At 48.6% G+C, this 69,935-nt stretch overlaps 2 protein-coding genes and 1 long non-coding RNA gene across 3 annotated transcripts; 1 reads left to right on the top strand and 2 right to left on the bottom strand.

Annotated features, from left to right (window-relative positions):
• Window positions 1-16,475: 16,475 nt before the first annotated feature.
• On the top strand, window positions 16,476-17,389 carry NFILZ (NFIL3 like basic leucine zipper). The gene has a single exon (XM_010309667.2). The coding sequence runs from the start codon at window positions 16,490-16,492 to the stop codon at window positions 17,387-17,389; it is 900 nt and encodes a 299-aa protein (XP_010307969.1). The 5' UTR covers window positions 16,476-16,489.
• Window positions 17,390-40,112: 22,723 nt separating this feature from the next.
• Window positions 40,113-48,181, bottom strand: MUC16 (mucin 16, cell surface associated). Its single transcript, XM_075776271.1, has 16 exons — window positions 48,071-48,181; window positions 47,922-47,989; window positions 47,434-47,606; window positions 46,890-46,916; window positions 46,567-46,709; window positions 46,414-46,481; window positions 45,923-46,095; window positions 45,445-45,608; window positions 44,682-44,749; window positions 43,846-44,000; window positions 43,136-43,299; window positions 42,979-43,043; window positions 42,166-42,341; window positions 42,024-42,068; window positions 41,211-41,290; window positions 40,113-40,313 (listed from the first exon to the last, which is right to left on the bottom strand). Exons 1-16 carry the CDS (start codon window positions 48,179-48,181, stop codon window positions 40,215-40,217), a joined length of 1,779 nt encoding a protein of 592 aa, XP_075632386.1. The 3' UTR covers window positions 40,113-40,214.
• A 531-nt stretch (window positions 48,182-48,712) lies between these two features.
• Window positions 48,713-49,407, bottom strand: LOC142605317 (uncharacterized). The gene is made up of 3 exons (XR_012839012.1): window positions 49,268-49,407; window positions 49,096-49,163; window positions 48,713-48,885 (listed from the first exon to the last, which is right to left on the bottom strand). It is a non-coding gene; the product is annotated as an uncharacterized LOC142605317 (long non-coding RNA).
• Between the last annotated feature and the right edge of the window lie 20,528 nt (window positions 49,408-69,935).

Genomic DNA, 69,935 nt, shown 5'->3' with positions numbered 1-69,935 from the left:
GTGATGGAGTGGTTATATTTGTAGATTTTGTTGTATGATTCTACTATGTTTGCCTAGTTGTCAAAGTTGGACATTTTTGTTGCTAGTTCTTTCCTATGTGCTAATCTTGGTTCACTCTCTTCTTCACATTAGAAACACCAACATTCATGCACTTGCACGTGCCTGGCTGTGTGATTAAGGAAGAATTTTTTCCCTGCATTGGGTACATTGTTGTTTCTAGAGCATCACCTGGTGTCTCTATGGCAGCCAGCACAGCAGTAGAGCTTGATAATAACAGTGAATGTAAGGAGCTGGATTTGCAGCCCTGAAAAGAGGGTTCAGCACCATCTCCATGGAGGAGCCATGGTAGCAAGGTGGCTTCTTGGGGAGGACCTTCTGCTGGCAGCTCCCACCCTGGCAGAAGGACCTATGTCTCAGCCAATGGAGTCCTTTGCATGTCTCTGCATAAAGCTTCCCTTGCAGAGATGATGAGGCCAGGGAAGGCAGATGGCCTTAGTGATACCAGTAGTTAGTATGGAGTGAATGACTGCCTCAGCCAAGAACAACTGTCATGAAGGTCCCTGTATGATATCGGCATTTGCTCAACTTTATGTTTTAACCGTGGCACTCAGCTGTGAATTTCCTAAGCTTGTGAGCTTGCACTGTAAGCACAACCTTTTTTGTTCCAGCTGGTTTGTATGTGCTTCAAACCTTTTGCTTCCATCTCCCTGTCTCCTCATCCTCTCTTTTCCTGGTCTAAATTTCTCCTATGACACTTTTGGCCAGTTTTGCACAGTGTTGGAGTGCCTAGATGCAAACCTCTTCTGAAAACATCCTTTATGGCAAAGACTGTGTAAAAACATAACATTTGAAAATTGACTTTCCCTTTGCTTACTCTGTATGGGGAAGATATTGACGTTTATGCCCTTCACTATGTCCCTTACAATATCAGAAGGACAGAGAACCAGGATAGAAAATATAAATAATCCAGGCATTGAAAACTGTTAAGAAATTATTAACACTGTGTAGGGCTATTTGTTTGTTCCTATCATTGCTCAGCTTGTAATGTAGTTTCTTCAGTTCACAAAGCTTCTGGGGACAAGCCTTTTCCTCTCTTGCTTTGAAAAAACTTTTGCATCTAATTTCAAAGACAGGGAGGGGTTGTTGTCATTTCCCCCTGTCCCTCTCAGACTTCCCCTTCTGTAGCAAGTTTGAGAGAGAAAGACAGAGAGAAAACTGTTCCGAAGGCATGCAGGATTTACATAAAGACAGGTGATACATATTTATTATACCTGAAGGAAGGTGTAAAATTATCCTGTGTTATTTCTGAAGCTTGTGGTGAAATAGTTCTTGCTTCGAATTTTAAAGCTGACAGCTGTCATGAACTTAGACGATTTGCTAACCTCCACTTCAGAGGCAGTCTTTGGTGTTAGAAGCACTTTAAAGTGGCACAGAAATCTGCAGCCAGGGCTGAGCACTACAGCATGGTCTGTAAGCACAAAACCCAAGGCTGTGCCTTGAAGTCACTTTTCCTACTGGCTTTCAGTGAACTCCAAATCACAGCATTTCCTCCTCTGCAGACAAAAATATCCCCAGAGTTTCTCTTTAATGTGGTTACCATTAACTAAAATACAGGAGAATTGGGATTGTGCTGTCAATAAGCCTTGAGAATTACTCCTGGAAAGAGATCCTGCTGCCTTGGAGTAATGGACTCCCCCAGGCACACTGTGCATCCCTTACTGTGCAAAAATCATGGTACTTTCAAACTCTTTCAGGTTGCTGTGGTAGCAATGGCCCTTTCTTTGCTTTTTGTCTAATGTTAAATTGTATACTTTATACTCGTTGCAAGTAATATGCAGTAGAGAAAACTCTAGAGAGAAAAACTGATATGCAAAAGAAAATGAAACGGCCATCATAAATTCTGTGGAATTAACCAAATTTCCTCTTCTACATAAGTGTCAAGATTGTAGATATAAAATGCAAGTTAATGAAACAGTGTACATTGGTTGAAAAAGCTAGTGAGTCTCATATGACAGAGATGCGTATCTATCTGGATGTTGCAAATCTGTCAAACCTCAATCTGCTGTTCATAATCACTTGGTTATTTAGATAAGCAACGCAAAATGCAGTTCCAGCTACAGAATGTTGTTATTGCTAGCAGACATGTACTTACAGTAAACTAATATCAAATGCATGCTAAAAAACTCTTTCTGAAGATTTTTAATAAAATTGTCTGAAAAGTTATATCATTAGATAAATAAATTAAGACTGTGGGAGGAACTCTCCCATTCTCTGACTTTCAATGAGAAAGCATTTCTCAGTGCTTACTAAGTTGAGAAATGAAAAGGTGCATTTTTTTCCTTAAAAGTCAAATTTGAAAAATCTCCTTGGATTTAAGCATTTAGCAGGGCACTTTAATGGGGTTTAGAAAAGGATTTAAAAGCACCAGCTCTGACTTTTTCTAATTTTCTTTACTAGTTCATGCTATTGCCTCCAAACCTTTTGATGTCTGTTCCTCTTCCCAGCCACCCAACCCTTGTACCTGATACTCCGGCTCATCTTCATGCCCATTTGGCTCTGGAATTTCTTGCATCATAAGACAGTTCACATTTTCATCTCACCAAATTTAGAGTGCTCATTAATTTTCAGTGTGGTTTAGATATGCACATCTCTCAATAGTTTTAGAAAATAGGTTGTAGATACCTGAAGTTGTTACCGCTGCAATGCCACATCCCATTTACAGTCTTTGTAGATTTTGCTCCTAAATTTCACTAGTTATTTTTGAGAATGGGAATAAGATTTTTTCAATCGCTTTTGCAAGTTGTATTTTTTGTCATTACAGATTTTAGGCAACAGATTGGTCTAGCGGAATTAACCAGTTCATAAGGTGTACTCTTTATTTAAGCAAATTTAAGTGAACATAACGTATATGATAATGTGCATCTGTATTGTTTGACAGTGTATTAAGAACTACAAAGACAGGAAAGAAAATTGGTCCTTGGGTATTTTTAGACCTCACAGATTACAACCGAGTGAATTTTTTTGCAAGAGATTACATTCAAGAAACAACAACATATTAATGACCCTAAAACTGTTTTTCTAAGAGGTCCGTTGGCAAATAATTTTGACTAAAAAAAAAAAGAAGAGCAGCTGTTTTCAGGGAGACTCAAAATGCTTCTAAACATCTTCTACTTCAAATTTACCATGCAAAGGTCATTTCAAAAAGTCATTTTCATGTTGAAATTGATTGATTCCTTATGAGACAAAATGGTGAATTATCCTTCAAACATTTAATTTGAGATAAAACCAAAATTCTTTCTCTTTATCCCAGAGAAACAGTTTGCAGCTGTTCAATTCAGCCATGGAAAGAACTGTTGTAGGGCATTCCAACATCAGCTGCACTCTGCACCTAAGGAGGGAATTTAGGTGTAGAAATAAATAGAGGTACAAGAGTCATGCAGACAGTCTAATGAGATCAAAACTGCAGCTTCAAAGAGAACGACACAATTTCGTATATTTTTTACATTCCCAGCAAAACCATTTCTTCCGCTCTGTATAGCTAATATCTACATAGCAGAATTTGTATGTGGGCAGCAGATTTGCTTCTCCTATTGAAACATAATGATGGTGCCTGAGTGCAAGTTTTGCACCCACATGCAAAATTTTGTATATTGTGAGTATAGAGGTCTGAGCAGTGTAAAATATGAAATTCCAGTTTGCCGCATTCTTCCAGTGGGGTGGGAGAGAATGAAGCTTTGAATGAAGGACACTGGTCTTGTCATGTCAATGTAGCCAAAACATTCAAGTAGCCATTCCCCAAAACTACTTTATATATGAGGTGTGGACATTTTAAACAAGATGATTGTTTTTAAATCCCTTCCATGTATGATATTGAAAATAATTAGTAGCCAGCATTACTTTTGATTTAAAGAGAGTGTGACAGTAAATAGCTATTCTATTGATTAAAAGAAACTTTGAGAAGGATATTTCTTGGGTCCTCCCATACCAAGAAGCAAGCATGGGGTCCCCACCCAAAGGTAGGAACCTCCTGTTTCTGCATGCGACAAATGTCCGTGCTGTATCATACAGAATACAAGCTTAAAATTTTTGAAATATCTAGGTATGGTCAATTTTTTACCACTCTAAATTTGAACTTTGGTGTGCTGTGACTTATGACAGGCAAAGTTTCTTGGGGACGTTCAAATATTTGTTGGGAGAAGGAAAATGGAGTTCATAAGTGTACTACATGCCAATTATCCTGTATCTAGCATCTCTGCTTATCGGAAATAATTATTGCAATAATTAACTGTAGGATGACTTTCATGCCAGCATGAGTGGAATAATCTGCAGATATCAGGCAGTATTTCAGAAAAGACTAATGACTCCAGACTCTGACATTTCTGACGGCAAAATGTAACAGGCTTCATTTAAAAAAGATCGCTTTTTAAATTTGTACATCGTTTAAGATGTCTCAGAACTGCAGTCCTCTAATAAAGAAACTCTAAATCATGAACTATCTTAAGAAAACATTCCAGTTCTAACTTTAAAAGATGTCTTCTTTGTAGCATGTTTTTAAAAGCTAAATTCAAGTGATGAGAGGTAAAATAAAAATGTGAAGAACTTTTGCTTTTGTTTTGGTTTGTTTGTGGGGGTTTTTTTGTTGTTGTTGAAGGGAAGCTTTCTATTTGTCTTGTTTTCGAGATTCCTCAATGTTACATTTTTCATCCTTGTGCATACACGAGAGCTAAACACATTTTTCTCTAATTGAAAGCTGATACTCCTACCTAAGGAGGTAACTTCAGCTAGCAGAGGCTTTCAGGAGAACAACAGATATTAGGCAAGTCTTTGTAAGCTTCAGGATTTTTTTGCCTGAGCGACTCTGAAACATCTGTCCACCTGCAAGCAATGACCCAAGAACCCAGACTCACCTTTGTGATTCCTGCCCTGACTTTTTCACTGAAACACAAGCCTCTAGAGCACAATCCAGTTTTTGCTGTTTAGCCTTTCTCACTCCTTGTAATTTGTGTCACAGTTTCTCCTGGCTGCAGTGTTGTTCTCTGCTTCCTGGCTAGGTTATTGTGTAGTATTGGTTTGACGTGAGCTCTTACCGTGCTACCATGTCAATGTGACTGCGGCAACTGGGGGAGTGAAGTGTCCCCTGAGTTCCATCTTTGGGGAGTCGAGGACTGGTCCCATGCTCCTGGGGATCTCTCAGACCTAAGAGCTCTGGCAGGTGAAAAGGTTTTGGTGAGTAATCTGATGTGTGTCTAGCTGAAGTCAGTGCCAAGGTCACAGCTCCCTCCTTTTTCAAACCTGTGCAATAACCAGGTAAGATGCAATTAATAGCAGAAAGTCAGATAAGATGCAGTTAACAGCAGAATTTGGCTTTGTGTTTTGAGAATGAAGAGTATCTTTATTTTCTTGTGGAGTCAAGCAGTTTAGGGTGAAATTCCCACTGCTTCCATCTAGTGAAAGTGTACCATGAATATTAATATTGCAAGGAATAACCCAAGGGATGGAAGAGATAGTTCACCATCTTTTGCTGGTTTCCGTAAAGACTATTATAATCTGGCTGATGATTTCTGCTGCTTTGGCAGAAATCTGGAATGAATTGTACAGCATTAGTGGAGGCACTCCAGATTTGACTCTAGTGTAGTTTCAGACAAAACCCAAGTCCTAATTTAGAGCTTTATCTTCTTTTCTGATGATTTAAAAAGGAAACTGCAGCAATCAGTTTAAATCTGGAAAAATTATTTCTAGGACTGGGCCATGTGAGTTTACATGAGTGTTTCACTTTAGATACCCAGAAGTAAGTATTTTGGATCTGATAAAGCCCTGATAATCAGCCTGTTGCTTTGGGCACAGAGAAACTCAATGATTTAGGATTGAAATTAGGAGTTTCATCTTTAGTACAAGTGGGTTGTCACCAGTTCTATATATTATAGAAACTCAGGCAGAAGTGGCCGATGCATGACTCTGCCTTGCAAAATCTTCAAAAGTGTCATTTATTTCCTGCGATAGCAGAATGAAAGGGAAACCTCTGACAGAAAATCTTGATATTAACAATTAGTGAATGAGAGATGTGGTCACGGTCTGCAGTGAGTGCCCTTTTCACGCGCGTATGAGTGGAGGAGGCCTGGCAGCCTTCAAGACAAGCCAGTAGCCATGGCTTACTTCCTTTGAAAAGAAAAAGGAAAGCTTTTAGAGAGCATCGGATCCTTTGTCAGGACTTCTGCTAAAGAACACAAACATGGGAGTCTTCCTACCAGAAAACAATGAGAAAGGCACCATGCGCAGAAATTTGTGTGGTCCTCGATATGCTCCACTCCTGATCTGCTAAATATTTCTATACATCTTAATGTGAATGGTTTCTATTTTGTCATCATCAGTTTCTCGTTCTGAAACAGGAGGGTAAGCAATGAGTTTTATTTAGGTTCTGCAAAAGCTTTTGTAAACAGGATGCTATCAGTTCTGCAATCTGGAAGTGCTCGTGCTGGAGCTAGGAGCAAGAAAAGACTGGGAGAAAAAGTGGGAGAGCGTGGCTTTGGTTTGTCTACTTAAAGCAAAATAATTTCTTAGGGCTGGAATCTGGATGACAGCACTGCAGGGCTAGTAAAACCCCATGGAGCTCTACTGCGTATATATGTCTCTATGGCTCGGCGATAAGCTAAGGGCGTAATTCAGTTTTCTAAATAAGGAATAATTTGCAACTTCTGATGTAAGTGACTGCACAATGAGCAGGAGAATGGAGAATGAAGTAGGTCCTGGAAGTTTTACTGGCTGAACAAAATATATTGGGTTGGACATTTTGAAATAGATACATGAAAAGATGAAGAAAGGAATCGGGAATATCAAATGTATGAGAAGGCTGTCTTTCCTGACGACTGGTGTTTGCTGGGGAATAGATTTTGAAAATGGGTGGGAGGTCCTTGTTTTTATCAGGATTTGTTGTGCTTTTCCTCTTAAAGTACAGTTACGAACTTTGTGAGAGCGGTGTCTTTGCAGGTTCTACAGAGCAGGGGATTTTGTCATTTGCAAGTGATTCCACTCTGTTTTTAAAATAGGGATTTCATGTGCCCTCAAGACCATGGATGATTGCATCTAGGAAAGATTAAAAATGTGTTCAGTTCTTTTCCGCTGGCTCTTGACTTCTAATTTCCAAGATAGAAAGCCACTAACTTGCTATCATCAATGGCGGCTCTGCTTAAGCCAGCATTTCTGGCCTTGTTTCAGAAAAATCTCTTAGCCTCTGCTTAATTTTAAACATAGGCTTAGGTTTCATTGATTTCATAGCCTGCAATGACATTCTTGTCCATGTATGGAGAGGAAGGGACTTACCTTTTGATCCAGACCACCTCTCACTTCTTCCTCATGATAAGGCATCACCGTAATATCTGGGGTAGCCTTCAGATAATTATAAGCTTTATCTTTGTGAATCGATCACTTTTTTAAAAAAAAAACCTATTGTGACAGCAGTTTTCGTCAGATTCAGTATGAACCAGATGGAATTTTCCATCCCTCTGGGTAGGCAGAGGGAGGTGGAGAGCGTATGCAGGGCTGCACGTACTGCCAGCGGCACACTGCGCACAAGCATCCGTCTACTCGTTCAACCAGAGCCAGACGTGTGAGCTCCTGGGCAGGTTCTCTTCTCCCATCAGTTGCATGAGTGAAGATCTAGTGACTGGAAAAGACTTACTGCTGAGTTACACCAAGGTAAATGCAGCCACACCTTACCGATTCCTATTAGCACAGCACACCAAGAGCTGCCATATAAAATATCCATGCACAAGAATTAACAAGTTCATACCTTCCATCTACTCTGCTGTGTAGCATAATGGTTTTTGTGTGTTATTTGCTGCTTTTCTATAAATGTGACACAGATCTGATATGGCCTGGTCCTGCAAATCTCTGCACTATGATTGTGCTTAAGTGTACTCTCAGTAAGTCACCTTCAGTAGAAAATGTCTGATCATGGTGGCTTTTCCAAATTGAGCTTGGTGGTATTAGTTAGCTTGGGGCAATTCCAGTCTGTCTCAGCATCATTGCATCCATATGAAACAGCTCAGGCATCTCTGTGCTACCTTGCATTTTGCAGTGAAGAAATGGCAAGGGGACAAAGAACAATTCGGTTATTTGTGCTTTATATGCTCCTGGAGCAGGGCCCACCAAGTAGGTGATGAAAGAGAAGGAATGCGACAAATAAATGTTAGTAAAATACTCAGTAGTATACAGACCATTTTTCAGACATAGTCGGCTTTCCAAGGAAAGTTTTAGTTGTTTAAAAAAAATCAGCAAAAATTATCTGAAAATACTAAGATCTTAATTCTCCTGCGTTTTCAGCTGAAACACTTGAGTTTCTGATTCCAGTATTTCAGAATTTAACTAAACTATCCCTGATAAGCATAATCTGCTTAAAAGTCAATCCTTTTGACCTAAACTATGAAATATAGCAGAGGAAGAAAAAGGATTTCTTTAAAGTCCTTTCCCAGAGGAAAAAACCCCACATTTATGAAGTATCTTGCATTGAGCCACGGTGTGATGGAGTCAGCTTTCTTGGGCGCAGAGGCAAGCCGGATGGAGCAAACGCCATGAAGCCTTCGTTATTCATCAGCAGCACGCACTGAGGCATTTTCAGACCAAGAAATGCAAAACTTTGTCACTTGCAAGGAATTATTAGTAACTTAGGGGTTTAAAAGGTTTTGTAGTACATTTCCAGTCTTACGGTCTGTTGTAGACCCACAGCAAAATTTAGAGGTCAGTTTGTTCCAAATAGAGTAATATCTGAGCTGGTTTTGAGGCAAGTTACCATGAACAATGCAGCCTCAGCGATGTGGGCTTTTACCACAAGGACTGAGGAATCAAGGAAGGCTTTATACAGCTTACAAGCTACAACACCCAGCAGTTCTGCTACAGGTGGTTTGGTAATTTTGGGTAGATTCACATGGTTTGAAGTCTCATACCTCAAGACCAAAAGACAAAACTAATTCTACCAAGCCCCTAATAAACAACCTGTTGTGATTAAGCTGCAGGGACAGTGATTTAGTATCTTTGAGCCTAGAATTTTAGTACACCAGAAAGTTCAATATATCCTTCAAACTCTGAATCTGTAGAGGAAAAACTTGATTTCCAGGAATTTAGCATCTGTGGTTGGGGCCAGGTTTCAAAAGTGATCTACTCCAGAGAATCTTTATGGGGTCTTGGAATCTGATTTTCAAACAAGTGCCCAAGTGAGTGCAAAGCTTCAGTGGAAACCAGACTTTAGAAGACCTGGCCCGCTGGTGAAAATGATTGATTTTGAAAATCCGTCTGGAAAGGCACTGCAATACATTGACAGACTTGCAGCAACATTTGGCGCTCTAAGCCAACAATATTTGTGTGTTTTCAAAATACACACACAGCAAAATTGTGATTTTGGCATACCGTAGTTGTTTTTGAGTCAGCTTTGCTTTGAATTTGAGTTTAAAGCTTCACCAGCAAGAGTGATTCTTCCATCAGTAGCAGCCACAGAAGTAACTGTCCCACAGTTCAGGAATACAGGTCGTTAGGTTCTGCTCTGGTTTCCCCTTTCCTGCCTGCTTTAATTAATAGACCATGCTATTTCCCAGTGAGATTACAAAAAGTGAGTAATACCTATTCCTCAATAGCACCTGTTAACCCCTGCCTTAGCACGAATGTGAAATACTCAGGAATATGAGCAATTAGAATGATGTCCTTTTATCTTAAATAGGCCTCTAGGTTTAGAGAGTATTGTAAGATAGTACCAAACCACAGATTATTTTATTTTATTACTGAGGTGAAGAAGCAGCAGCAAGGATCAAAACTTGTTTACTAAGGTGCTTGCAGTGTGGTGTTTGTACGGCGCAGTGTTCCTGGTCGAAGTTTTCAGAGGTTTCTGTTGTAAATCATGCCATGCCCACCGGGGCCTGTTTATTATCTCATTTTATTAGTTTAAATGCTGAATAATTCCTTTGGGTTAGATACTGATGTACTAGAGTGGCTTGAGATTTAACATCTGAGTTCTGATTTAGTTTAAGATGATATAATTTAAGAGTGAAAAAATAGGCAGCTATCAAGCTCCTTTATATTAGCATAAAGCAAGGGTAGTTTGGTTCAAACTTTGTGCTGATTTAAACTCTTTAAATCCTAAATTCTGTTCGCAGTTTAATTAAGGTAGGTAAGCTCCAGTAATGTTTCCATGGATTGGCTCTTAAGTGTGATAAGGGAGCTGGGAATCAAAGTTTGATCCAAAAATTGTCTGTAGGGTAGTTAATTTTGTATTGGAATTCTGTGTTTTATGAAAAATAATTGGAAGCTTTCTTCCCTTTGTTTGTTTAAAGTTATATTGAAAATCAAGTATACAGTATGTGCTGAAATCTGTGCAGGTCATATGGTTTAGTTTTAAGTAGTCCTGCAAAGAGAAGGGAGTTGAACTCAATGATCCTTATGGGTCCCCTCCTACCTGAAATATTCTACAATTCTGTATCATGGGGATACCAGAGCAAATCAACCATTTTCACTTCAGAGTAAAGAAAAGAAATCTCTAACATAGGGAAGATAGGCCAAGGCACTCTATGCATTTCTATATTACATTGATTTTTACTATTTAATTAAAATACATGTAGATTTATGCTTGGATTTTCATTCTTCAGGTTTTAGTTTAGAATAGTCCTCTCAGCTGTGTTTTTAAATGAGACTTCAAACTCACAAACATTATTGGTGGTTGTAGATATGAATTTATGATATAAATAGGGGGAAAGAAACAGATTTAAGAAAAAGTTTGCAACTTATAGAAAGGGAAGTCATACTGAGAGGTAGTAAAATTTAGATCCATATATTAAAATTACTAAATTGAGAAGAATAAAATATAGTCACCATATTAAAATGATTGAATTTTGTATGTTATCCAGTTCATCCTCTCTTCTAATCCAAAGAAAAGGTAAGACCCATGACTATGATTCCACAGCATCTATAACCCGCTTGCTGGAAATTTGAATAATACTCAAATTCACACAGTATTTTAGGACATAAGAATGGTCAGACTGAGTCAGCTTAAAGGTCCACCTGGCTTGATCTTTGGCCTAATATTTTTTGTGATTGCCTTTTTATTTTTGATGACTACATTATCCTGAGGCAAGAAACTCTAAATTTTAATTTTATGTTGTATGAAGATGTGCTTCCTTTTGTTTCTTTGAAATCCACTGCTTGATAGTTCCGGTGCATGTTCTTTATTCTTGAGAAATAACGAGTTAGCGTTTCTGTTTGCAGAAACTGTTCTGAATCTATGGCTGTTCTGGTTGCCCTTTGCAGGATCTATTCTAATTTTACTAGATCCTTGGGAAAAAGAGTAATCTGAGGATTCAGGGCTTGACTTAGGATCACAGAAAAGTGAGACTCACCGCTGTTTTATGAGGCAGTGTGTTTTGATTAAAGTGTATATCATCTTGTAGATCTGCAGTGAATCAGTTCCTGTCAGATATAAGTTTTTCCTGGAGGGCTTTGTACAATCTGCTGGAAAGTACAATTCATCAGAGTCTGATGCTGCTCAGGGTGGAGATAAGAGAAAGAAGGGGAGATAGGTCTGAACCAAATCTCTGAAGCCTGAGCCCTAACATGGTCTTCTCTTAGTGGAAGGAAAGCAATTTTACCAGAAATGAGGATCTTTCGACCAGGTAGATAGAGTGCATGTACAAAAACCTCAATACAACATGCCCTCATTTTCACAGAGGTGTAAATGGTTTTGCGTCAGCATTAAACTAGAACATTACACATTTAGTCTTTCGCAGTTGATCAGATGCATTGTAGAAGTGGTAAGGATAGTTTTTATTGTATATCTTCCCGTATTTAATAGTCTTTGCATAAAATATGTGGCTTGCGTTCCGCCTGCTCAGAAAGGTAAGAGACTGGAAAAGTTCAAAGGCTGCTCTCTCTAGAGAAGCTGGGCTTTGGAAAGATGTTCTGTCTGAACGGAACTAGCAGATTCAGTGCAAATCAGAGGCGAAAAATGAAGGAACACCATCATTTTACAATGCTTTTGGTGCTTTCTCTTCCCTTCAGGATGCAGATAGGACAGAACATGGCTGGTGTTCTGGAAAGACATTAGTAATTGTCTTCTACATCTATAGCCACAGAAACAACAGATACCAATGCACCTTAGGAAACATTGGTTGCGTAATGCACTTGACCAAAACGGTTTTATCGTCTTTACTAATATTAATGTTTCCACTCGTCCTTGTGGATACAAGCTGTGTGTCACCTTGTGTGCTTGATTGCTACAGTCTGCACTCATCAAGAGTCCCAAGACAAATGTCGTGTGGGTATATGTGCGACTTTGTGGGCTGCAGATATAAATAACAGGTAGAGTTTAGACTCTGTGGCCTAAAACTTGATGCTTTCACATATTGGCCCAGCTAAATCTTCATTCCTTGCCCTTAAAAGGCCAGATCATGCCTCTGATAAGTACTTCCCCTGCCTCCCACTTCACACCCAACCTCCTTCCAAACCTTTCTCACCTCCAAGTAAGTGTAACAGTGCCCTCCCTCTGGTTTGACTCCTGCCTTCTCCTGGATTCAACCCTCGCTTCTCACTATTTCACTTCCATCTGCTTCAATTCACACAGCATTAAGTTGGGGTCTGAAGGAAATTCCCACCTTGGCACAATGGATTAGAGTGTGAGGGATCGAATAAATGTGGCAAAGACTAAACAAATGTGCTGAAATGAATTTGCCAGAAGGAAGAGTTCAAGTTCATCATTACTTTTTTTGTTCTGTCTCACAAATGCCTATTTTGGGTACCTTTTATTTCCCATGCTTCCCAGCTATATTGGACAGTGGGTGCTGGTTACAGTAATCTTGAAACTTCTTATAGGATCTCCTTATGACAGGCACCAGGAGCAAGAGAAGGACAGGGAGAAAACAAACTACTTTGCCCAATGCGGGTGATGAGTTTACACAGTGAAAAAGCCACCTGTTGATCTTTTGACTCATTCAACAAAGAAGTCACGTCAAATACTAACCTGAAAAATTCCTGGTAAGTGATTAAGCCCTGAAACAATAGCGTATTTCTGCCTCTTGACGCTGTCAGAAACCACAGGTACACTCACTGAAATTCTCTCTTTGATGCTTTGAGATCAGAAGTAATTTTGATCAAAAGCTGGAGGAATTACCCTAAACATATTCATGCTAAAGGGCATTCTTTGTTTTGGTTTTTAGTTACTCTCAGAACCTTTGCATACTGTTAGAGATCTCGAAGACTTATGACTAAATTAAAATAAATGCATTCCAAATGTATTTAATTACAAAATCACACTGATTTGGACAGAGAATACTTTCATGGAACTTGTCCCAATTTAAGCCAGAACAAAACTCTGGTCATGCTGAGCAAACTTGGATAGCAAATAGATGTGGATTTGTCTATTTTGCAGGTCTGCATTGTGCAGAGATCACAGCTGATGACAACCTGCCACTACTGAAGGTCTCTAAATCTGTAAAAATAAATAGCTGATATTTTATCTGCAAGCAGCAGAATATTTAATCAAATAGCTTCTACAGAAGATTGGCATTTTTAGGCTCAGTGTTCACATTTCTGCTCTATGATGTGTATGTAACTCTTTGTGTATGTGATGAAACTCCTGTACATACATTCTCGCACTGTTTGATTTTCAAAATCCTCTAGTGATCTTTTATGCCTCATTTGTTGGGTGCTAGCTTGAGTAACCATAAAAAGGGATCTGATATTCAGAAAGAGCTATGTGAGAAAACAGAGAGAGTACTTTGCTTCCAAAATATTGTCCTCTCTATGACTTATGAGTTCAATTCTTAAGAAATCACTAGTCATTCTTGGAAAACTAGACCGTTCAAATGTGGTCTTTCACATGAAACTTGGAAAGTGAAGAACACTGGAAATTTTCCAAACCTCTAGTCACAAACTACAAGCGGACAATGTTCAGGAATTGGGTTTTTTTCCACAGACGTGTGAGCTCTTTTGATTAGTGTTGATGTGAATACTCATGAAGAGCAAACTTGGAAAGTGAAGAACACTGGAAATTTTCCAAACCTCTAGTCACAAACTACAAGCGGACAATGTTCAGGAATTGGGTTTTTTTCCACAGACGTGTGAGCTCTTTTGATTAGTGTTGATGTGAATACTCATGAAGAGCAAGTGGAGCACCCAGACATGGTTCTTCTTTATCATTTCTGTTTCTGTATGTCTTTCATTGAACTAGTGCCCTTCTGTGTTCAGGGGGACATACAGGCCCTGCCCAAAGTGATGTCCTGATTGATTTTGAATTATAGTTTCCCCTTTTGCTTGTAGATGGTTATCAGTCATCAAGAAAAGAGTAATTCATGTCACTCATGCAATAAATTGATTTAACAAGAATGTTGGCTATTAGTCATGCTGATTATTAGCTGTGTTGATTTTCAGAAAGGTCACATGCCAGATTTTCATGAGTTCACAGCATCTGACTGCGTGAACATATACAGCCCAGGCTTTCTGAAGGAGTTTGACTTATCACTTCACCTGTAGCTCTGAATATGTCCATTTAATTTGATTCCTAAATAGCTATTTGAAAGCCAAAAATGCTCAAACTGAATGTTTCTGGCTAAAAACTGAATAATACTTGGCTTTTGGATGTTATGTTGATTTTATTGCCTCTGAGTTTGGGCAATTTTCAGCCTGAAACATTTTTTTCTTGGGGGAAGGGGAAATGTTTTCAGCCGAAAATGTCAGCCAGCCCTCCTCCCTTCAACACTCTGACTAGCCCTGCCAGGAACCTTGGTGATGTTGTCCCCATGACTCAGAAAAGCACTTTGCAATTATATAAACAGGTACTATTATTATTCCTGCTATGTGGTGAGCCACGAGTGCATTGCAGTGCTAGTAAAGTGTACTGCAACCCTCCAGGCAGTGTGGAGGGCATCTTGACCACTACTTGTACATTGGTCTTTGTGGGTCCCAACAGTCACGTAGTCATGAGGCTAAAATGAAAGGCCTTGTGCAAGGTCTGTGGGGATTGAAATGTGGCAAATACCAAAGCTTCTGTGCATTAATTGCTAATACAAGTGAAACAAGTATGCCCCTCTTTACCAGTTTGGGGTAATCCTGTAGAGGTGATAGCTTATCAAGGGCAGTGCTGGCTGCTCCCTCTGGTCGAACTTTCTGTTAGATGGGACCTAGGTCCTGAGCAGTATGGCAGTGAAGCATTTCTGAGTGGGATCCTTTCTCTGCTCCTTCCCTATCCATCCTGTAGAACTGTCATAACAAGCTATCTCCTCTTGACTCTACAAAGTAGCTTCCCAAAATTTCAGTTAGGCTCAGAAGATGTGATTCCTCTCTACCAGATCTAAGATGCCTGCAAGGTCTAAATCAGAAGTAGTCACTCTGGGCTTTCTTACAATCAATAGACAACAGTCCAGGGAGCTCAGATGATCAAATGTAAATGACTACTTCAGGGTAAGATACATATAATGCTAAACTCCCTCACTAGGTCTCTGTGAAGTATAGAGGGTGTCTGAGGTGACCACCTCATGCAGGTGCCTACTTCTAGGCACACACTAGATCAGCACAATCCCTCCCAGTCTGCCCAGAGCCCAGAGGGCTGATGTGGTTTTCCTGGAAGATCGCCATGTTACAGGAAGCTTGTAGCTTAGATGGGGATGTCTGGAGTGTGATGTCTTATTAATTTAATGCACAACTCAGGTCATCTCTGCTAGCTTCTTCCCATAGTCAGGAATGTACCGTGGTCATTGTCTTCAGATGGACACTTCTGTGCCAAGACTTGGTGCCACATCATTGCTCAGAACTTGCCATGCAAGTACTTGCAAGCTCCTTGAGGGCACTTTCATAGAGTTCATTCACATTTTCTTGCAGGCCTTTCAAAATCACAAACTTCATCAAATCCAGCTTTCCAGGGTGGGGCAAGGGGTTTTAGGGAAAAATGAGGACTAAGTAGATGCAGTAAGTAGATTTGTAACCCTGCTTCAGCTGGTAACTAAGGTATGTGACTGAGGTAAATCAGTTCTTCTCCCTGTGCCTTCCTTATCTGTAAAACAGGGGCAATGAGACTTATTTCCTTTGCAAGGCAGTCTGAGATCAGTGGGAGATAAGTAGTATGTGAGAGCAATTTTTATTATCCTGATTGAAGTTAGTTAGGCAAAATGTTTGTGATTGTTCACTGAGTTGGCAAAATATGTCCTTTTAAACTCTGCTCAGTCATACACATGTTTTTTTGTACCCGTTAATGTACTTTGCAGACACCGGTGAGATGTGAGTGCATTGATGTGCTGACAGTATTTTGAAAACGTGGCTCCAAAATGACAGAAATAGTTGAGGGAAGCTGTCCTCAGGTTATGTGTGCATACAGTGCTGTACTCAGTGTTCCTGGTGTGACTGCAACAGAGATAAAACAATTACATGGCTATATTAATTTATTTGTTGGTATTAATTAATAGCACCTTTAGTGGTAATAGTTTTATGTTTTAATTCTGGCAGGACTCCGGCTGTATTCACGACCATGGAAAACTTCATGGCACCGCTGAGCACCGTCAGTGAGCTTGCGCTTCAGCAGAGCAAGGCTAAGTTCCTCCACAGCAAGGTGAGCGGTCCCTCCCGGCGGAAGCGGGAGTTCATGCCGGATGAGAAGAAGGACAACATGTACTGGGAGAAGAGGCGCAAGAACAACGAGGCAGCCAAGCGCTCACGGGAGAAGAGGCGCCTCAATGACTTCGCCATGGAGAGCCAGTTGGCTGCTCTCAGCGAGGAGAATGCCATCCTCAGGACAGAGCTGCTGTCCCTAAAGCTGCGCTTTGGGCTCATCAGCCCAGACACCAGCACCTACCAGGGCCACTCCCTCCAGGACTTCCTGGGAGTTTATTTCAGAGGGCACAGAGCGGCCTCCCCACTCCTCGAGGCCGAGCCCTTTGCTGGGGAGTCCTGCTTCTTCACAACAAAGAGCTTTGTGCCAAAGGTGCTGGAGCCAGCGGACTTTTCCTGCAAAACCTTTGGCCCATCCAGAAACATCCTCAGCTGTGACTCAAAGCCAGCTCCCATGGACACACCTGGCCTTCAGCAGCCAAAGAGGCTTGATGCAGCCTTCAGATCCACAGTTTGCTCTCCACTCCTCAATTACCACTGCCTGGACAAATATGCTTTCCATTTGCCTTTGTCAGACAGTGCCTGCTTCTTGTGCCCTTCCCTCTGTCCAGCTGAGGTGAGCAAAGAAAGAACCACAACTGTCTCAGATGAAGATGATGAGCAACAAGTGCCCAAAACTTCTCTTCTACCCCCGTGCAGCCTGCCCTGCCCTTCAGAAGATCATTCGAAGGGCCGAAGCTATGCTGCCCTACCTCACAAGCTCCGCATTAAGACCAAAGCCCTCGGCAGCTTGGAGGAGAATGGCCTGGACTCCCACTGAGACAGCAGAGGAATGGCCTGCTGTGGGGCCGATGCAAGACCTTCCAAAGACATGAAGGGTTTGGAAGGAGGGGGTTGGGTGGGGAAATGTCTTATGCTTCAAAGAGGGAAGTCATTTTCTCTGCTTTGTATAAATGATAAGGGAGTTTATAGGGCTGGGCTGCATCACTACAGCACAACTGCAGCTGGCCATGATGTTCATGGGCTGGGTGAGACCTGCCAGACCCCATGTCTCACACTCAGACAGTGTGAGTAAGTCTGAGTTTCATCTGGCTGCTCTGCTTACCAACCAAGCTAAAATTTGAGGTGTGAAGGGACCAGAGGCAGGAAGAGGCTAAGACAGTGGAGGTGGTGCCCACACCATACAACACAACTACAGCTGCTTGGGGTAGCAACCATTTTAATTGCCTTTGCTTCATCATCGCCTTCATCCCCACGAATGTGCCTGAAGTCTTAATTGCTTGACGTGGGAAACTGTTGATGGAAAGAGTTTCAGACCTCCCAGCTGTCTGGAGCAAGAAAAAGGGATAATGATAAAAAGGCAGTGGATTTTCACTGGTATGAAATGAGAGCAGAACCTAGTCCATTGTATTCCCAGTTTGTCATAATTTATCTTCAGAGAGAATGAACTCTTGTCTTTGACCAGACACAGTGTGGTCCAGAAGATAGTTTCATTTATCTTTGCAACAATTATTTTGGAGGACTAAATACTTGTTTTTTATGTAAGATGCAAAAAAATTTTTAGTTTCATTTCCTTCTTTTTAAATAAGGCATTTTCAGAAATGGTGTTTTGATATTTGGAAATTGCCTTTATAAAACATTCTCTCACCTTTTTCTGAGTTGGCTGAACCATTTCCTTTTTTGGAAATGAATTGCTTATAAAATAAAAAAATAATCAGAAAGACAATTTATACCAAAATTGTTAATTAACTGGGTAAAAAGCATTTCAGCATTTTATATTTTTTATATGATTTTAAAATTATTTTATCAGCTTTAAATGCAAGTGAGCAAACTCAGTTAACATCTGGTTGTTTATATTAATCAAGGTAAATCTCGACCGGCCCAATGCTGGACTCACATTTCATGTCCTCATTGAGTATTTCTATTTACCAAACTTTGCAAGCCGGAGGGACTGAACTGGAGACCTAGCACTGAAGGTTTCCCTTCAGTTTCAGTGCCTGGCATATTTGCAGCACTCAGAAATAATACAGTAATATAATATTCGTAACCGTAGCCTTTTGGGTTCCTGCTGTCACAGAGTGTGCAGCACCACTGGATGAACTGCAGATATGGAACAGAATGGGCTGGACTTTGCAAAAACAGTAAAGGCCACATTGCTCCTTCAGAGATCTCCTGAACATGGAGGCACTGATTTCCATCCCGCTGTCAAAGAGCGAGGAGACTTAGAAGTGTATGGTGCCCAGGGCAGGGAAAGCGATGTCCCAACATGTTCTGCAGGTGGGTCCCCTTTATGGATATAACGCTACCAGCTCACTTCCGTCCTGAGGCTTGTCAGCTGGGCTGTGGGAAATGCTCCCTCCCAACCGAATTTGTACAGTGGGATATGTTGGGAAGCTTCAGCAAAGCATTGTTACTGGAAACCTGCTCTCAGGCGGGGCAAGCTGTTACTTGGTTCTCGTGATGCTTCTGCTTCATCCCCAAGCACTCAAGGAGTGTCTGTGCTAAGACATTTCAAGCATCATCTCCATGTACATTTTAGCTATTCCTGGTGACAGGGGTTTCCATCCTGTGACTCAAGAGACTGTTCCAGATCTCCAGACTTTGCTTCATTTTATCTAACGCATTTGAGTTCAGCCTCTTTCCCTCTTGAAAGCATTTTGCTCCCTTTTACCTATGCAGATGCTGCATATAGCGTATGTATTCTTTGGGATATTTGCTTGGACACTTTCCCTGTCCATCCTGCCTTCCAACTGCTTAGCCTTTGGGAAAGCCTGCTCTGTAGCCATGGCAGTGAGTGTGGAGTAGGTGTGATACAGCTGGAGAACTTTAATCCAGTCGACCATGTAGCTCAGGGCTCAGCATAAGGCAGGAGGCACCTTGAGCTATAGCTACGTTGAGCTGAAAGCCAGCTGAGCCTCACTGAGCAGTAGCCTCATGAAGGTGTCTAAAGCCTACTTGATGCTGTTCCTCAGTCATTTCAGTTTACAAGCCAAAGATAGTTCTCAGACATGTATTCCAGGTATACCTGTAACTTCTTGTCCTCAGTTCTCCTTTCATGTTTTGTCTCTTTTCCTAAAGAAAGGAGGCTAATGCAGTTCCGATGATTCTGTGTTTGTCTGTCAGCCCTAAACATTTTTTGACATGTTGGATTCAAATTGTTCTCCTCTGCCCCAACCATGCATTTTCATCTACCATGTCCCTACTGATAGAAAAACTGCATTGCCAGCTCAGCCTTACCGGAAACCAGAGATGACGGTGGGAGCCCAACCTCCTGGCTCAGATCCCTGGGAGTGTCCGCTTCGCCGGTTCTGCTGCTCACAGGACTACCCCATTCCTTTTCATCTTATGTTGTTCTCACTAAAATTTCAGGCTCTGGAGAATAAGGACAATTGTCAAGAGTATTTTTCTAGAAATCATTTTATAGCTAATAAAGAAATGCACCAATAATAAGACTGTGTAAAAGGACAGACCATGCTACCTGACATGAGATGTAATCCTCAAATCAGTTTGGAAAAGACGGCCCTTAATGTAAGCTGTACATAGGGTTATCTGAACTGTGGGGCGTATATCAACATGTTGTGCCTAATAAAACTCTGTTTCCAGAAGCTGCGAAAGGTATATTGACCTGTCTGTTGGGACTGTATCTGCACCGAACTTTCCTCCTCAGAAACAGCCAGCATGATAAATATATCCCATGGAGATAAGTCCTTCTCAGCAGGAGCATAGGTGGCTGCAATGAAGGGCACATATTAAGCAGGCTGTGAGGCACATACCTCCTTGATTCCTCTGTCCATAAATGTGTTTTTCGCCTGTCTGTGCCTACCTGCTCACAGCAAGACCCTCAGTTCTCCACTGCGGAGTCCTCCTGCCGCTACCGCACTGCCGGTGTGCTGGCAGAGGGGCTGGTGTGGTGGTGCTTGCACAGATCACCACCTTTTATAGTGATACCACAACGGTCAGCCCTGCTGACTGCCCATCTTTGGCACTTTTGTGCTGAGATCAGTGCAGAGAAATGGGCAGACCTTCATGCTTGCAGCTGCTGAGATCGGAGCCCCTGGGCTGCAGCATGAGGCGGGGGCAGCTCTACTGTACTCGCTGGCATGAAGGGAAACCAGAGCGCAGCAACCGCTCTTCAGGTGTGAAACTTGATGTAGTGATGCTTTCACATTAAAAGAAACCGCATGTGGTTCTATTTCCTGTCCTATTCCCCCTGTCCTCTCTTCCCCTCAAAACAGGTAGGGACAGCCCATAGCAAGAAGGCGGCTTAGAAATTATTTTACTATAAGAAATTGCGTCCTCCCTACTCCTGCCTTTCCCATCACTGCTGGACCAGCTTTTCTCACTGCTGTGCAGGGCCCTTCTGTGGCTCTATGCACCTGCAGCCTTTTCGGGATGCAGCAAGCGGCTGTGGGAGCACGATGTGGGGTGCAGGGAGCAGCCTGGCCACGGTGGCAGAGCTGGGGTTAGGTCACCTCACCACGCTATGTAGGATGGGTTCAGTGCTTGCAGGGAGCCCCCAGGATCTGCCTTCCCTCCCAGCCCTGCTGCCTGGGGCCCAGGGCGAGACGACCCTGAGAGATTTAAACCTGCAGGTGCCCAAAAGTGACTTTGTGTGGGGACCAGGCACGGTTCATCTGAAGATGATGAAGAAATGAGTAATGTTTCCTGTTTGTTGTGTCCCTGCTATTGCACAAATCGAGGGCCAAACCTGGAGCTGGGGTTCATGGCAGTGTAAGCTGCCAGACCCCCATGGAGGGAGCGGAAGGGTGCAACAGCAGCAGGAAAAGCAGCAGGAGAATATGAAAGGGTGTGAAGTAAGCCAGCCCTGGCCCCACACCTGGCTAACCTCACACCTTCCTGAAACCCCTTTGCCACTTGCTCCAGGTTTTGCTTTGCCTCCCCTCCGGGGCTGCTCACCTGGAGGGGATGGAGACCGGGAGGGTGTTTCCCCTCCCTCCACACTTGCATTTCTCCTTTGCTGCCTTGTCTGGGAGAGTTTCCTACCAGTACCCGGGGGAGATCCAACCATCTGTATCGATTATCCCATCCCCAAGTTGAGCATTTAATGACACCTTCAAATGAGAGCCATTATTGTACTAATGGTTTCAGATGATGATAGCTGCAAGGCTTGCCTTCAAGGGAGATGAACTATTTCCACTCCTGCTCAGGCTTAGAAGTAAATTCATTCACCAGCCTTTGTTCCAAAGTAATCTCAGGTAGTTTTCAAGCTGGTTAATTACCAGGGTGAGTGTTATATACCAAAAAAATCTGTGCATATGTCCTAAGAGGGGAAGGCAAGGAAAATATTTCTTACCTGTATCTCTTTGGAAACCTATTCTGGTATTTTTTTTTATCTGTCTACCAAAACGGAAAGGTCAAAAGCAACAGCCTAATTCAGTACCAACTGGCATTTAAGATTATACTGTTGATTCAACCCATGGTTAAACATGTAAACCAATGCCACAGTTTTAATATCATCATTATTTACACTGGCAAACACAGGCCTGTGTTTATTAGTACCACTTGGCGATGTTTATTCTTAGGGCAGAGATGAAACTTAGAAATTCCAAGGGGCAGGACATTTGAAGGCAGAAGCTATTAAATCTGGCTCTGCACAATTCCACCGTTTTGCAGCTCCTTCAGGCAGAGATGTTTTATTTATAAAATCAAAAATGTAGTTTTTCTTGCTGTGATAGCTGACAGGAGAATGTCCCCCTGCCCGTGGCTGCTCACTCCACACCTCCCTGGAGGGTTTTTGCATCATTACTGAGTCTCAGGTGCAGACTGGCAGCTTTTTGGGGACAGGGACAGGTATGAGATGCGTGGCTTCTCCTTTGGTACCTTTGTCTGCGACTGAGCCTGAGAGCATCACTCTCACACGCAGAGAGCCCGATATCCCACGGGAGCTGAGCCCAGCTGCTGCTGCAGCTCTCCCTTGCTCCTTTTGTGGGGTCAGGAGCATGACCGTGGTCCCAGCACAGACCTTCTCCAGCGAGCAAGTCCTGGTGCATGTGGCCAGCCCAGACTCCCTCGAAGCACAGCCACCGCGAACACTTTCATTTGAAAGCACAACCAGCAGAGGAAGAAATGGTATATAAGTATCAGCCTTTTGTTTTGCATAGGAGCTGGTGGTTTGAGCACTTCCCCAGGAAATGAGAGACTTCGCTTCGATTCCCTTCGCTGGCTGCAGGGATTCAAAACTGCTTCCAGAGAGAAGGGAAACTGCCTGGGCGGGCAGCTCGAGCAGAGCGGGGCACCCTCCTCCTTCTGCCAGGACTAGCACTCCCCCCGTGGCTGCGAACTTGGGGTGCTGTAGGCTGGAAAGGGAAAGGAGAGGGAGCCAGGGACCGTACATTCCCCTCCTTGCAGCAGAGGAGAAGCGTTTTGCAGCATTTAAACATTTCACCACACTTTTGCTTTCAGATCTTAATGCTTTTGTCGATCGCAGGTGAGTCTGGCTTTCTGACTCCTGCTGTTGTTTCAATGTGTATTTTTAAAGCAGGATTTCCACCTCTTCACATCTCCAGCCTTCACAATCAATATATTTTTCTCAAATTACAGAAATATAGCCATTTTGCTATAAAATTTTCAGGTGACAATTTTACTGATCGCAGTGAGAAGTGCTCAAAAGCTAGCTGTTAATTTGAGAGACACCATGGTGGCATCTGTTTTCTAGTCAACGCATTTAGTAAGGAGTTGAGGAAAAGTGGGAAAAAATGAAATTAAAAAGGTACTGGCATTATAAAGTTATTCAGGCTGGCAAAAGCTGAAAATGACTGTGATGCCCAAAAACTGCAGAAGATAATGCAGGAGCAATTCAATGTTGATAAATACAAATTAATGCACGAAGGAGAAAGCCACAACCTCAGCAAATCCTGTTGTAACTGGTAAGTAACAACTAGCACTCTCCAAGGCAGCTCTGCTGTCCTGCTGAGCTCACATCTTCAATACCGTTCGCCATTCTGCTCCTCCTGCCTCCAAGAAGAGGCAGCAAAGAGAGGGCGATGACAGCGAGCAGAGATGCAGAATGGCTCTGGTATGGAGCCTGGGATTTTGAGCTGGGAAGAGAGGGACATGCTACAGGTATCTAAATATACAACATGGGAGACCTACAGAATTTGAACAGGGAAAAATTGCTCACTGGTTTCCATAACACAGAATGAGCTAGCACTGAGTGAAAGTGGGCAGAGGCTTAAAAAAAAAGCCAAAGGACGTATTTTTTCATGCAGCACATGGTGAAACTGTGCAACTTATTACCACAGGATGTTGTGGATATAAGTGAGATCAAAAAAGCAATGAGAAAATTTCAGGGAGATTTAGTCTGTCAGGAGCAGCTGGACATGGAGTGTTGGCAAGACTCTGGCTCAGGATGTCCCTGAAGCACAGCCAGGGGAGCTGGGAGGACAGGCGAGGCTGACGCTACTCTCATGGGTTTTTGCTAAGCATCCACTGCTTTGGAGACAAGCTGCAAGGCTGGATGGACCTGAAGTCTGATCCAAATGCTTCTCCATCCCTGTGCCTCTGACAAGAAAATTTCCCTGCTGCCAGGCACTGCGCACTCCAAAAACCCCCAACAAATCTCACACATTTCAGGCACTATTTTTCACACCTTTGTACAGTTAGGCAGAGAGATGACTACTTCCCTTAAGAGCATGAGTTAACGATGACCTTTAGCTTAGGCTAAGGACCAAACATGAATCATTACTGATGTAGGAAAAGTTAGCAATGACTTCTGGAAACAGATGCTGCATTCAGAGTACCCTGCTGCCTCACAGACTGTTTAGCCCCTGGGTGTATCTGTAAGGGCAATGCCATTTCAAAAATCTATTTTAAACTTAATCTTGGCTATATTTCCATCATTATAAAATAATTAGAAGGGAAAATTCCAAGCCATACACAACTAGAAATATTAATCATCTGTGAAATGAACTGTTCCCTGTATTGTATCTCCACCTATGTAGGAGACTGGACTCTGCCATGGGCAGCTAAGACTCAGACTCAAAGTGAATACCCCCATTCCCATCCTATAGGATTTTTCCAATTTATTCTTGTGTCAATCCTAGAAGGTTATTTCTAGATAAGCGGGTTGGGGTTTTTTTGTGGAAAAGAAAACAATTGTCATGTTTCTGGTTGCCATTTCCACCATCAGAAACCCCAGATGACCTTGGCAGTGTCAGTGCCTGCAACACCAGCTTGCATAGGTGTAGCGGGTTTGCAATCCCCCTGAGGGCGGAGGGCTCAGTTTCTTTACAAACGCCAGCCAGGGACCAGTGCCCAGTGCCTGGGGGGCTGTTCGCAGGGGGAACGTGCTGGCATCCAGGCGAGCAGCGGTCAGCTGGGCAGGAGTGGAGGAAGGAGGATGTGACATTGCTTCTCTGCATTCCTAGTGATGGTCTCACCCTTGTGGTGAGTTGCAGGTTCTGGACGTTGGAGTTAGGGCTGTTTTTTATTGTTCCCTATGCAGAGAGATTGCGTGGGGCTAGATTGAGCAACCGCAGGCAGCTAGAGCATTTATGCCCCTTATCTCTTGCTGGCCTTATCAGCAGCACGAGAGCTGCTCCTCACATGATCTGCCTGCTGTGCTCTGAGCTGCCTGGATTGCACCTCTATGTCTTTCCTGCGAACCTTGCCCTTATCTTTATATCCAGGTGCCTTCTTTACACGCTCTCCTGCAGTGCTCTGTCTCTGCACTTCTGGCAGGCAGCCCCGTGTGTAAATCCCCTGACCATGCTTTACCAGTTGTGCAACCTGGTCTTAGTTCTCTTCCTAGCTTAGATACTCCACTGCTGTTTGGGCACCATGGAAAACTATTTGAAAAGCTGATTTTAACAGGAAGTGTATTAGAGATTGTTTATGAAATACCACCAGGAAAACATGCAGGTTTTTTCATACCCACCTACAGCACTTTTAGTAGGAATAGGCAGAAGCTGATGGTCAGAGCCCCAGTAAGAGGTTAGTGCACTGTAAATTGGACAACAAAGAGTCTTGGTGCCTGTGGGCTTGGGCTTCCAGGGGACTAAGTCCTATGGTGGAGATGTACATGGCCATGAACTTCTTGACCGGAATTATCCTAAGGGATGATAAACTTTAAAATGTCTGTCAGGTCTGTCCATCCTCGCACAGTAAGGTCAAGCTGAAATACAGCTGGAGAAATGGTTTTGAAATACCCACTGGCCATCATCTGGGGCAATCTTCAGCCTCCTGTGTCACCTTAACTGGAGTTTCATCCTGTGGCTTGCAAAAGGATAGAGCAGGTTACTCAATCTCGCTCCCTTTAAGGCAAAACACTGAGAGCTGCCAAATACCTTTGTTTATGTGCAATAATGCTCAGCAGTGTGTTAAGATGAAATGATTATTAGAGGTATCTTGGGTACATGGGAGTCAGTATTTATGTAGCTGCCTTCCAGCTTATATCTTTCTCTTATCAGATACTCAGTCTTTTAAATTTGTGCTCAACTATGCAGAAAAAGAGAAGAGAAAAAGAAAGTATACACCCTTACATTAGCCTGTAAATATGATGTAGTAAAAGCAACTGAAGAAGTGTGAATACACTAAGCTATTCATCTTTAAGCTGGCTTTCTGATATCAGTTCTTCTGAAGACCACAATCTTTCACTTCTCGCACGTAGCATTACTCATACTTGATAAGTGTGCTAAAACATCAGAGGGAACTGAGGAGGTTTGACAACTCCTTGACCTCAAACAAACTACTCAAATAGCAACACTCTAGGATGAATAAAACTTGCTTGATTTTTTTTTTTATCAGACATTAAAACTCTTTGCAGTTGTGATGTGTTAGGGCTGGGTGTGTGTAAAATAGCAGCAAACCAAAACCTGCTCCCAAACTCAACCTCAGTCCCCAAACCTCTAGCAAGAAGTGAACCAGGTGCCTCCACCCTGACTGCTCTTCGTGCAGCCCTGGCTCGCTGGTGCAGGCACAGTCCCAGCACCCTGGCGAGGAGGGGTGGATTTTTTTCCTGATTCCCCACCCCGCGCAGGAAGGCTGGGGCAGAGCAGAGAGCTGAGCTCCACTTCCCAGTCATCAAGCAGGGTTGTGTCATCTCTATTTTTGCTTCTTTCTGCCAAAATCCCTTCACTTAGTGATGGCTGCATCAATTAGCTTAGACTAAAGTGTGAACCGCTTCACAGAACCTCCTGAAATGCTATTTTTCTGGGTAAAATTCCCCAGATCTCCCCAGAACTCAAGTCTTCCTGTGCTGAGTTAAACCTGGAAATTGCCTGCTGTTTTTGTGCTGCTGTTTTATCCCCTTTTTGCGCAGATCCAGAGCTTTGGGGCTGGCTCAGCACTGCTGCCCACAGAGATCAACACCCACCATCACATCTGGTGCACAGCTGGAATGGTTATAAAGGTGTGGAGGACAATATTGGATGTGCAAGTGCTGCTTTGGTTCAACAAAACTCTGCTTTTTTGATGCCCAGCTGTATTCTCTGGCTGCAGTTCTGTCTTGTGTGTGCCACATGAGAGGGAAGTGTTGCCCAGGCAGAGAGGCCTGACAGAGGATTTCTTGCTTGCAGATGAACAAGTTGCATTGTGGCAAGAGGTGTGAGGAGCGCTGTCATTGTGCATCTGTGTCCCTATCCCTCTGAACGGGAGGAAACACCCGTGTTAACCACATCGCTGCATGAGAGGAGGGATGCCAAGCACATGAGAGGAGGTTCCGGTTGTTAGAAATTGATGGCCCTGTGACATTTTCAGGTTTACACTTTCCTGTGCTTGTTTTCTGCCCAGCCCGTTGGGATGAAGCTGCCATCAGGCCGTGGGCTGGGGAGCGGCTCCACTTGCTGCGAGGGCTGCCCTGAGTGTCCTTTGAGTCTAAAAGACCTATGTTTGGTTTCCAGATCTGTAACTGAGTATTTAGTGGTGACAAGGAAAGCGCAGAAGTGGTTGTGTTGGCTGCCGGAGGTTACTCCTATGGAATGGATCAGAATGAAAAAAAAAAATAATCAGGGTTTTATTGATCCCACTTGATTTCCTACAGCATACAGCCACATGATGCCAATGCAGCAATCCAGATGTGGCCTCTTGGTCACCCCCAGCTCCAGACGAGCCTGGAACAAAGGATAATGTCCAGGTGTGACCAGGCTCCAACCACCATGCTCGGCAGCATCAGCCCTTTTCCTTCTGATTTGCCATGTTCGTCAGCACCAGTGGCAGCTATGCAGGGACCCCTCGCAGGGGGACGGACAGAGAGGGGGCGGGCTATGGGGACCATGATCATTTGGGCATGCACGGGACCAGGACACGCAATGGTGCTGCCATCATCAGTCCTTGGCTGTACCGCCTCTGCACCCCTCACTCTCCAGCTAAAGGACAGGGAATTCCCTCCTGGGCAGTTTTCCTGCGCATCAGCAATTAGAGCTGATTAGAGAATTACTTTTTCCTCCCTTGCACGTGAGAAAGATCCGTGATCTGATAATGGTTTTCATTTTGTCAGCATTTCCCTCCCTCCCTGCCAAATGTCAAAGGTTTAAATTTTAAGTCGCCCCTATTTCTTGTTTCTTTAACCAAGATGAAAGGGATGGATCTCTTTACTGCAATTTGTTTGACAAAAAGTTGGGGTTTTGGTAAGGAAAAACTAACCTTTCCTAGGAAATGTTTTGCTAGACACACCCAGGCAGCCAGGAGTTGGCTGGGATTATTTTATTTATTCCCTAATTCCCCCTGTACCTGCCCTTGATAATCTCCCTCTGGACCAAACAGGGGTGCATCGGTGGGGAAACAAGGCCAAGAGGTACCAGGGACTTATTCTCTATCATCTGATCTGCTTGTGTTAATGCACTAGTTAGACAAAATAAGAAAGTTTTGATATAATCCAGGCAATTTCCCTCACTGTTTCAACATTTTTCTAACTGGTAAAAATGTAGATAGTCTTTCTGAATTGCTCAGTGTTTCTATGTAGTGGGAATAAAAAAGCTTGCAAATTAGGAGAAAAAGGAACAGCAATACGCAAAATCTAGAGGAGAATAGAAGATGCTGTGGCATTATTTATTTCATGCCTTGAAGAAACAGAAAAAAAATATCCTTTTTGGTGAACACCACTGTGAAATTTAAGCATGATCTGTTCTCACAAGCATCTGCCCACAGCTTGCGCCCCAGGCTGCTGTGAAAGTGAAGTGGAGGACCTGTGTTTTAGCCCCACTATAGCTCTGAAATTCTTAATAACTGCACAGTAATAGAAATGCAGCTACAGAGTCCCAGGTGGCCATGTATTTGTTACAAGATGATTAATTATGTGTACAGTTCAACCATGAGAAAAATCCACGGGGTTCAAAGCTCCTGAGCTCTGAACTGTGGTAACAAGGACTCTCCCTACCAAACTGGGTAGAATTTTTGAGATTTCATTTAAAATTTGTCATTTGCCTTGGTGGTTGGAAGATGCTGTCGATGCTCTGGGGATGCAGAGGATGAAGAGTGCAGCTGCACCGTGAGGGACGCAGAGACAGGGGCAGGGAGGCAGCTGGTGCCCGTGGCATCTCACTCTGACCACGTACCCACAGCTTGGACATCGCCTGGGAAATTCACATCCAGTAAACACGCAATAAGGTTTTTTTTTTTATTTATTAGTCTAAATCCAAGCCAACATCCCACCTGCCAGTCCTTGCTGTTTAGCCTTTGCTGCAAAAGCTAAAGAACCTGAGCTGGATTTGGGGTGCAAATATTAATGCTCTGTCCTCTTTGGGGCTATGAATACAGTAAGTTGTAAGGTTTAAGTTATTTAGGTTCGTAATAATCTTTTTGACCCAGATCCTAAAGAGCTGGGGCTGGGTTTCATTGCTCTGGTGAGTAGGACACGGGTGTCTTTGGGGACTTTTGGTGACGAGTGCCGAGAGCTGAGTTGCTCTGGCTGCCTCGTAGTCAGCAGCACAGGCAGTTTCCTCTCCTTACTTTCGGACAGTACTTGGCACTAGAGTGGCAGTCGAAGACCCTTAGTGAGTCAGAGTCACTTTTATCAGAAAAAAGCTATTTCTGTTATTAATGCTTTTGAAGCAGTGACTGCAATGTCAGAAGTTAAAAGGCAGTTTGATAAGAAAAGCCTCTTATTATTTTTTTAAAGTGAGTAAACAGGGAGCTGGGCACCCAGAGTGGGGAAGTTAGAAGATGGGGGAACCGCAGCACTGTGGGCAGCCGCAGCGATGCCTCCCCACCGGGGGGGCTCGCACAGCCCTCTCTCCACGTTTGGCCCTCCCTCAGGAAGCGCCGGCGGGTTGTGAGCAAGAAGTTGCACAACTCTCCTGCATCTCAGGGATCCTCCTTGCTTTCTACACCTGCCCTTCCTCCCATGGGGCTCAGCCCCTCATCGTAGCCTCCCACCATGAGCCTGCCTGGCAGGAAGGAGCTTCCCGGGTGCAGGACGAGGCGCAGCTGGAGGAACTGAACTTGCAGCTCAGCCTCATCCTGCTTTTCTTTAAATTGCTGCAGATTGGGTAAAGGGTGTGCAAAGACACATTCATTTCCTCTGGACTGTGGCACTCTGGGGGGAATGCAGGGATGGGACGGGGGCTGCGATGCTCCCAGCAGCCATCCCCAGCTGGTGCCGGAGCCCGACCGGGAGGCGTGCTCCTGGGCTGTGATGGGCTGCGTGCCGCAGAGCCCTCGTTCTCCAAACAGGGACGTTCCTCTGCCCCATGCCCCAGCCTTGTCACCCTGAACTCCAAACACCGGGAAGTGCAGATTAAGGGCGAAGATGTGATGTGAGGGACGTTAAAGCAAGTTGCAGCACTCAGCGCTCCTTCTTCCTGCAAGGCTGTTTCCACTTACCGCCGATGAGCATGAGGTGCTCTCTGGAAAGTAGCAAGTTGCATTTCCCCTGTCGTTTCTCGCACAAGGCTCCCACGTCACCGCAAGCTCTTGTTCTTGCCCTTGCAGCCAGGGCAGGAAGCGGCGGCGTGGATGGGAGTCGCTCTCCCTCGAAAAATCTCCCACCTGGCTCAGTGCCCGGACCACCACACTGGCGGGGCTCTCCTGCAGTGGGGAAAAAAACCTTTCTAAGCAGGGGGGGGAGCTCTGTGCATGCAAGAGCCCGTAACAACGGAGTAGCCGCCTGCAGCACAACTGAGGTCGATGCTCATGGCCAGCTCCCCACTTGCACGCACACTGGGGAGGTTCAGCTCTAGCCACCTCCATGGGAGAGCCGGCTCAGGAACGGCAAGAAATGAGGCTTATGTCCAAGCCTCAGGTGTGTGCAAATCACAGGGAGATTTTTGCTGCTGGGAAACATTTCTACCAAATAACGCCAGCTGTTGCCTCAAAACCTGTGGCTGCACAGGGACGGGGCGGTGGCAGGTGGGGACGGAGCAGCTCTTGGTGCGGTGCATCGTGGCGCAGCGGCACACGACAGCTGTGGGTGCTCAATGCGGAAACACAAGTGATTTTGGCAAGTGGGGAACAAGTGGAGGGGAAAACACGTGAGTGAAAGGGAAGGGAGCAGAAAGGCTGTATTTAAAGGTTAACACTTGCCCCAGGAGAGAGGAGGCAAATGTCTGTGCTCTTAAATAGCATTTGCTGACAAGGTCGTCTCACAGTTATTTGGCTTGGGTTTTTTTCTTAAAAGACCAATTATGTCCCTTTTTTTCCACTGTACTTGCTCACACCCCTGTTGAGTAGGGAGTCTGATGAACATCATTGTGAGATCTCAGGTCGTCACCACCTTCCCAGTGCGGTAGCATTAGTTCACACCTCCCACACTCATTGCGTTTCTTTAACACAGCAAGAAAAACCTGGCACGACATGAGAACGAGATTGCGGCAGAAAAATACTTTCCGCTAAATTACCACAGTGTTTTGACTAACCTCAAAATCATACCATCCCTTTCTTCCTGGTCCCTTACTTCCCTGAGATGTGCGGATGAGGGGTTTTTGCATCCCACTAACACACACGTGTGGAGTCCTGGTGCGTTGCTGCGACAGAGGAGTGCAGGGCTCCAGCGTAGGGTTGCCCTGTCCCCTCCAAACCCTGAGCCTGTGATGTGCTGAAGGGTGACTTGTTGATGGTGTATGTTGATGGTATCCTGGGAGCTACTACCAGTACATTGGAGCTGAGCACGAGTCCTTGGCATCCGGCTGGGCCGTGCCAGTCTCCCAGCCACCCCCCATATTCACCAGTAACTTTGCACATCTGCAAAATGTGGTGGGGCCGTTGATGCATTGTGTCACCCTGGGCCTCAGAGCATCAGCAGGCAGGTGTTTCTGCAGCACTGTGAAATGCAGATTTTAACACGGGAGCTTCCCCAGCACTGGTGCAGAGCAGACAGGGTGGCCGTGGTCCAGGAGGGCTCTGACAGTGATTTAATTCACACCCTCGGCAAAAGCCCCTGTGCAATCACTGCCAGTGTGGAGCCCCTTCCTGAACACTCGAGGTGGTGAAAGGAGCCGTCCTCCTTCACGGGGGAAAAGCTGATGAGTGGCAGAAAGTACCTCTGGGAGAATAAAAGGGGGATGGAGGTTTCTGATTAATTGCCGAGCAATTTCTTCCCCGTGTGGTGGCTGTGCTTTGTGCTGTGCCGGGGGGAGCAGAGGACGTCATGGAGTGGGCAGATGAGTTGCCTTTGAGAGCGCTGGCAGGCGCTGCAGGATTTCACCGTGTGGGCAGAGGCAGGAGAGGGGAGCCGATCTCTGCCTTTCTGCTCCCCATCACCATGAGCTGTGCGGGGGGTGAGTCGGGAGGGAGAGATGTTGCCGCTCTGCTTTTTGCTGAGCAGAAACAGGAGGAGGGGGGATTTACCGGGCTATAAACGCTGCAGATGCGCCAGTTGTTTTGAGGGCCGCAGCAGTGCCCATTCAGAGGGCTGCACTCACCACAAACTTAACCAAAGTCAGAATTAGAGTCCTGTCCCTCTGTTAAGCCTTTAGCAGAAAAAGGTATAGGCTGAAAGCCAAGTGTTTGATTTTTCAGCTGATACCAGTGTTACAGAATAACACCCCTGTGTTGTGCCGGGTCCCCCTGTGTTTCCCCTTTCCGCTCACAGGAAACAAATTTGCAGCTCTTTTCTCGGCAGGACATGGGACCGTGGTTTGCAGCTGCACCGGGCATGTGGTGCCAGCAGCTCAGCCCCATAGGTGCAGCCCTGTCCTCGAGCGCATCCCTGGGGAGGCAGCAGCCAGCAGTTGTCCAAGGCTAAGAGTGCCACTATTGGCTTACAAGAGTTGCTTGTTCCTCCCAGGCAGCCCAGCATCTGTGGCCTGGGTTTCTAGTGAGATAAGAACTTGTTTTCTCCGGAAAGTTTCAGGGGAAATGAAGTGGCTAGTTTGAGTCAATTTGAGAACCAAACACTCTTTGCTTGTCAGAAAGACGTGGGAAAGTGTCCTGCAAGATGCCTCCTGCATCCCTGCAGCATCCCTACAGTATCCCTGCAACATCCCCCCTGCATCCCTGCAACATTCCCCCTGCATCCCTACAGCATCCTTGTGGCATCCCTCCTATATCCCTCCCACGTTCCTGCAGCATCTGCTCTGCATCATTGCACTGTCCCTGTAACATCCTTCCTGCATCCCTGCAGCATCCCATATCCCTCCCACCAAACCCTGTGTCAGCTTCAAAAGATCAGGGGAAGTTTCTCAAAAGTTTGTTAAATTTGGCATGATTTATTTTGGGGATTGTCTGAGGGAGGCTTTAGTGCTGAACTTGACACTGTTTCCAATATTTTCCGTGGCTCCTGCTCCTCTCTGCAGTGAGCAAATCACTCACATGCAGGTGTTGGTGTTCAGAGGCAACAGCCACAGCGGGGGGACCAAGACTGCTCCAGCCCGCACGTGTTCTCAGCGCTGGAGCAGGGAGCAGACACCTCCGCTGCATTAAAACGAAATTAAATCTGCCGTGTTGTTGTTCAAGATCAGTGGTAAAACCTGCCACAGTACCCTTAACTCGGCCCAGTGGAGTGCATGAAATCAGGGGTCTTCCTGGGACATAGAGACCTCGGGGCTGAACAGAGAAGAATGAGGACTAGGAGAGGATGACAAATGTGGGTGCAGGTCCCCCAAGCCCAGCGGGAGATGGGCAACTCCTGTCCTTGATATAAAATGCAGCTGTGGGGAATTTAGCCTCTCCCACCTATGCTGGGGGGATGCTCCCAGTTCCCTGCTGGGGATCACAGCTGAGGGCAATCAAGTCCTGAGGAGTGGTGCAAGGTGGTAGAAGAGCTGCAGCTGCAGCTCATAAACCCTCAACCCTATAAAACCCAGAAGGGTGGGAGCAGCTCTCCTTCCTAGAAGAGAGCATCAGGGGTGGAAAGCCCCCTCCTCTCCACTGGGCAGTAGCTGGCTCATGGCAGTCTATTTCCTGGTTGAGGTATGAAAACCCTTTACATGGTTTGGGAGAGGGGTTGTGATGTTGTGGGTTTTTTTGCTTTGTCTCCTGTGCCTTGGTAGGCTGCTCTGAGAACCTAGTTTTTGCCTGAATAATGATGTTTATGGCCAGCTTTTGGTGCTTGGAGGTGACTGCAAGGGCTGTTTGCTTGATGGGAGCCCCATGGGGTTGCATGTGGGGAGCAAAGGACCTTTGCAGGGTATGTGGGCTGCAGCTCCAAGGGAGTGGCTTTTCTGCAGGCTATTCTGGTGCTGGCTGAGCTGTTGCTCAGCTCTGCTAGATGTGAGCCCAGGCTGCTGTGGGACCCCTGCATCCATTCCTGCATTTTGGTGACCTCCTGGCATGGGTGGCAATGTCACCTTGATGCTGTTGCATTGGTCCCAGTTGGGGACACCATGATCTGTGTTGTCAGCTTGGCCATGTGGGGTTACACAAGGCGTTGTGGGGACAGGGATGGGTAAGTGACCATGTGGACCTGGGGCCACCAGGGAGGCAGGCAGCAGGTGGGGCCTGGGGACCAGGTGGCTTAGGGCAGGACTTCAGCATCACCTCTGAGCCTTTGCCCCGGGCTGGTGGTGGGGCTGCCTCTTCCCTGTAGAGGCAGTGCTCTGGTGGATGGCTGGTGCATCCCTGAGGAGCAGCACTTGTTGGCTTCACCTGTAGCTGCAGCCTGAGTCTGTGGCTCTACCTAAACAGCCCTCAGCTGCGCCCAGTGCAGGGCTGGGGAGCAGATGACATGTGATAGCCCAAAATCATTTACTATTGCTTTCTACTGCTTGGTCTGTAGCCATAAGAAAATTGTGTAACTGCTGTCTGGGCTTGGTGTGGGTGTCACCTCAATAAGAATCTCTGGTGGACGATGTTCAGCCCCTCTTCATCATACTTGTCCCTTTGGATCCATTATGTCTGGAAGTTCTTGAGGGAGGTGAGGATGGACCCCCCCATCCATGCTGAGCACCTTTGCAGTGGCCACGCCAACCTTGGTGTTGGGGGACAGGCTTTGGAGGAGCTTGTTGCAAAACCTCCTCTCTAGACCCCCAAAGAGAGAGGACCCCACACACAGGAGGATGCTTTTGTACGTTGTTGACCTGCTTTCTTCTGCAAGTTTGTCGAGACTTCTCTAGGCCATCTCATAGATGCCCATATAGAAAATACCCCACTTTGAGCTGAATAGTGCTTCTAGATGATGAAACCTCTCCTTGCTAAGGCTGATGGTCTGGCCATCAGGCAGGGAAAAATCCAGGGTGCAGCTGACTGTCGGGAGCTGGCACTTGCTTTCAAAGTTGGAAGCAACATAGCAGCACTTGTGCTTGATGTCTTCCACCATATGGTGGTCCTGGTGACATTTAAGCAGTGCAGACACTGGGGGGTGAATCTCTGGTCCTGGATGGTCCTGGTCCCTGGTTTTGGGAGCCCCTATCCCAGGGTCCCTGCAGAGCTGGGCAGCAGTACAGTCCCCCCTCAGGGGAAACCCAGCCCCTGGGGTCCCCCTCCTTCCTGAGTGCGTTTGGTCAGGGGAACTGTGACACCAGCTGGGTCTGAGGTGGTGGCAGCAGATCTCCCCTGGCTACTGTGTGTCCTGGGGTCTCACCAGGGCCCTCTGCCTGGCCTCTGGTCTGCCCCAAAAAGGACAGAGATCTGCCTGGCTGTGGAGGTCCTGAGCAAATATCCCACTGCCCTGCTTTGCATAAAGGATTGAATTGCTCCATCTTTGTCCTGTGAAGCCCCCCCATCACTATGGATGTTTTTTCCCAGTGAAATGGTGCCTTCCCCTAAATGCTGGAGGGGAGTTGTGGCCGCTGCTGCTCAGCCTGGCACCCTCTGAATAACGGATTAGTGGTGGATGCAGGAGTGTTGCTGCAGACACAGAAATGTGCCTGGGACCAGGGTCTCTGTCTGCAGCGTGACACATCGAGCTCTCTGCTCAGTCTCGCATAAAAACATGGATCTAGTGATGCCGTCCCAGTGCTGGGGTTGAAGTCCTGGACTGCAGTGAGACTTTTCAGACCAGGTAAGATCAAATGGAAAGTGGTGGTTAAAGAGAGCAGGGAGGCACCTCTGGCCCCTTTGACAGGGAATTTTTTGCTTCTGTATCCTGGGCAAGTTTAATGATGCCACAATGCTCGATGGTATCATCTGCTCTTTGGCAGGAGGGTGATGAAGTGAATGGTGCTGCCCAGCTCTGGCTTATGCCAGCGCATTTGTCCTGGGGAGAGGGTTGTGGTCTCCTTTTGGCCTTTTTTTTTGTTGCTGTTTCTTGTAACTGTTTGGCCAGAAGCCAGTGCCCCAGGGGATCCCTCATTGGGCACAGTGTGCCTGGAGCTTTGTGGCTGTGGTTACACACCCAAGGAAAACAACTCCTCGTTTCCTGCAGGGCTCATCACTTGTTAAAATCCTGTTTAATGCTCTTCAGAGGTGACAGCCTGCAATGAGCCAGCTGACACTGTGCAGCCTCTGCCCTCAGCCTGTTCATCTCTGCTCAGATGGGCATTGCTGAGTTGCTGTGATTGAAGTAAGTTCTGTCAGGGCTGTTTGAATAATGTGCAGGTGACCTCATGCAGCAGGACCGGATGGCTCCGTGGTGTAGCTGCTGTCTGGCGGTTTGCAGCACGGACCTGGCTTGCTTTCACACCAGGGAGGCAGCAGCTGAGAGCGCTGGGCTGTACTGTGGGCACAAAAGCTGATGAAATGTTGCATTGCCTCAATGCTTCTTTCACTGATGCATTGGCCAAACTGCAAGCTGAAGTATAAAAATATAATTTTCTAATTTTCTTTCTCCTGCTGCCTCTAAATCTGGTGCTTTTTACTGGAGAGGAGCAAATGTGCTTGTGCAGAGGAAAGAGGAGCCGTAAGGCCCAGCAGTGGCTCAGAGGGAAATTTGTATTTCCTTCTTGCAGGCTGGGGGTGGGGGAACAAAATTCAGCAATTGTGGTGCTGACAGAATAAAGCTTTTGCTTCTGATAAAGCAACCATTTCACAAATTAAATTCCTGGTTGGGTGCAGGAGGAGCTGCCCCAGGCTAAGGTCCTCAGTGGAGCAGGGCAGGAAAAAGGCTGATGAGATGCAATTAGTGATGAATCAGTGAGGAGGATGAGCAGAAAGGATGTACCCTTGCCTATGGAACTATAAATCCTGGTGGTGAAGCTGGGGCCAGGTGGGTGGTCTGGATCCTGCTCTGGACGAGGCAACTCAGGTTGTTCAGGTTCTCTTCTCTGTTGAAGGCAGAACAGGACGAAGTTCTGCTGCTGGGAAATGGTGCTGGGTTGATGTTGAGAACAGGAGGTTAAAGAGGTGGCTGAATGGTGCCCTTGCTGTACGAAGGGCTTTTTGATGACTGCTTCCAAAGCAGACGGAGTATTTTTATATCCGTAAGAGCCAAATTGAATAGGAATTGATGGGGGAAATGATAAGAAGCAGCTGAATCTTTTATCACTGCAATTCAGGCTTGTTTCTAGCATTCAGCACAAAATGTTTAAAGAGCTAAAAAGGGGACTGGTAAACTGTCTCTTACTGAGCAGCAATTACCAAGGCAGTGTTGGGCAAGTCCACCTAGCGCTGTGCTGGGAAAAGAGGTGACCAGGTGCTGCTAGATGCCAGTTTGCAAACTGGTAGCAGCAAGGACAGAAACACTGAGCAACAGCCCTGGTGCATCTGCAGTGCAAGGGGACAGCAGAGGCACCGGGAGGCTGAAGATTGTGCTGGAGAAAAGCAGCCACAGAGGGTGGTGCTGCAGGCAGGTGTTGATAGGTCCAGGGCAGATCCCTGAGGTCAAGTGTAGCCTTTTTGCCCACTTGTTCTGCCTTTCCCCAGACCCAATCCTTGCCTGGGGCTGGGTCACCATGCCAGAGGCTAAGCCACCCATGTCACTGCTGAGCTGGCCTGGCCCCAGCAGCCTTGCTGGGGGGCCCCTGTTTGCAAACAGCAGCTCCATATGTGGGCAGGTGTCCAACCATGACATGAAGCGCATTGCGACATGGTGCAGGGGATGCTGAGAGGCACTGTGGTATGTGAGGGCTCCTTCCTCTTGGAAAGCAGCCCCGCAGGGAGGTTTACAGGCACCAGCCATCCCCATAGCATGCTCCAGCTTGGGCCTTTCTCCCTGCAAGCTGCTGCTTTCTCAGATCCTCAGCCTCTTTTTCCCCTCTCAGTTGTCTTCCCTGCTTCTGCAGTGTGTTTCAGCTTTAGATTTGGCTCTTTAGTTTTGGGGGTTGGGCATGGGAGACCAGCTGGCAGGGCTGGGGTTTGACTCCCCTGCCTGCAGTGGCAAAGGCGCGTGGGGTCGGATGTACACGGCACATCCTGATCTACCAGTGAGCGCTGGTGGCTGTGCAACGGAGAGGGGGATGCTGTTTGTGCAGAAAGGCATGCGTGCAACAGCCCCTTAGGAAGTGTGATGTTGGAAGGTCATCTTGGCTCTTTGGAGCCCACACAAGCAGGTTGGGCAGAGCTGGGTGCTGCTGTGCTGCATTTAAGCCAAAGCTTTTCTAAACTAGATCAGCTATGTGTGCCTTTCTGAGCAGATGCAAATTTGCTGCTTTCAGCTCTGTCCTGGAGCTTGAGGTGCTGTTCAGAGCTTCTGTGGGAAATCCCTGTGTTTTCTGCCTTCCCTTTTTTCCCCAGGGCTGGACAGGACAGCAGTGCCAGCACAGGGGCTGCTGGTCTGGTCTGCAATGTGTACTGGGCTCCTCGTGTTCCCAGCACACCTGTGGGCAGAACCTGGGGGATGAGGTGGTGGTGGTGTGGCGCATGGTGCTGAGGGGCAGCTTTTCTCCTGTGGTCGTAGTGTAGAAAGGAAAATTCAATGCCGCTAGGAAATGGCTCCACATAATAGCATGTTCATCTCCCAGCACATTCCAGTTGTTACATCTCTATGCTGTTATTAGCATCATTTGCGTGTTTTCTGAGAGTAAGAGATGGAGCTCCATGGTGAGAGGGGAGCAGGGCACCAGACTGCCAGGATGAAGGAAACAGAGGTGCAGCAGGGACAGCTGGCTGAACATCTGGGGCTTTGCCCAGGACTGCCATGGCAGGAGCTGGTGCTCTAATGGCTGGACCCCGCCAGCCCTGCTCTGTCACGCAGCTTGAGTGCCTGCCATCAAAGTCTGAGACGTGAAGTCCTTTCTGCTCACAGTGCTTCTGTCATGCTATGGTTGTTGCAGCCAGGGCATGCAGGGTGGCACAGAAACCTACAAAGGTCATTTGCAAGCAGCTGTGAAAGCTTTTAATCTGATGTTGCTGACATAATATTGGATGCTTGAAAACTTTTGTTTGATTGAGCAAACAGGTTTCTAATCCTCTGTGTATGAAACTTCACTCTGCACTGAGGAACCTGACCTGGGGGATGAACTGGTCCAACCTGCCATGGTGTTTTACTTTGAAAGTAAAAAGCCAGTTTGATTGCATGGAAACATTGCCTGCAGTGGAAGGATTAATGACTAATTGTGGTTTCATTAATTCTAATTCTAGTGCTTTCACTTTCAGTAGAGTGTTCATCTAATGATAGTATCAAATAATTACGTAGAGATCAGCATCATCTCCTGTGCTGTGCAGAAAATTGAGGTGAACAGATGTTCTCAGGCAAATCTGGCTCAGGTGGTCTGGAGGGGCAGTGAAAGGTCTTGATCCCTGTAACATCAGACCCTGCACTATGGGATGCCCAAGACAACTGAGGAGCAAAAGCTCGGGGATTTCAGTAGGGCAAAAGCATTTTCTCTTTTGGGGTGAAAAGTGTTTTGCTACAGAGGAAATACATGGAAATAGTTTCATGGCAATAAACGTGGCACTTATTCAACTGAAATCAGTATCAATCTCAAAAGACAGAGTGACTGCGTCATGCTCAGACAATGTATCTTTACATAACCTCTCGATGTCATTTTAAATAGACAAAATGTTTCAATCAGTTTGAGATATTTACATTTTAAAAGATAAATTGGGGAAAAAGCTAAAATCTAGGTGAAGTTTTTAATTTTATAATAGTCAGTCCCCCCCAAATCTATAAATTAGTATAATTTTATGCCTATTTCAGAAAACTGACATTAACACTGAAGAGTCTTGCAAACTGCAGTTCCTGGTAGTCTTTACTTTCTGTTGGTTGTGTGATATTTGTATAAAATACTGCAGTGCTTTAAAAAAATATTTTCCTCAATGTCTGCACTGTTGGCAGTTTCCCATAGTATGAAAATAGTTATGGTAATAGTGCAAAGATTTGCCTCAAGACAAGAGAAAATGCTAAACATAATTTATTAAAGAAACATTTTTCTAGTACTCGTAAACATTTTTCATCAATGGACGAACAAGTCTGAGGACAGACTTCATCTGTTATGTCAATGCAATTTTCTCGTGTTCAGATGTGGGAAGTACACTCCGTACATGCCCTGTTGAACCTGGTATAGATTTGACTTTCTTCTTAGGCAGAAGATGATCTGGTGGGAAAAGGACAATGTTAATGGCAACAAAACCCAAGTCTGTGCTTTGCCCTTCATTAGATGCCCCCAGACCACATTTCCAGGTGGGGATGGAGAGGCTCTGTGAATAAGATGCTTGCCTAAAGGCAGACACTGAGCACAGCCCTCAGTTTTGAATCTGAGATTTTTCCTCTTCTAAATCTTCCTGACTGTAGTTTTTACTCTTGAACCTCCAAGGACACTAATCCACGTTCTCTGTAGATTTAGCTGTTCTCTTCTAGCTGGTGCAAAGCAAACACAGCCGCTTTTGAAACAGTGCTATTAAGATGCTGTTCCCCCATCAAATCAGGACCAGGTATCAGAAGAGGATCTGCTCTTCTCTTTCCAAGGGTATGCAGCTGCAGTACAACCCTGCGAGGCTGCTACAATTGTGTGAAGAGCACTGGATACAAAATTCTGGATGTGATTCTAGCAGGTTACTAAAAATGTTGTCTTCTGCAGTCCATTATCTGTAGTTTGATAATTTTGCTTGTATTTGGACAGAGAAGAGGTTTAAGAAATGCCGTGGGAGATCCTCTAATTTAACGTGCTTGTTATCTTGGTGCTTGCCTTACCTTTGGTTTTTTACTTTTCTCTTGGCAAAGAGAGATCTCATGCATGATCCACTGCTTCCTTTCCTAGAAATGTACTAGCTGACTGTGAATACCCTTCCCCATCCTCCTGTGCATGAGTCCTTGGAAGAGTTGGCAGTAACTGAAGGAGGATTTGGCATGCTGTTTGTTGTTACCCTGTGTGCCAGGTACTGCTTCCCTTGGGCTTCTTGGGGATGTGTCTGAATGTCCCTGCAGCAGCTCCCCAGATGGGTGGACACTGCCATAGTCATGCTAGAGGTAGGACAGCAAAGGGGCCACTTACCAGGAAGCATAACAAGATGAGGAGAATGAAGCCAAGCAGGGTAAAAATGCAGATGAGGATAATTGCCCAGAACTGAAGCTCTGCAAAGTTAAAATAAGGGCACATGAGTTTTTTGAATTCCTGTATGTAGGACAGAGGGGGACATCTCACCCTGGCAAAGTTCAAAAGTACTGTACAGTGCATAGGTGAGGCACAAAAAGGTAGCATCTGGCCTTCCGTGGCTGCAGGGCAAATGTGCCCCAGCAATGTGAGGATGGACAGGATGGACAGAAACTCTGGTAAAATGGGATGAGGATCTGAGTATCTACAACTTTAAATGCCACCTCAGCCTCAGAGCCCTCTGATGGTTTCAGGGATGTTCAGAGAGACAAAGTTCTGTCTTAGCTGCCAGCTGGACTCTCTTGGGGAAGGGAACAGGGTTAAGGTTGTCAGCAAAAGCTGTAGTTACTTTTGCCAGCATGTTTGTGGTGCATGGAAAAGCAACAGTTCAGAGTATGTTTTTTTTCCTCCCATTTACTGTTAGTTCTGGAGTTGTGGCTATGCTCACAGCACTGTAGCTAGATTTTTGTTATCAAAACTTCTTAGTGCCAGAGCTCCAAAACAGCTTCCCAAATTGCATTGTTTTGCCTGTCCTTCACTTCCATTTTCCTCAGGCTGGCTCTGGCCCCTGCTGTTTGCTGCCAGCCTTGTGAGAGCCCTAGGTTTCTGGGCTCTTGCACGGGTCTAGTCTCTGCTTCAAGGTATGTGATGCTAATTTGCTGTACTTCAAGTATTCAGTGGCTGCAGGGTGAATTACTCCTGAAAACCACTTACCAGATCCTTCAGACTCCTGTTCATCTGTTTTGAGTGGAGAATAACCTGAAAATAAAGGGTGGGACAGGTGAGAGAGTGCTCTGGAGGTGACTAAGGGGATGTTTATTAGTTTTGTTTTAAAGTAATCTTCGGGAGCTCTCACCTTCAACAATCAGACTCTGATCTTCCAGCTCATAGCTGGGGTGCAGCTTGGTGAACCCATGTGTCAGGCGTTTCAGCTCCTCATACACCTTTTGCTTTTGTAAAGTCCCTGAGAAGGGGTCCGGTGTGAATTTACAGATGGAGGCAACACTTGTGTAAGCTTTCCCATGGACAGGCCTGGAGGATGAGAGCCAGAGTTGTCATTAAGGGACAGGAGAAAAAGCAGAGCTGAGTAGAGGCAGGGAGAGGGGTTCAGATTCAGGCTCAACTTTGCAGATGTCTAAGCAATGTTTTATTAGCAAGGGATCAGTTTTTGCAGTTTATGCTAGATGTGACAGGAACTCATGCAGCCTTGTGAAATCCACCCACTGATTTAATCCCAGGCAAGGCATTTCTAAGGGGTAAATCAGCTTTTTTGCTCCTCCAAAGAGGTGTTGGAGAAGACACACAGAAGTAGATTTTGCTCTCCAGCTGGTCAGTTCTGATGATTGTTTTGCTAATGTGTTTCAGTGGATTTCTAGCTTATTCAAATAAGCTAAATGAGAGAACATAGGTTTTTTTTACTCTGGAATTGTTTATGTGTGAAAATAGCTTTGCTAGCATGGAAACAAAACCACCTCTCATTTGGACAGAAACCTTTTGTGGTAAAGGCAAAACTGACAGAGTTGAATGAAGGTGCCTCCTATGCGTCATCCAGAGCACAAAGGTTGGCAATGAGGCATAAACACCATGCTGTGGCTCTGAATGCCTTTTCTGCTAACTGCTCTTCTGGGACTCAAGAAAAAAAACAAAACACTTCTGAAGCAGGACATACCCAAAGCTCTCAACAGTACAACCAGCAAAGTAGTCCTTCAGGCTGCTATTTCTGAATACATCAAGCTGATGGAAAGAAAAACAATTGAGGAAAATTGAGTACATTTAATACATCTTTAATTTGGACAGGGAAATCCAGCTATCACAGTTAGTTTTACCTCCTTCTCAATTTTCTCTTTGTTCACTTGGTACATCTGTGACCTGGAATCCTGCAGTTCTGGGGAGTAGGGAAGGTTGGAGATTCTGAAGCTTAATTGGAAGTTTTCTTTTCCAGACTTGAGGGGTGTTTTGTAAGTTGCTGCCTCAATTGCTAGTTCCAAGCCTGGAAATTGAGAGAAAAGGTCAAGATAAATTCTAGCAGAGAAAAACAGAGGCTTTTCTGTGAAGCAGCATTGATCTGCAGACTTTTTGCTGGGAAAACCTAAGTTTTATTAAGTTTTAATAGATAAAGAGAACTTGAGTTGCATTTGGGTCTGATAACAAATTCCCAGTCTACCCTTTAAATCAGTCCTTTAGCAATGTACCAGGCCAGTCATTTCTTTGGAAGTTGTACATTTGAAAAGCTAAAAGCCTGTTTATTTCTAATGTGTGAAGTTATGGTGAGTAGTTACCAGTTCATTTTCTTATTATTTAACATTAACACCTTAAGCCATTGAGGTCTAAAGGACTACACAGACTGAATGTGGCAAAGGACCAGCCCAACTTTGACCTGAGTTCAGTGATTCAACTTGGATAATGTAGATTTATTTCCATGTTACTGACACACCCCCCCCCCAATAAACCAGAATTTGGGGAATTCTGAGTATGCTATGGCAAAGTGGGATGATCTGGGTGGAAACTGGGCAGCAGTGATCTGAGCTCTACATACTCTCTACTGAGAATCCTTGCAGCTGGTAACTGCTCCCCAGCCATAGTCCAGTTGTATTTAAAGTGCCATCCTGAAAAGCCCTTTCAACCACAGCCCTGTTGATGCTGGGCTCTGGCTGGAAGAAGCACTTGCAGTCGACCACTATGGATCCAGACCTGTAGACAGAGAAACAGATGTTCTGAGATAAATATGCCGATCATAAAACTTCACGTGGGAAAGGATTTCCTAAAGGGTTCCTGCTATTCTGAGTGTGAAGTGTTTTAAGCTAATGTGGTGCTGTTTAGAAACCTGGAACAGGCTGTTTTGGGCTTTTCCTTTGGCCAGGGACAGCAAATTAAATACCACTACCTCTTCTCTCTGTGAACTGCATGCATGCAATGATCAGCACTTTTTAAAAAAAAAAAAAGCTTTTGCCATGTGTGAGGGTCCCTTGTCCAAGCTTCTTCCCATCTGGAGTAGGACATTACAGCTATATCTGAAGCCTACTTTTAAAACCTAGTGGAGTCCAAGTTGGGAGGAGGGCAGAGGTTGCAGGGCCGTTATTTGGTCCTCATTAAGAGGTAAGATTGTTGATGGTAATTACCTGGATATTCAGAGACTTAAGAGCACCTTACAGAAATTCTGACTGAGACTTAGAAAAATGTCAGTTGATACTAAGTCAGGAAATATTCAAACTGAATGCTGGGAAGTCTGGAAATGACTTAGGGCATGAACCAAATAATTTCCAGCAGCAGAGTGGAGGGGAGGAATTCTGCAGAGGACAATGGCACTTGGCCACTGGGGAATGGTGCCAGGGTGTGGCAACCTTTCAAACAAAATCAGATTGTATCACAGACCTCAGCCTTGTAATACTGCAGTTCAGGAACTGGTCTCGCAGGTTGCTCTGATGGTATAGTTGATTCATCTGAAATAAAAATGTCATGTTAAATATTAATGAGTTCTGGGCCTCATGGTTGATACTTCAGGGCAGCAGAAGGGTCTTTAACTTTGGAGAAACACCAGTTTTGGGGTTTTTGGATTTCATGGAAGTTGTTTTTTTACTTCAGAATATGCCTTCTGGTGATGGAGTCTGACTTCCAGCTTGGCAAGCCTTTCTGTCTTATCTGAGTGAGCTGCCAGTGTTAAACAGCACAACCTGCTGACTGACAGCTGTCATCGTGAGCCACATTTTGCAGCACAGACTCAGAACTCAAAGTATGGAATGCTACATCCTCGTCTAAAAAGCAAAACTGACCTAATTAAGGTTTTATCTATATGTTGGTAGATTGGTGCTGAAGAGAATGTGTTGGATTCTGAGCAATGAATTATGTATGTGCTGACCTGAGTTGGTAGAGATTTGTATACACTTCTAGAGATGGGACTGAAATGCTGAATGTGTATTTAACAGATGACCCAAACCTCTTGCATTTTGTAATGTATGTTGTTTTAAGATCACATGTAACATAATAAAATCAAGTGACATGAAGGGTGATCTCATCTTTTAGATTCTAGAAATTTTTGTTCCCAAATGTTGATTTTTTTAATTAAAAAAAATCTATGGCAGTTGCTGCAAAAATTGACCTGTGCAGACATGATGGTAGTTGAGCTGCAGCTCCTTACCTTGTTACTGATGCTTTCCACTGCTGCTTTGTATTCTGGAGACTGAGAGTCTGGGTTAGTTAGATTTTCATTGACTATTCTAAAGCTCAGTCTGTAGACCAATTTAGCTGGAGCTTCAGTCAGGAAAGGCTTTCTGGTGATAGCTGTGTCCGTGAGGGGGAAACCTAAATAAAAAAGGTAGAGTGTACTTATTTTTACATCAGATCTATCCATACCACAAAAACAATATAGGTATGTCCCTGTTCAGATTATATAATGTAACAACAACATTCTCCAGGAATTTGTATGATTTAAGGGATGGAAATGCTTCTAGAATGGCAATATGCTGGATTGATTTTTGTCACTGTCAAAACCTACGGAATACCAACAAATCAAAGGAGAAGTTCATTAGTGCTCAAGACCCAATGGAGTGGAAGAATGAGGAATGATCTCCAAGTGATCCCCAAACCATATTTAGATACTGTTCACAGATGCTTACCATTGACATACAGGCTGTTCTTCTCTAGGCTGTAGTGACCCAGTTTGGTGGCACCATTTGTCATGGTGCTCAGCTCATGATAAACCTTTTCTCTGTCAAACCTGGCAAGGCTGATATCATTTTTGTAGCTGCAGACAGCATCTATGCCTGTGTCATCCCTGTCTCTCCCAGACCTAAGTAAAAATATCAGACATGTTTTTTTAGGACACTGTGATGCTTACAGAACACCCTGTGTAATTTGTATGACTAGAACAACAGGCACTGAAACCTATGAGTGCAATTGGGCTCCTGTATCTTTCAGCAGATTCTCAAGAATTGTGGCAATGACACTTAAAGACAAAGTAATTTTACCAGAAAGAAAATCATGAATGAACAGGGAGGTGTCATTGGCTTATGTTTTCTGGCATCAGAATAACTATGATAACTTATGCAAATGTAAGGTGTATAACAGCAGATAAAGAAATGGTTAATTGTACTTTCAGGAATCTTACCTAAATCTCATCACTTTACATCCTGTGTACACAGAGCTTATGCTGCTGCTTTTGAAAAGAGGGTCAATCTGTCAAAAAAAGAAAGTACAACTGAGAACTTGAACGCATGTAACCACTGTAACACAAAATGGGCTAAACCAGAGCCAGACTTACATAATGGTTGATAACTTTTACTGTGGAAATGAATTTGGGGGAACTTGGTGCATCCAGATCTGCTGTGTACTGGAGGTTGGTCAAGGTGAAATTCAGTGTGAAATGCCTGGATGTTGGGCTTGGTGCAGTAGTTATGCTCGGAGCTATAATCGAAGGGGAAAAGGATTATGATCTTACTATACAAAAAGCTATCTTTGCTTTCAAAAACATTCCCAATCCTAGCACACTCCAAGGCTACTCTGAAGAATCTCTTCCCCTCTTATTTTCTGAGTGCACCACTCCTTTGATAGCTTTCCTTGGAATGAGTTTGGCAAAATACTTACATGATCTCTCAAGTGGTTCATTGTAACCTGGAAAGGAAATGCAAGAGAAGCATTATGTAAGAGACCTATACACTTAAAAGAATGAAAGAGAAAAGGGGATGATTAAATGGATGACTTGGGAATGAATCATCAGAACCAGTCCCCAAGGGTGTGAATCTATTAAACAACCTACTGCTTAACCAGACAAAGGTGCTTTTATAATAGCAAAGACTACAATGAGAAAATACATGTGCTACTGATTAAATTAAATACTGGTGGGATAGAAGTCAGGTGAAATGCTCATATGCAGGTGAATGACTGAGGTTGACTAAAATAATGTCATTCTTCAATGTATTATAGAAATTAAAATCTTCAAAAAGGTCTATGTGAAAATGTTGTTGGAAGCATACACTTCATCTCATGAATATAAGTTATGCAGTAAAATTGAGTAGGACCACCTTTTCCTTAAGGTCAGATTTTTTTTTACATTGAAGTGACCCCTAGGACCTAAGGTGATTCCAAATTTCTCTAGTGCCTGGAGGAATGAGAAAAATCAAGCACTTGCCATTGATATAGAGGCTCTTGTTGTCCAGGTTATAGATTCCTAATTTGGTGATGCCATTTGTCATGTTCCTTAATTCTTGGTAGACCTTAGCTTGGTCAAACTTGGGCACTTGGGAGCCATTTCCATAGCTGCAGATGGTGTCTACTCCTGTGTTATCTGTATTCCTCACTGACCTGAGGAATTGAGTATCATGAAGGTTCTGTTAGTTATTCCAAAAAATGTTTGGTTTTTTTTCTGATGTGATTAAAAAAATCCCCAAACTATTAAAATCTGTCCACAGTTCTCAAATGAACTGCAGGAATTACTAAGACATGGTATTACAAAGAAAAAGGCTTTTTTAAGATAAGGATCATACAAAAGTGCATAGAACTTTTACTATGATGATACTGATTTCTTGAAAAAGGAAAAGAACTGTTACTAAAGTCAGTCAAACATAAGGAAATCCATTTGCTAAAGTTGAAAGTTAATCTTTCAGCTGTATTGCTCACCTGAATCCTGTTACTTTGCAGCCAGTGAAATAGGGGCCAATGCTGCTCTTCTGAAGCAGGGGGTCAATCTGACAAGGAAAGGTCTTTGAGTATGGGAAACCCAAAATACTGGCTGATTTCAGTAAAAAACATATGTGACTTTGGCTTACATAATGTTGCATTATTTTCTCAGTAGAATTGAATTTAGCAGAATTTGGTGTCCCTAGGTCTGTTGTGAACCTGAGGTTGGTTATGGTGAAGTTCAGTGTGAATTGCTCCATTATTGGTCCTGGGCTTTGTGTGGTGGTTGGCTTCACCACTATAAGAGAGAACAAAAATTACATAGATAAAATAAGAACAGGGTCTTCATAAGACCTAGACAGTACTGTTGTTATTTTTCTTTACATTTAGAGCAGAAAAACATATGAACATGATCACATGCTTCAAGTTACTTTGCAATATTATGAGCACCCCCAAATCAGGGGGAAACAAAATCATCTTATGCCTTTGAATAGCTTTAACATGTATCTGTTTTTAACATTACACTTACATGACAGACTATGCAGTTCATTGTAATCTGAAAAACAAATGGACAATTATTAGGAAAATAATCCAAGAATGTATCAGCAGCACTAATCACATGTTTTTATCACAAAAGATTCAGGATCATGGTTACTAAATTCATGACTGTTTTAACTTAGTGACTCCGGGGTTTTTTTGTCCCCTCTACTTTTTATCTGCTTTGAGGTGTATTTGATCCTCTTCATTCTCATTTCAAAATAGTCTGTGTCACCTTGAGGTGGTTTTGTTACCATTAATGTAGAGGCTCTGGCTGTTAAGGCTGTAGTGTCCCAGCTTGGTGATACCATTTGTCATATTGCTCAGCTCATGGTAAACTTTCTCTCTGTGGAACTTGGGATCTGAAGGCTCATCTCTATAGCTGCAGATGACATCTACTCCTGTGTCATCCCTGTCCTCCTTTGACCTAGGAGATGAGGCATTGGTTTAGGATGTTTTAGCCATTATTGAGAAGTCAATCTTAAGTCTTAGTACATGATCAAAGATGTGTAACGAAAACCACTCGAAGACATTGCCACCATATAAGAAAACCACTCAGATGTGTTGAAAGCTGAGAAATGGGAGGCAATTTTTTAAGAAGCAGGTGATGCAGACTTTTCCCAGATATGGCTCTTACCTGAAAGCGGTTACTTTGCAGCCAATATAATTAGGGCCGATGCTGCTTTTTTGGAGTAAAGGGTCAACCTAGAAATTTAATAATAACATTTAAGTAAAACTTCATGGCAAAAGAAAGATTAGAGATACTAAAAGAACTGTGCCCAAGCAGGGCATCATTTTGCCAAACTTACATAATGGTACATGACTCTTTCCATTGACTTGAATTTTTTAGAATTTGGCATTGCCAGATCTGTAGTGAACTGGAGGTTGGTTATAGTGAAATTCAATGTGAAGTTCCTCACTGCCAGTGATGGAGGTTGTGTGCTTTGATCAACAGCTGTAACAAGGAAGGCAAATTATTGCTTGAAAATACAATTTATGATCATCATCCTTAGAAAAAGCACTGTAAGAAAAATTCTCAGATATTCTAGTTGGCTTCAGGGTCATAGCAGCTGCAGTTCCCTAACAGGCTCCAAAATTCTCTTAACGCTCTTTTATAAGTCTAGTAGTGCTCTTGGTTAGTGCAACTTCCCTTTTTTTTTTTAAGCTGTTGCTAACTAGCAAAATCTTGCCCTCAATTGCTGTTAAAGGTACTTACATAGTCCAGGCTGCAGTTCATTATAACCTGTGGGGAAGAAAAAGGACAGTATTTGAGAAACTGGCTTACACTTTGGAAGGTCTGGCACACAGTGGAATACAGAACTTGAATTGTTTTTGTCTGAGAGATCCTGTGTAAACATTTACTAGGAAAGACTGATTTGATGACTGTCTAGGCACAAATGCACATTTACACTGCTGTATGTTGTTGGCAAGCTGCTGCTTTTCTTAGAGCAGTGCACAGAATTCTCCCTTCTTTAGGGATGTTGAGAGGGAATCTACCCATTCCCTAAATCCAATTTAACTTCTACATTGACAATTTAAGTATGATTTTTGTCAAGTGGTGTCCAGTTCCAGTGCTGTTCCTCTGCAGGGGAACGCATTCCATAGTGTACCTTGAGAGGTGGATCTTTAGCTTTTCTGGAGAATGACCTATGGTGTATTATGATATGACATGTTGTATTTGGCTAAGTTAATTAGTTCAAAGGAATATCAAGGTGCAAAGGCAGTGACAGTGGCTCCTCAGCCTTGGTTAGCATTTGCTTTTGCTCCCCAGGTTTTGTTGCTTCTGTAGTTATGTAGTAACTCAATTTCTCCTGATAACAAATTAACAGTCAGGAGAAGATTCTCTCCTGACATCAGCTTGGCCACTTACCGCTAACATAAAAACTTGCTGCATCCAGCTGGTAGGGTCCTAGCTCAGTGCAGCTAGCTGTCATCTTGCTGAACTCACGATAGACTTTGATTCGGTCGAATTCAGCAGTGGTAGCACTGGGTCTGTATGTGCAGACTGCATCCACGGCAGTGCCCTCTCTGTTCTTTGCAGACCTGGAAAACCACACACGTTTACAGGCCTGAATGATGCTTCTGTGCATTTGAGTTGGCTTGTGCACTACCATAGAATTGGATTTTGCCTTAAAATACGGTAAAATGATGTTACTGAATGAAAGAATGCCCTCAAATTCTGGAAATTTAGTATTATGCTGCTTTATACAATTGGAACAGCACTCCTATCTAACAAATGCATTTAAAATTAGTCAGATTACCCTTTTCATCTAGTGTGAAATTGGTGTGAGATCAATGCAAGCACGAACAGAAGAAATTGAAGAAATTATGTAATAACCACCCCATCACAAAGGGATCATAAATGAGGTGTAATTCTACTTGGCACTCTGTAACTTAACATGCTCTACCAGGCCAGGAGGAAACAGGATGAGGAAGGAATTACATGCAAAGATTTCTGCATAATCCTATTGTCAGACACAATTTGAATTGCCCTTGTCTTTTATAATGCTTCCAGGATGTGCCTACCTTAGTACCACCACTGTACATCCAGTGTAAGCAGGGCTACTGCTGCTGTTCTTGAGAACATGATCAAGCTGCCAAGAAAAAAGCAATTGATAAGTCACAGTGAATAAATAATAAAACCAACAAGAACATAGCCACAAGAGGAACCTGACTGACACTCACCAAGTATGCCAGAGTTTTTTTTGTAGCAATGAATTTTTTAGAATTTGAATTTCCTAATGCTGATGTGTAGAGGAGATTGGTCACAGTGAAGTTCACTGTGAAATGTCCCTCTGTTGCAAGAGGAGGAGCTGGAGATGTTGCTGCAAGAAAAGGACAAAATTTGTTGCAACAAGAAAAGAAATACTCATGAACCTACTAAAGCCAGGGATAAAGAAGCTCCTATCAGTTGGAATGGATAGGCACTACACTGAACAGCTCAGTATGGAATGATGATGCCAGCAACAGCATAGGGCATACAGCTGTGGAGCAGATGAGGGCTCTCCAGCTGATCCAGATTCCTACAGAAGGCCAGTTGTAGCTGAGCAGGCTGTAAACAGGTACCTGACCACTTCATCTTAGGAGCTGAGGTTACCCCCATCTCCCCTTTTACACTGTAGGGTACAAAACCTGATGTTATTTAACCACACTGGCCTGACAGTCTAGCTTTTTCAACCTCAGATTCTGTTTACTTGTAGTGTTACTCTTAGGAAAGACTGAATTGCATGTCAACATCAATTACCCTTTAGCCTACCAAGAGTGTGATTCTGTGTTTCTGCAAACAGGTCTCCTGACGCAGTCTCCTCTGACCTCCTGTGTAATCCTGATCTAATTCAAATGCTTCCTGAGACATTGATACCGATAGTGCTTAGTATTTAATTCCTCTCACTGTTAGATGTCTGCACCTTATTTTCACTTCTAGTTCTATTAAAAGGCTAAAAAAAGAGAAGGTATCTGAATTGGCATTAATCTCTATCTTGTATATTGTCACTTAAGGCATTATGGCTTTTTAATTACTTAGAAGTACTTACAAGGCATGAGATGGGCTTCATGGTAATCTGGAAGGAGAAAGGACAAAGTAGTAATGAATTATGCTACTAATGAGGCAATAGTTGAATTGGATATTTGTATAGGTGAACAATGTCACAGAAGGATAATAGATTTGCTGCTTCTGAGCAGTCACTTAAACTATTGCAGCAACATGTTATTTTGAAGAAAGCTCCATTGTAAATGATGGAGGAAGGTTCCCAATTTGTGCTGAAACTAGTTGCCTTTACTTTTAATGATTTATATACTGCTTTGCATGTTTTGGTAATTTATCAGATGTTATTTAAAATTTTTTAAAAAGCTGCTACTGACAATGAAAAGCCTCTGAAGGTAAAAGGAGCTAGTTTGAGGAGGATTTGTGCAGATGATGGAGTTTTGTGAATTATCTAGCACATAGGTTGAGCCTGAGTATACATGTTGCAAATGCTATTCCATCTGCACACTAGTCATTACTGTGCTTAAATACAAGACAGCTATGTACTATTAGCCAATGAATATCCCCACATCCACATGGAAATCAACACTTTACCATTGATATACAGGCTTTCCTGGTCCAGGCTGTAGATTCCTAAGTTGGTGATGCCATTTGTCTTGTTCCTTACTTCTTGGTAAACAATCACTCGATCAAACTGGGAAGCAGTAGAATCTGTTTTGTAGGTACACACAGCATCTACTCCAGTGTCTTCAATTTTTTGTGCAGGTCTAGGAAAATTAGGATATATCCTGTTCTGTTCCAGAATTCAAAATTCATGATACATACTCATGGGCTTTTTATTTAATTCAACAATAATGCCAGGTAGAAAAAAAAAATATTTTTTTTCCAGTGATGTCTTTCATGTTTGTTATCAAAATGGTGAGAATATAATTGACCTTTCAGATGATGCAAGTATGAATTCAAGTAAATTCATGAAGAAACAGTTGAAAAAAAGTGTAATGATTTCTTGGGTTTCTTGAATCAGGTGATAAATGAAAAGATGTAAAAGTGAATTAAGGGATAAGGATCTATTTGTGTATCATACAAAATCATGAACCCCCCCATTTTCTAAAGCTAAATAATTATGCTTACCTGAAAGCTGTCATTTTGCAGCCTGTATACACAGAATGAATACTAGACTCGTTGAACAGTTGATTGAGCTGAAAAAGAATGTTTTACAAGTTAACCATATTTAGAAGACCACAAGATCACAAAGAAAAGAAAAAAAGGACTATATAACACTAACCAGAGCAGTCAAGACTCTTGCTGTAGCACTAAATTTGGCAGAATATGGATTTCCGAGACTATTAGAGTACTGGAGATTAGTTATGGTGAAATTCACTGTGAAATGCCCAGTTCCAGAAGATATAGCTGTACCTGGAAGCACAACCCAAGAAAATGTGAAAGATAAATGGGAATTAACTTTTATCTTATACAAAGGAGGAGGAAGACAATAATATAAAAACCCCCAACATAGTTGTACTTATATTTCTTTCTGGAAGAAACACACTGTCACTATTGGACAAAATATGATACATGCCAACATTAACATAAGATACTACAGGTTTCTATTCAGATTATAAAAAAAATTATAGATTTACCTGACAAAAGATGTGCTTCATTGTACTCTGAAATGAAAGAACATGTTCGTTAAAGATAAACAGAAGGAAAGGGAGAGTGAGGCACACAAAAAAAACCCACAAAAAAAGGGAGGAGAAGTGAGAGTACTAAAAATAGCTGAAAATAAAGTATATTGTAAAGAGGTTAATATACTAAATAAAATAGGAACAGATATGAAAGAGAGGAAGTATAGGCCACTGCAGGAAATAATGTGTAAAACACAGCAGGAAAAAAAAAAAGAATGAGGGGGACTGAAAGCACACAAAAAATAGTAGGGGGAAAAGAATAATTTAGAAATATTGAATATTTGCAAAAATACAACAAGAAATGAAATCTAAAATATAATAAATATATCTAAGTATAGAGTAAAACATGAAAAAAAGAAAAAACTAATCACGGTTGATGTAGAGGCTGTCCTTGTCCAGGCTGTAGGGGCCCAGCTGCGTGATGCCTCTGGTCTTGTTGCTCACTTCGTGGTAAAGGCCCATCCTGTCCAAGGGCGGGGCGGAGGGCTCCTTCCTGTAGGCGCAGACGGTGTCCACCCCCGTGTCGTCCCCTTGCCTCACTGGCCTGGAAAACAGAGCGCCGTGCCTGAGCACCCCTCCTCTGCGCCCTCTCGCTGCAAGGCCAGGCCTTGGGGCTTCTGCAGCCGTCCCTGCGCGGGAACGCGAGCTCTGCGCTCCCAAGCCGTGCGTGCATGCGTGGTGGCCGGCCACTGCTCTGCTGCCTCCACTAAGGCCCTGGGGCTGTTCAGGAAGCACGGGGCCAGGCAGGGCTGTGGAGTTGTCCTGGGGCTACGCCGTCACTGCCCTAAGGCAGGAGGGTACAGGGAGAAGGCCATGCCTCCGTGGTCTAGGCTGCAGCAGAGCAGGAGCGTGAGGGGCCCCCTGGTTGGTTCGTGAGACCTGCAAAGGGACGCTCTGGTGCGACCCATACCTGAAGGCTGTCGTTTCACATCCAAGGAAAGCGGGGCCAATGCTGCTTTCCTTCAGAAGGCGGTCGAGCTGCCGAGAAGAGAGGTTTCACACTTAAGCCCTGGCCGTCTCCCTGCAGTCCGCCCAAGCTTCTGGGGCCACCGGGGGCACGGCCATTGCTGTGCGGGAGGCCGCTTACCAAGGTGGCCATGACTCTCCGCGTAGTGTTGAACTTTGCCGAGTCAGGAGTCGCCAGGTCGGAATTGTAGGGGAGATTGGTGATGGTGAAGTTGATGGTGAATCGCTCGAGGGCTGGAGCCGTGGTTGGTGGATGGCTGGGAGCTGCAAGAAGCACAGATGGGGAGTGATGAGGTGCAAGAGCAGGCTGTCAAGGCTCTGTCTGGCCAAAGGCAGAGGTCTCCTGCCAGCCACCCCTCCTTCGCGGCCCTGGTCTCGATGTGGGAGGCCGGCAGGCTCCCCGCTTCCCCCAGGGATCGCGAGCCCTGGCCCCCAGCCGCCTCTGCCTGGGAGAAGATCCCCGCGAGGCACTTGCTGCCTTCTGAGCCCAGCCCGCTCCTGCAATGTACTCACTGGGCAGGACTGGCTGTTCGTTGTAACCTGGGAAAGAGAGAGGGAGAGAGGGTGGTGAGCTGGGGATGGGGACGTGGCCGGGGCAGGGCTGGGGCAGGCTGCCACGGGACAGCAGAGGAGGCAGAGAGAGGAGCATAGGTCACCGTTGACGTAGAGGCTGTCCTTGTCCAGGCTGTAGGGGCCCAGCCGCGTGATGCCTCTGGTCTTGTTGCTCACTTCGTGGTAAAGGCCCACCCTGTCCAAGGGCGGGGCGGAGGTCTCCTTCCTGTAGGCGCAGACGGTGTCCACCCCCGTGTCGTCCCCTTGCCTCACGGGCCTGGAAAACAGAGCGCCGTGCCTGAGCACCCCTCCTCTGCGCCCTCTCGCTGCAAGGCCAGGCCTTGGGGCTTCTGCAGCCGTCCCTGCGCGGGAACGCGAGCTCTGCGCTCCCAAGCCGTGCGTGCATGCGTGGTGGCCGGCCACTGCTCTGCTGCCTCCACTAGGGCCCTGGGGCTGTTCTGAAGCATGGGGCCGGGCAGGGCTGTGGAGTTGTCCTGGGGCTACGCCGTCACTGCCCTAAGGCAGGAGGGCACAGGGAGAAGGCCATGCCTCCGTGGTCTAGGCTGCAGCAGAGCAGGAGCGTGAGGGGCCCCCTGGTTGGTTCGTGAGACCTGCAAAGGGACGCTCTGGTGCGACCCATACCTGAAGGCTGTCGTTTCACATCCAAGGAAAGCGGGGCCAATGCTGCTTTCCTTCAGAAGGCGGTCGAGCTGCCGAGAAGAGAGGTTTCACACTTAAGCCCTGGCCGTCTCCCTGCAGTCCGCCCAAGCTTCTGGGGCCACCGGGGGCACGGCCATTGCTGTGCGGGAGGCCGCTTACCAAGGTGGCCATGACTCTCCGCGTAGTGTTGAACTTTGCCGAGTCAGGAGTCGCCAGGTCGGAATTGTAGGGGAGATTGGTGATGGTGAAGTTGATGGTGAATCGCTCGAGGGCTGGAGCCGTGGTTGGTGGATGGCTGGGAGCTGCAAGAAGCACAGATGGGGAGTGATGAGGTGCAAGAGCAGGCTGTCAAGGCTCTGTCTGGCCAAAGGCAGAGGTCTCCTGCCAGCCACCCCTCCTTCGCGGCCCTGGTCTCGATGTGGGAGGCCGGCAGGCTCCCCGCTTCCCCCAGGGATCGCGAGCCCTGGCCCCCAGCCGCCTCTGCCTGGGAGAAGATCCCCGCGAGGCACTTGCTGCCTTCTGAGCCCAGCCCGCTCCTGCAATGTACTCACTGGGCAGGACTGGCTGTTCGTTGTAACCTGGGAAAGAGAGAGGGAGAGAGGGTGGTGAGTTGGAGCTGGGGACGTGGCCGGGGCAGGGCTGGGGCAGGCTGCCACGGGACAGCAGAGGAGGCAGAGAGAGGAGCATAGGTCACCGTTGACGTAGAGGCTGTCCTTGTCCAGGCTGTAGGGGCCCAGCCGCGTGATGCCTCTGGTCTTGTTGCTCACTTCGTGGTAAAGGCCCACCCTGTCCAAGGGCGGGGCGGAGGTCTCCTTCCTGTAGGCGCAGACGGTGTCCACCCCCGTGTCGTCCCCTTGCCTCACGGGCCTGGAAAACAGAGCGCCGTGCCTGAGCACCCCTCCTCTGCGCCCTCTCGCTGCAAGGCCAGGCCTTGGGGCTTCTGCAGCCGTCCCTGCGCGGGAACGCGAGCTCTGCGCTCCCAAGCCGTGCGTGCATGTGTGGTGGCCGGCCACTGCTCTGCTGCCTCCACTAAGGCCCTGGGGCTGTTCAGGAAGCACGGGGCCAGGCAGGGCTGTGGAGTTGTCCTGGGGCTACGCCGTCACTGCCCTAAGGCAGGAGGGCACAGGGAGAAGGCCATGCCTCCGTGGTCTAGGCTGCAGCAGAGCAGGAGCGTGAGGGGCCCCCTGGTTGGTTCGTGAGACCTGCAAAGGGACGCTCTGGTGCGACCCATACCTGAAGGCTGTCGTTTCACATCCAAGGAAAGCGGGGCCAATGCTGCTTTCCTTCAGAAGGCGGTCGAGCTGCCGAGAAGAGAGGTTTCACACTTAAGCCCTGGCCGTCTCCCTGCAGTCCGCCCAAGCTTCTGGGGCCACCGGGGGCACGGCCATTGCTGTGCGGGAGGCCGCTTACCAAGGTGGCCATGACTCTCCGCGTAGTGTTGAACTTTGCCGAGTCAGGAGTCGCCAGGTCGGAATTGTAGGGGAGATTGGTGATGGTGAAGTTGATGGTGAATCGCTCGAGGGCTGGAGCCGTGGTTGGTGGATGGCTGGGAGCTGCAAGAAGCACAGATGGGGAGTGATGAGGTGCAAGAGCAGGCTGTCAAGGCTCTGTCTGGCCAAAGGCAGAGGTCTCCTGCCAGCCACCCCTCCTTCGCGGCCCTGGTCTCGATGTGGGAGGCCGGCAGGCTCCCCGCTTCCCCCAGGGATCGCGAGCCCTGGCCCCCAGCCGCCTCTGCCTGGGAGAAGATCCCCGCGAGGCACTTGCTGCCTTCTGAGCCCAGCCCGCTCCTGCAATGTACTCACTGGGCAGGACTGGCTGTTCGTTGTAACCTGGGAAAGAGAGAGGGAGAGAGGGTGGTGAGCTGGGGATGGGGACGTGGCCGGGGCAGGGCTGGGGCAGGCTGCCACGGGACAGCAGAGGAGGCAGAGAGAGGAGCATAGGTCACCGTTGACGTAGAGGCTGTCCTTGTCCAGGCTGTAGGGGCCCAGCCGCGTGATGCCTCTGGTCTTGTTGCTCACTTCGTGGTAAAGGCCCACCCTGTCCAAGGGCGGGGCGGAGGTCTCCTTCCTGTAGGCGCAGACGGTGTCCACCCCCGTGTCGTCCCCTTGCCTCACGGGCCTGGAAAACAGAGCGCCGTGCCTGAGCACCCCTCCTCTGCGCCCTCTCGCTGCAAGGCCAGGCCTTGGGGCTTCTGCAGCCGTCCCTGCGCGGGAACGCGAGCTCTGCGCTCCCAAGCCGTGCGTGCATGCGTGGTGGCCGGCCACTGCTCTGCTGCCTCCACTAGGGCCCTGGGGCTGTTCTGAAGCACGGGGCCGGGCAGGGCTGTGGAGTTGTCCTGGGGCTACGCCGTCACTGCCCTAAGGCAGGAGGGCACAGGGAGAAGGCCATGCCTCCGTGGTCTAGGCTGCAGCAGAGCAGGAGCGTGAGGGGCCCCCTGGTTGGTTCGTGAGACCTGCAAAGGGACGCTCTGGTGCGACCCATACCTGAAGGCTGTCGTTTCACATCCAAGGAAAGCGGGGCCAATGCTGCTTTCCTTCAGAAGGCGGTCGAGCTGCCGAGAAGAGAGGTTTCACACTTAAGCCCTGGCCGTCTCCCTGCAGTCCGCCCAAGCTTCTGGGGCCACCGGGGGCACGGCCATTGCTGTGCGGGAGGCCGCTTACCAAGGTGGCCATGACTCTCCGCGTAGTGTTGAACTTTGCCGAGTCAGGAGTCGCCAGGTCGGAATTGTAGGGGAGATTGGTGATGGTGAAGTTGATGGTGAATCGCTCGAGGGCTGGAGCCGTGGTTGGTGGATGGCTGGGAGCTGCAAGAAGCACAGATGGGGAGTGATGAGGTGCAAGAGCAGGCTGTCAAGGCTCTGTCTGGCCAAAGGCAGAGGTCTCCTGCCAGCCACCCCTCCTTCGCGGCCCTGGTCTCGATGTGGGAGGCCGGCAGGCTCCCCGCTTCCCCCAGGGATCGCGAGCCCTGGCCCCCAGCCGCCTCTGCCTGGGAGAAGATCCCCGCGAGGCACTTGCTGCCTTCTGAGCCCAGCCCGCTCCTGCAATGTACTCACTGGGCAGGACTGGCTGTTCGTTGTAACCTGGGAAAGAGAGAGGGAGAGAGGGTGGTGAGCTGGGGATGGGGACGTGGCCGGGGCAGGGCTGGGGCAGGCTGCCACGGGACAGCAGAGGAGGTAGAGAGAGGAGCATAGGTCACCGTTGACGTAGAGGCTGTCCTTGTCCAGGCTGTAGGGGCCCAGCCGCGTGATGCCTCTGGTCTTGTTGCTCACTTCGTGGTAAAGGCCCACCCTGTCCAAGGGCGGGGCGGAGGTCTCCTTCCTGTAGGCGCAGACGGTGTCCACCCCCGTGTCGTCCCCTTGCCTCACGGGCCTGGAAAACAGAGCGCCGTGCCTGAGCACCCCTCCTCTGCGCCCTCTCGCTGCAAGGCCAGGCCTTGGGGCTTCTGCAGCCGTCCCTGCGCGGGAACGCGAGCTCTGCGCTCCCAAGCCGTGCGTGCATGCGTGGTGGCCGGCCACTGCTCTGCTGCCTCCACTAAGGCCCTGGGGCTGTTCAGGAAGCACGGGGCCAGGCAGGGCTGTGGAGTTGTCCTGGGGCTACGCCGTCACTGCCCTAAGGCAGGAGGGTACAGGGAGAAGGCCATGCCTCCGTGGTCTAGGCTGCAGCAGAGCAGGAGCGTGAGGGGCCCCCTGGTTGGTTCGTGAGACCTGCAAAGGGACGCTCTGGTGCGACCCATACCTGAAGGCTGTCGTTTCACATCCAAGGAAAGCGGGGCCAATGCTGCTTTCCTTCAGAAGGCGGTCGAGCTGCCGAGAAGAGAGGTTTCACACTTAAGCCCTGGCCGTCTCCCTGCAGTCCGCCCAAGCTTCTGGGGCCACCGGGGGCACGGCCATTGCTGTGCGGGAGGCCGCTTACCAAGGTGGCCATGACTCTCCGCGTAGTGTTGAACTTTGCCGAGTCAGGAGTCGCCAGGTCGGAATTGTAGGGGAGATTGGTGATGGTGAAGTTGATGGTGAATCGCTCGAGGGCTGGAGCCGTGGTTGGTGGATGGCTGGGAGCTGCAAGAAGCACAGATGGGGAGTGATGAGGTGCAAGAGCAGGCTGTCAAGGCTCTGTCTGGCCAAAGGCAGAGGTCTCCTGCCAGCCACCCCTCCTTCGCGGCCCTGGTCTCGATGTGGGAGGCCGGCAGGCTCCCCGCTTCCCCCAGGGATCGCGAGCCCTGGCCCCCAGCCGCCTCTGCCTGGGAGAAGATCCCCGCGAGGCACTTGCTGCCTTCTGAGCCCAGCCCGCTCCTGCAATGTACTCACTGGGCAGGACTGGCTGTTCGTTGTAACCTGGGAAAGAGAGAGGGAGAGAGGGTGGTGAGCTGGGGACGGGGACGTGGCCGGGGCAGGGCTGGGGCAGGCTGCCACGGGACAGCAGAGGAGGCAGAGAGAGGAGCATAGGTCACCGTTGACGTAGAGGCTGTCCTTGTCCAGGCTGTAGGGGCCCAGCCGCGTGATGCCTCTGGTCTTGTTGCTCACTTCGTGGTAAAGGCCCACCCTGTCCAAGGGCGGGGCGGAGGGCTCCTTCCTGTAGGCGCAGACGGTGTCCACCCCCGTGTCGTCCCCTTGCCTCACTGGCCTGGAAAACAGAGCGCCGTGCCTGAGCACCCCTCCTCTGCGCCCTCTCGCTGCAAGGCCAGGCCTTGGGGCTTCTGCAGCCGTCCCTGCGCGGGAACGCGAGCTCTGCGCTCCCAAGCCGTGCGTGCATGCGTGGTGGCCGGCCACTGCTCTGCTGCCTCCACTAAGGCCCTGGGGCTGTTCAGGAAGCACGGGGCCAGGCAGGGCTGTGGAGTTGTCCTGGGGCTACGCCGTCACTGCCCTAAGGCAGGAGGGTACAGGGAGAAGGCCATGCCTCCGTGGTCTAGGCTGCAGCAGAGCAGGAGCGTGAGGGGCCCCCTGGTTGGTTCGTGAGACCTGCAAAGGGACGCTCTGGTGCGACCCATACCTGAAGGCTGTCGTTTCACATCCAAGGAAAGCGGGGCCAATGCTGCTTTCCTTCAGAAGGCGGTCGAGCTGCCGAGAAGAGAGGTTTCACACTTAAGCCCTGGCCGTCTCCCTGCAGTCCGCCCAAGCTTCTGGGGCCACCGGGGGCACGGCCATTGCTGTGCGGGAGGCTGCTTACCAAGGTGGCCATGACTCTCCGCGTAGTGTTGAACTTTGCCGAGTCAGGAGTCGCCAGGTCGGAATTGTAGGGGAGATTGGTGATGGTGAAGTTGATGGTGAATCGCTCGAGGGCTGGAGCTGTGGTTGGTGGATGGCTGGGAGCTGCAAGAAGCACAGATGGGGAGTGATGAGGTGCAAGAGCAGGCTGTCAAGGCTCTGTCTGGCCAAAGGCAGAGGTCTCCTGCCAGCCACCCCTCCTTCGCGGCCCTGGTCTCGATGTGGGAGGCCGGCAGGCTCCCCGCTTCCCCCAGGGATCGCGAGCCCTGGCCCCCAGCCGCCTCTGCCTGGGAGAAGATCCCCGCGAGGCACTTGCTGCCTTCTGAGCCCAGCCCGCTCCTGCAATGTACTCACTGGGCAGGACTGGCTGTTCGTTGTAACCTGGGAAAGAGAGAGGGAGAGAGGGTGGTGAGCTGGGGACGGGGACGTGGCCGGGGCAGGGCTGGGGCAGGCTGCCACGGGACAGCAGAGGAGGCAGAGAGAGGAGCATAGGTCACCGTTGACGTAGAGGCTGTCCTTGTCCAGGCTGTAGGGGCCCAGCCGCGTGATGCCTCTGGTCTTGTTGCTCACTTCGTGGTAAAGGCCCACCCTGTCCAAGGGCGGGGCGGAGGGCTCCTTCCTGTAGGCGCAGACGGTGTCCACCCCCGTGTCGTCCCCTTGCCTCACGGGCCTGGAAAACAGAGCGCCGTGCCTGAGCACCCCTCCTCTGCGCCCTCTCGCTGCAAGGCCAGGCCTTGGGGCTTCTGCGGCCGTCCCTGCGCGGGAACGCGAGCTCTGCGCTCCCAAGCCGTGCGTGCATGCGTGGTGGCCGGCCACTGCTCTGCTGCCTCCACTAAGGCCCTGGGGCTGTTCAGGAAGCACGGGGCCAGGCAGGGCTGTGGAGTTGTCCTGGGGCTACGCCGTCACTGCCCTAAGGCAGGAGGGTACAGGGAGAAGGCCATGCCTCCGTGGTCTAGGCTGCAGCAGAGCAGGAGCGTGAGGGGCCCCCTGGTTGGTTCGTGAGACCTGCAAAGGGACGCTCTGGTGCGACCCATACCTGAAGGCTGTCGTTTCACATCCAAGGAAAGCGGGGCCAATGCTGCTTTCCTTCAGAAGGCGGTCGAGCTGCCGAGAAGAGAGGTTTCACACTTAAGCCCTGGCCGTCTCCCTGCAGTCCGCCCAAGCTTCTGGGGCCACCGGGGGCACGGCCATTGCTGTGCGGGAGGCCGCTTACCAAGGTGGCCATGACTCTCCGCGTAGTGTTGAACTTTGCCGAGTCAGGAGTCGCCAGGTCGGAATTGTAGGGGAGATTGGTGATGGTGAAGTTGATGGTGAATCGCTCGAGGGCTGGAGCCGTGGTTGGTGGATGGCTGGGAGCTGCAAGAAGCACAGATGGGGAGTGATGAGGTGCAAGAGCAGGCTGTCAAGGCTCTGTCTGGCCAAAGGCAGAGGTCTCCTGCCAGCCACCCCTCCTTCGCGGCCCTGGTCTCGATGTGGGAGGCCGGCAGGCTCCCCGCTTCCCCCAGGGATCGCGAGCCCTGGCCCCCAGCCGCCTCTGCCTGGGAGAAGATCCCCGCGAGGCACTTGCTGCCTTCTGAGCCCAGCCCGCTCCTGCAATGTACTCACTGGGCAGGACTGGCTGTTCGTTGTAACCTGGGAAAGAGAGAGGGAGAGAGGGTGGTGAGTTGGAGCTGGGGACGTGGCCGGGGCAGGGCTGGGGCAGGCTGCCACGGGACAGCAGAGGAGGCAGAGAGAGGAGCATAGGTCACCGTTGACGTAGAGGCTGTCCTTGTCCAGGCTGTAGGGGCCCAGCCGCGTGATGCCTCTGGTCTTGTTGCTCACTTCGTGGTAAAGGCCCACCCTGTCCAAGGGCGGGGCGGAGGGCTCCTTCCTGTAGGTGCAGACGGTGTCCACCCCCGTGTCGTCCCCTTGCCTCACGGGCCTGGAAAACAGAGCGCCGTGCCTGAGCACCCCTCCTCTGCGCCCTCTCGCTGCAAGGCCAGGCCTTGGGGCTTCTGCGGCCGTCCCTGCGCGGGAACGCGAGCTCTGCGCTCCCAAGCCGTGCGTGCATGCGTGGTGGCCGGCCACTGCTCTGCTGCCTCCACTAAGGCCCTGGGGCTGTTCAGGAAGCACGGGGCCAGGCAGGGCTGTGGAGTTGTCCTGGGGCTACGCCGTCACTGCCCTAAGGCAGGAGGGTACAGGGAGAAGGCCATGCCTCTGTGGTCTAGGCTGCAGCAGAGCAGGAGCGTGAGGGGCCCCCTGGTTGGTTCGTGAGACCTGCAAAGGGACGCTCTGGTGCGACCCATACCTGAAGGCTGTCGTTTCACATCCAAGGAAAGCGGGGCCAATGCTGCTTTCCTTCAGAAGGCGGTCGAGCTGCCGAGAAGAGAGGTTTCACACTTAAGCCCTGGCCGTCTCCCTGCAGTCCGCCCAAGCTTCTGGGGCCACCGGGGGCACGGCCATTGCTGTGCGGGAGGCCGCTTACCAAGGTGGCCATGACTCTCCGCGTAGTGTTGAACTTTGCCGAGTCAGGAGTCGCCAGGTCGGAATTGTAGGGGAGATTGGTGATGGTGAAGTTGATGGTGAATCGCTCGAGGGCTGGAGCCGTGGTTGGTGGATGGCTGGGAGCTGCAAGAAGCACAGATGGGGAGTGATGAGGTGCAAGAGCAGGCTGTCAAGGCTCTGTCTGGCCAAAGGCAGAGGTCTCCTGCCAGCCACCCCTCCTTCGCGGCCCTGGTCTCGATGTGGGAGGCCGGCAGGCTCCCCGCTTCCCCCAGGGATCGCGAGCCCTGGCCCCCAGCCGCCTCTGCCTGGGAGAAGATCCCCGCGAGGCACTTGCTGCCTTCTGAGCCCAGCCCGCTCCTGCAATGTACTCACTGGGCAGGACTGGCTGTTCGTTGTAACCTGGGAAAGAGAGAGGGAGAGAGGGTGGTGAGCTGGGGACGGGGACGTGGCCGGGGCAGGGCTGGGGCAGGCTGCCACGGGACAGCAGAGGAGGCAGAGAGAGGAGCATAGGTCACCGTTGACGTAGAGGCTGTCCTTGTCCAGGCTGTAGGGGCCCAGCCGCGTGATGCCTCTGGTCTTGTTGCTCACTTCGTGGTAAAGGCCCACCCTGTCCAAGGGCGGGGCGGAGGTCTCCTTCCTGTAGGCGCAGACGGTGTCCACCCCCGTGTCGTCCCCTTGCCTCACGGGCCTGGAAAACAGAGCGCCGTGCCTGAGCACCCCTCCTCTGCGCCCTCTCGCTGCAAGGCCAGGCCTTGGGGCTTCTGCAGCCGTCCCTGCGCGGGAACGCGAGCTCTGCGCTCCCAAGCCGTGCGTGCATGCGTGGTGGCCGGCCACTGCTCTGCTGCCTCCACTAGGGCCCTGGGGCTGTTCTGAAGCACGGGGCCGGGCAGGGCTGTGGAGTTGTCCTGGGGCTACGCCGTCACTGCCCTAAGGCAGGAGGGCACAGGGAGAAGGCCATGCCTCCGTGGTCTAGGCTGCAGCAGAGCAGGAGCGTGAGGGGCCCCCTGGTTGGTTCGTGAGACCTGCAAAGGGACGCTCTGGTGCGACCCATACCTGAAGGCTGTCGTTTCACATCCAAGGAAAGCGGGGCCAATGCTGCTTTCCTTCAGAAGGCGGTCGAGCTGCCGAGAAGAGAGGTTTCACACTTAAGCCCTGGCCGTCTCCCTGCAGTCTGCCCAAGCTTCTGGGGCCACCGGGGGCACGGCCATTGCTGTGCGGGAGGCCGCTTACCAAGGTGGCCATGACTCTCCGCGTAGTGTTGAACTTTGCCGAGTCAGGAGTCGCCAGGTCGGAATTGTAGGGGAGATTGGTGATGGTGAAGTTGATGGTGAATCGCTCGAGGGCTGGAGCCGTGGTTGGTGGATGGCTGGGAGCTGCAAGAAGCACAGATGGGGAGTGATGAGGTGCAAGAGCAGGCTGTCAAGGCTCTGTCTGGCCAAAGGCAGAGGTCTCCTGCCAGCCACCCCTCCTTCGCGGCCCTGGTCTCGATGTGGGAGGCCGGCAGGCTCCCCGCTTCCCCCAGGGATCGCGAGCCCTGGCCCCCAGCCGCCTCTGCCTGGGAGAAGATCCCCGCGAGGCACTTGCTGCCTTCTGAGCCCAGCCCGCTCCTGCAATGTACTCACTGGGCAGGACTGGCTGTTCGTTGTAACCTGGGAAAGAGAGAGGGAGAGAGGGTGGTGAGCTGGGGATGGGGACGTGGCCGGGGCAGGGCTGGGGCAGGCTGCCACGGGACAGCAGAGGAGGCAGAGAGAGGAGCATAGGTCACCGTTGACGTAGAGGCTGTCCTTGTCCAGGCTGTAGGGGCCCAGCCGCGTGATGCCTCTGGTCTTGTTGCTCACTTCGTGGTAAAGGCCCACCCTGTCCAAGGGCGGGGCGGAGGTCTCCTTCCTGTAGGCGCAGACGGTGTCCACCCCCGTGTCGTCCCCTTGCCTCACGGGCCTGGAAAACAGAGCGCCGTGCCTGAGCACCCCTCCTCTGCGCCCTCTCGCTGCAAGGCCAGGCCTTGGGGCTTCTGCAGCCGTCCCTGCGCGGGAACGCGAGCTCTGCGCTCCCAAGCCGTGCGTGCATGCGTGGTGGCCGGCCACTGCTCTGCTGCCTCCACTAGGGCCCTGGGGCTGTTCTGAAGCACGGGGCCGGGCAGGGCTGTGGAGTTGTCCTGGGGCTACGCCGTCACTGCCCTAAGGCAGGAGGGCACAGGGAGAAGGCCATGCCTCCGTGGTCTAGGCTGCAGCAGAGCAGGAGCGTGAGGGGCCCCCTGGTTGGTTCGTGAGACCTGCAAAGGGACGCTCTGGTGCGACCCATACCTGAAGGCTGTCGTTTCACATCCAAGGAAAGCGGGGCCAATGCTGCTTTCCTTCAGAAGGCGGTCGAGCTGCCGAGAAGAGAGGTTTCACACTTAAGCCCTGGCCGTCTCCCTGCAGTCCGCCCAAGCTTCTGGGGCCACCGGGGGCACGGCCATTGCTGTGCGGGAGGCCGCTTACCAAGGTGGCCATGACTCTCCGCGTAGTGTTGAACTTTGCCGAGTCAGGAGTCGCCAGGTCGGAATTGTAGGGGAGATTGGTGATGGTGAAGTTGATGGTGAATCGCTCGAGGGCTGGAGCCGTGGTTGGTGGATGGCTGGGAGCTGCAAGAAGCACAGATGGGGAGTGATGAGGTGCAAGAGCAGGCTGTCAAGGCTCTGTCTGGCCAAAGGCAGAGGTCTCCTGCCAGCCACCCCTCCTTCGCGGCCCTGGTCTCGATGTGGGAGGCCGGCAGGCTCCCCGCTTCCCCCAGGGATCGCGAGCCCTGGCCCCCAGCCGCCTCTGCCTGGGAGAAGATCCCCGCGAGGCACTTGCTGCCTTCTGAGCCCAGCCCGCTCCTGCAATGTACTCACTGGGCAGGACTGGCTGTTCGTTGTAACCTGGGAAAGAGAGAGGGAGAGAGGGTGGTGAGTTGGAGCTGGGGACGTGGCCGGGGCAGGGCTGGGGCAGGCTGCCACGGGACAGCAGAGGAGGCAGAGAGAGGAGCATAGGTCACCGTTGACGTAGAGGCTGTCCTTGTCCAGGCTGTAGGGGCCCAGCCGCGTGATGCCTCTGGTCTTGTTGCTCACTTCGTGGTAAAGGCCCACCCTGTCCAAGGGCGGGGCGGAGGTCTCCTTCCTGTAGGCGCAGACGGTGTCCACCCCCGTGTCGTCCCCTTGCCTCACGGGCCTGGAAAACAGAGCGCCGTGCCTGAGCACCCCTCCTCTGCGCCCTCTCGCTGCAAGGCCAGGCCTTGGGGCTTCTGCAGCCGTCCCTGCGCGGGAACGCGAGCTCTGCGCTCCCAAGCCGTGCGTGCATGCGTGGTGGCCGGCCACTGCTCTGCTGCCTCCACTAAGGCCCTGGGGCTGTTCAGGAAGCACGGGGCCAGGCAGGGCTGTGGAGTTGTCCTGGGGCTACGCCGTCACTGCCCTAAGGCAGGAGGGTACAGGGAGAAGGCCATGCCTCCGTGGTCTAGGCTGCAGCAGAGCAGGAGCGTGAGGGGCCCCCTGGTTGGTTCGTGAGACCTGCAAAGGGACGCTCTGGTGCGACCCATACCTGAAGGCTGTCGTTTCACATCCAAGGAAAGCGGGGCCAATGCTGCTTTCCTTCAGAAGGCGGTCGAGCTGCCGAGAAGAGAGGTTTCACACTTAAGCCCTGGCCGTCTCCCTGCAGTCCGCCCAAGCTTCTGGGGCCACCGGGGGCACGGCCATTGCTGTGCGGGAGGCCGCTTACCAAGGTGGCCATGACTCTCCGCGTAGTGTTGAACTTTGCCGAGTCAGGAGTCGCCAGGTCGGAATTGTAGGGGAGATTGGTGATGGTGAAGTTGATGGTGAATCGCTCGAGGGCTGGAGCCGTGGTTGGTGGATGGCTGGGAGCTGCAAGAAGCACAGATGGGGAGTGATGAGGTGCAAGAGCAGGCTGTCAAGGCTCTGTCTGGCCAAAGGCAGAGGTCTCCTGCCAGCCACCCCTCCTTCGCGGCCCTGGTCTCGATGTGGGAGGCCGGCAGGCTCCCCGCTTCCCCCAGGGATCGCGAGCCCTGGCCCCCAGCCGCCTCTGCCTGGGAGAAGATCCCCGCGAGGCACTTGCTGCCTTCTGAGCCCAGCCCGCTCCTGCAATGTACTCACTGGGCAGGACTGGCTGTTCGTTGTAACCTGGAAAGAGAGAGGGAGAGAGGGTGGTGAGCTGGGGACGGGGACGTGGCCGGGGCAGGGCTGGGGCAGGCTGCCACGGGACAGCAGAGGAGGCAGAGAGAGGAGCATAGGTCACCGTTGACGTAGAGGCTGTCCTTGTCCAGGCTGTAGGGGCCCAGCCGCGTGATGCCTCTGGTCTTGTTGCTCACTTCGTGGTAAAGGCCCACCCTGTCCAAGGGCGGGGCGGAGGGCTCCTTCCTGTAGGCGCAGACGGTGTCCACCCCCGTGTCGTCCCCTTGCCTCACTGGCCTGGAAAACAGAGCGCCGTGCCTGAGCACCCCTCCTCTGCGCCCTCTCGCTGCAAGGCCAGGCCTTGGGGCTTCTGCAGCCGTCCCTGCGCGGGAACACGAGCTCTGCGCTCCCAAGCCGTGCGTGCATGCGTGGTGGCCGGCCACTGCTCTGCTGCCTCCACTAAGGCCCTGGGGCTGTTCAGGAAGCACGGGGCCAGGCAGGGCTGTGGAGTTGTCCTGGGGCTACGCCGTCACTGCCCTAAGGCAGGAGGGTACAGGGAGAAGGCCATGCCTCCGTGGTCTAGGCTGCAGCAGAGCAGGAGCGTGAGGGGCCCCCTGGTTGGTTCGTGAGACCTGCAAAGGGACGCTCTGGTGCGACCCATACCTGAAGGCTGTCGTTTCACATCCAAGGAAAGCGGGGCCAATGCTGCTTTCCTTCAGAAGGCGGTCGAGCTGCCGAGAAGAGAGGTTTCACACTTAAGCCCTGGCCGTCTCCCTGCAGTCCGCCCAAGCTTCTGGGGCCACCGGGGGCACGGCCATTGCTGTGCGGGAGGCCGCTTACCAAGGTGGCCATGACTCTCCGCGTAGTGTTGAACTTTGCCGAGTCAGGAGTCGCCAGGTCGGAATTGTAGGGGAGATTGGTGATGGTGAAGTTGATGGTGAATCGCTCGAGGGCTGGAGCCGTGGTTGGTGGATGGCTGGGAGCTGCAAGAAGCACAGATGGGGAGTGATGAGGTGCAAGAGCAGGCTGTCAAGGCTCTGTCTGGCCAAAGGCAGAGGTCTCCTGCCAGCCACCCCTCCTTCGCGGCCCTGGTCTCGATGTGGGAGGCCGGCAGGCTCCCCGCTTCCCCCAGGGATCGCGAGCCCTGGCCCCCAGCCGCCTCTGCCTGGGAGAAGATCCCCGCGAGGCACTTGCTGCCTTCTGAGCCCAGCCCGCTCCTGCAATGTACTCACTGGGCAGGACTGGCTGTTCGTTGTAACCTGGGAAAGAGAGAGGGAGAGAGGGTGGTGAGCTGGGGACGGGGACGTGGCCGGGGCAGGGCTGGGGCAGGCTGCCACGGGACAGCAGAGGAGGCAGAGAGAGGAGCATAGGTCACCGTTGACGTAGAGGCTGTCCTTGTCCAGGCTGTAGGGGCCCAGCCGCGTGATGCCTCTGGTCTTGTTGCTCACTTCGTGGTAAAGGCCCACCCTGTCCAAGGGCGGGGCGGAGGTCTCCTTCCTGTAGGCGCAGACGGTGTCCACCCCCGTGTCGTCCCCTTGCCTCACGGGCCTGGAAAACAGAGCGCCGTGCCTGAGCACCCCTCCTCTGCGCCCTCTCGCTGCAAGGCCAGGCCTTGGGGCTTCTGCAGCCGTCCCTGCGCGGGAACGCGAGCTCTGCGCTCCCAAGCCGTGCGTGCATGCGTGGTGGCCGGCCACTGCTCTGCTGCCTCCACTAGGGCCCTGGGGCTGTTCTGAAGCACGGGGCCGGGCAGGGCTGTGGAGTTGTCCTGGGGCTACGCCGTCACTGCCCTAAGGCAGGAGGGTACAGGGAGAAGGCCATGCCTCCGTGGTCTAGGCTGCAGCAGAGCAGGAGCGTGAGGGGCCCCCTGGTTGGTTCGTGAGACCTGCAAAGGGACGCTCTGGTGCGACCCATACCTGAAGGCTGTCGTTTCACATCCAAGGAAAGCGGGGCCAATGCTGCTTTCCTTCAGAAGGCGGTCGAGCTGCCGAGAAGAGAGGTTTCACACTTAAGCCCTGGCCGTCTCCCTGCAGTCTGCCCAAGCTTCTGGGGCCACCGGGGCACGGCCATTGCTGTGCGGGAGGCCGCTTACCAAGGTGGCCATGACTCTCCGCGTAGTGTTGAACTTTGCCGAGTCAGGAGTCGCCAGGTCGGAATTGTAGGGGAGATTGGTGATGGTGAAGTTGATGGTGAATCGCTCGAGGGCTGGAGCCGTGGTTGGTGGATGGCTGGGAGCTGCAAGAAGCACAGATGGGGAGTGATGAGGTGCAAGAGCAGGCTGTCAAGGCTCTGTCTGGCCAAAGGCAGA

The sequence above is a fragment of the Balearica regulorum genome, chromosome 26 (genome assembly GCF_011004875.1).
Source record: "Balearica regulorum gibbericeps isolate bBalReg1 chromosome 26, bBalReg1.pri, whole genome shotgun sequence".
NCBI lineage: Eukaryota > Metazoa > Chordata > Aves > Gruiformes > Gruidae > Balearica > Balearica regulorum.
This window is presented reverse-complemented; position numbering and strand designations above follow the sequence as displayed.

Bases quoted from the DNA above. Each gene is read 5' to 3' on its own strand.
- NFILZ (XM_010309667.2), top strand. From the start codon at position 16,490: ATGGAAAACTTCATGGCACCGCTGAGCACCGTCAGTGAGCTTGCGCTT.
- MUC16 (XM_075776271.1), bottom strand. From the start codon at position 48,181: ATGGAGCAATTCACACTGAACTTCACCATAACCAACCTCAGGTTCACA. The intron at 47,990-48,070 runs GTAAGCCAAAGT...TTTCCTTGTCAG, and splicing joins AGAAAATAATGCAACATTAT to ATTGACCCCCTGCTTCAGAA. The intron at 46,710-46,889 runs GTAAGTATTTTG...CTTCGATTATAG, and splicing joins TGAACCACTTGAGAGATCAT to CTCCGAGCATAACTACTGCA.